At 37.9% G+C, this 69,259-nt stretch overlaps 9 protein-coding genes across 13 annotated transcripts in view; 5 read left to right on the forward strand and 4 right to left on the reverse strand.

The window, feature by feature from the left end:
* Nucleotides 1–1,826: 1,826 nt before the first annotated feature.
* LOC115626804 (YTH domain-containing protein 1-like) lies at nt 1,827–6,925 on the forward strand. Its single transcript, XM_030522274.1, has 3 exons — nt 1,827–1,958; nt 2,094–3,298; nt 3,895–6,925. The coding sequence occupies exons 2-3, from the start codon at nt 2,290–2,292 to the stop codon at nt 5,154–5,156; spliced, it is 2,271 nt and encodes a 756-aa protein (XP_030378134.1). The 5' UTR covers nt 1,827–1,958; nt 2,094–2,289; the 3' UTR covers nt 5,157–6,925.
* Nucleotides 6,926–7,661: 736 nt separating this feature from the next.
* Nucleotides 7,662–15,714, forward strand: LOC115626701 (glutathione synthetase-like). Of its 3 annotated transcripts, none has more exons than XM_030522131.1 (9): nt 7,662–7,955; nt 8,018–8,268; nt 8,338–8,550; nt 9,672–10,033; nt 13,544–13,586; nt 13,652–13,777; nt 13,901–14,013; nt 14,091–14,475; nt 15,096–15,714. In XM_030522131.1, the coding sequence occupies exons 2-9, from the start codon at nt 8,110–8,112 to the stop codon at nt 15,396–15,398; spliced, it is 1,704 nt and encodes a 567-aa protein (XP_030377991.1). In that variant the 5' UTR covers nt 7,662–7,955; nt 8,018–8,109; the 3' UTR covers nt 15,399–15,714. The 3 variants fall into 3 exon arrangements, with proteins under 3 accessions (XP_030377991.1, XP_030377992.1, XP_030377993.1); XM_030522132.1 differs by having other exon boundaries at nt 7,662–7,907; nt 7,976–8,268; XM_030522133.1 differs by lacking the exon at nt 9,672–10,033 and adding an exon at nt 12,688–12,821 and having other exon boundaries at nt 7,666–7,955; nt 15,096–15,711.
* Nucleotides 15,707–17,337, reverse strand: LOC115626702. 2 transcript variants are annotated; one of them, XM_030522135.1, is made up of 4 exons: nt 17,151–17,337; nt 16,525–17,096; nt 16,067–16,466; nt 15,707–16,000 (listed from the first exon to the last, which is right to left on the reverse strand). In XM_030522135.1, exons 1-4 carry the CDS (start codon nt 17,265–17,267, stop codon nt 15,830–15,832), a joined length of 1,260 nt encoding a protein of 419 aa, XP_030377995.1. In that variant the 5' UTR covers nt 17,268–17,337; the 3' UTR covers nt 15,707–15,829. The 2 variants fall into 2 exon arrangements, with proteins under 2 accessions (XP_030377995.1, XP_030377994.1); XM_030522134.1 differs by having other exon boundaries at nt 16,525–17,337.
* A 163-nt stretch (nt 17,338–17,500) lies between these two features.
* On the reverse strand, nt 17,501–18,721 carry LOC115626862 (mitochondrial fission process protein 1). The gene is made up of 3 exons (XM_030522369.1): nt 18,534–18,721; nt 18,225–18,450; nt 17,501–18,166 (listed from the first exon to the last, which is right to left on the reverse strand). The coding sequence occupies exons 1-3, from the start codon at nt 18,643–18,645 to the stop codon at nt 18,004–18,006; spliced, it is 501 nt and encodes a 166-aa protein (XP_030378229.1). The 5' UTR covers nt 18,646–18,721; the 3' UTR covers nt 17,501–18,003.
* Nucleotides 18,722–18,847: 126 nt separating this feature from the next.
* On the forward strand, nt 18,848–21,446 carry LOC115626773 (vacuolar protein sorting-associated protein 4B). Of its 2 annotated transcripts, none has more exons than XM_030522235.1 (6): nt 18,848–18,981; nt 19,326–19,471; nt 19,542–20,403; nt 20,461–20,545; nt 20,870–21,013; nt 21,078–21,446. In XM_030522235.1, exons 2-6 carry the CDS (start codon nt 19,336–19,338, stop codon nt 21,177–21,179), a joined length of 1,329 nt encoding a protein of 442 aa, XP_030378095.1. In that variant the 5' UTR covers nt 18,848–18,981; nt 19,326–19,335; the 3' UTR covers nt 21,180–21,446. The 2 variants fall into 2 exon arrangements, with proteins under 2 accessions (XP_030378095.1, XP_030378096.1); XM_030522236.1 differs by having other exon boundaries at nt 18,873–18,981; nt 19,323–19,471.
* A 2,717-nt stretch (nt 21,447–24,163) lies between these two features.
* LOC115626775 lies at nt 24,164–35,975 on the forward strand. The gene is made up of 2 exons (XM_030522239.1): nt 24,164–24,215; nt 35,190–35,975. Exons 1-2 carry the CDS (start codon nt 24,193–24,195, stop codon nt 35,488–35,490), a joined length of 324 nt encoding a protein of 107 aa, XP_030378099.1. The 5' UTR covers nt 24,164–24,192; the 3' UTR covers nt 35,491–35,975.
* A 5-nt stretch (nt 35,976–35,980) lies between these two features.
* LOC115626947 lies at nt 35,981–42,766 on the forward strand. The gene is made up of 5 exons (XM_030522463.1): nt 35,981–36,187; nt 39,628–40,253; nt 40,365–40,824; nt 40,899–41,298; nt 41,359–42,766. The coding sequence occupies exons 1-5, from the start codon at nt 36,115–36,117 to the stop codon at nt 42,764–42,766; spliced, it is 2,967 nt and encodes a 988-aa protein (XP_030378323.1). The 5' UTR covers nt 35,981–36,114.
* A 7,943-nt stretch (nt 42,767–50,709) lies between these two features.
* Nucleotides 50,710–53,830, reverse strand: LOC115626948 (potassium voltage-gated channel protein Shaker-like). Its single transcript, XM_030522464.1, has 3 exons — nt 53,808–53,830; nt 51,090–51,280; nt 50,710–50,978 (listed from the first exon to the last, which is right to left on the reverse strand). Exons 1-3 carry the CDS (start codon nt 53,828–53,830, stop codon nt 50,710–50,712), a joined length of 483 nt encoding a protein of 160 aa, XP_030378324.1.
* Nucleotides 53,831–63,902: 10,072 nt separating this feature from the next.
* The window catches only part of LOC115626949 (potassium voltage-gated channel protein Shaker), a 25,721-nt gene continuing 20,364 nt past the window's right edge, over nt 63,903–69,259 (reverse strand). Inside the window, exons 10-12 of the mRNA XM_030522465.1 lie at nt 66,734–66,924; nt 64,798–65,265; nt 63,903–64,027 (exon numbers count right to left, since the gene is read on the reverse strand). Coding sequence (XP_030378325.1) covers nt 64,805–65,265; nt 66,734–66,924 — 652 coding nt within the window. The 3' untranslated portion in view covers nt 63,903–64,027; nt 64,798–64,804. The remainder of the gene's footprint in view (nt 64,028–64,797; nt 65,266–66,733; nt 66,925–69,259) is intronic.

Raw genomic sequence — 69,259 nt, forward strand, 5'->3', positions numbered from 1 at the left:
AATATCGAATCATCATGAAGTACATACTGGGGCTCATACAGAAGGATCGGCAAATTGAGACGCTCGTGGAAAAATTGTGCATACGATTCCCGGTATCTAGAGAGGAACGCCAATGGCGTGATATCTCCTACTGCCTCAGTTTGCTCTCCTACAACGAACGCTCCATGAAAAAGCTAATTGACAATGTGCAGCATTTCAAAGACAAGGTCCAGGTGGACGAGGTCTATCAAGCTTTCAAGCTGATTATTTCAAACACCTCCAAATTGGCTAAACCTGAATTGAAGGCTACAGTCACGGAATTCGAGGCGCGACTCAATGAGTGCCTTGAACCCAACTCACAAAAACCGGACGGAGCGGAAGTATCAAGAAAGAATGGTACCAAACTCAAGTTCGGCAAGAGTTCTCTTCAGCGTCAGCGTGGTAAGAGTACAGCCAAAGGCCCCAACTCTACACGCAGACGGAACGACAGTACCTCCGAATCGGATGAAAGACCCGGAAATACCAGCAGCTCCGATGATGACGACCAGCCGATGACAAGCAAACAGGCAGCAGCAAAGCAGCGTGGCAGAAATAAAAATCCAACATCTGGTGAGAGCGAAGATAATACCCCAGTTGCGACACCGGCAAGGTCCCAGAGGACGCAACGTCGAAGATAAAGAATTTTACGTGGAAAGATTCGAACTCACTTTTATAAATTAATAACAATGCACTCGTATTTTGTAGAGATTCATGCCCTCATTTTTACTTGTAAATCATCTAAATTTCTGCCATACACACACGCATACATGTATGTATGTAAATTAGGAGCCCGTACAAATTTCAAAAGAATTAAACTGCCCTTTTTTATATCCTGCATCTAAAAGGTGAAAGTGTATACTCTTAAGTGCTAATGTATCTTACTCACAGAGGAATGTGTGGAAGACCCCACAATGCAACAAAAAAACCATTTCTACCTTAGCCGGGGCGAACCTGGATACCAAGTTTCCACGTACTTTCTGAGGTCCTTTCTTTCATACAGAGAGACATGGCTTTATTGAGTCATCTTGACATCCTGATCAAGAATTTATATAATTTGTGGGGTCCTCTCCGCTTCCATATGTGTGCTACTTACATTCTAACTAACAAGTATACATTTATACACTTTGGGTACAGGATATACAAAAAATGTATGAACTTGTAATTTGAGAAGTGTGAGTACAGAAATTTTAGCAGTCGGGTTCGCTCGAGTCTAGCATTCCTTTTTTGTTTATGAATCCCGGTGACCTAATGGAAATGTTTAAGCTAGTACCTAAAATGTAAAGTTCAAAATAATCGTAAATGTATACTTTATTAACTATTTTATACGCCATCTTTTTACAAATAGGAATAAATATATTTTTTTCAATCGGAATGATTTTATTTGGAAGGGAGATCCTGTATACATATTTTCAATGCACTATCGAGTTGAATATGAAAAAGTAAAATGTTAAATCAGTAAATGTAGTCGCGGAAAATATAACACCGAATTTAATTTAAATTGTATTTATTATCGATATTTGAATGAGTGTTAAAACATCGATAACGTAATTTAATGCCTATTCGATACGCAGTCTTGATGTGGGTGTTCTTTTTTGATACATTAATATTTCATATTTGTGTAGCAATGTACTTCTTGTTTATGTACTTCTTGTTTAGCATAAAAAAAGCTGAGGTGCGTACGTACAGTTGCTATCGAATACAATAAGGGCCCTATATTCTCATGTGACTCGTTACTCACAATAGCCGTGACAAAGTAACAGGTATATTTGTATTACTATTATAGCCGCACTCTTCTGACGCCATTGTGCCGTCATTGCAGAATTTGTATGCAGCAGCGGAAAAAACTGAAAATTATTGAATTTAAAAGTTTAAAGTTTACGAAAATTGCTCTAAAGTTGTTTTTAGTGCAGCGGCAACCTGGTTCATGTGAATTGCAACGAGTGAGTGGTATTTTAAGTGCATTTTGCAGCAATTCTCTGCATCACTTGGCTAAATCAATCGGCGTTTTTCTTCTTTACGTCTTTTTTTTTTGTGCTGTTTGCTGTCTCAACAATTTGCCTATCTCATTCGTGCAGGAATGAATGAACGGATAAACGGGCAAAAGCAGAAGCCGCTAAGCAGTGCGTAGTAGTACTACTACTACTACTACAATAAAAAGAATACAACTACGCTGTAGAAACGAGCGCAGAAACGGAAACAACTGCAATAGTAAACAATCACCTATTTAACAGGTGAAGTATACCGATAGACAAAGTAGCACAAGCCCTACCTATGCGTGACATGGCCGACCTGGACGCAGTGCATCTGGGCTTGGACGAGAACGAGGCAGACATAGCCGAGGAGCTTCAAGATTTCGACGACTCATTTGACACGCGTAGCGAAGCTTCCGAATCGGGTAGCGAGTCTTCAGACTCTCGGCCAAGCATAAGCTCCGTAAGTACAGCGATATCATCGATAGCGGGTAGTGCTAATGGCGGCAATAAACGCAAGACCAAGTCGAGCACAAAAAAGACAGCTGTAGCTGCCACAGCTGCCGCTGCAGCGGCCGCGGCTGCAGCAGCAGCAGCATCCGCAGCTGCAACAACGAAAGCCAAGAGTGGAAAGGTGTCCAAGAAAAGCAAACGTACTGTCTCTCCCACAGCGGAAGTTAATGGCAAAAAGAAGAAACGCAATAGCGCTGAAGCTAAGTCGAAAAGAGCTGCTAATTGCTCGGAGCTAGCGGACAAGGCAATCACTAATGCGACTGCTGGCGATGAGGAGCGCGAGAGTAGCGGAACCAAGAAATCGCGTAGTAAGAAAAATGCTGGAAGCACCGTCTCTTTGGCCAATGCAACACAAACGAACGAATCTGTCACAAGTGCAGGCACTGCAGGCTGCACGAACAAAAGCGATATTAGCGATGCAGAAGATGATAAGCCCACACTGCCAGCACTGGAGTCGGATTCTGAATCTTCGGATTCAGATTCGGGCACGCAACACAAACGCAATGGAACACGCGGCAAGCTACCGAACTCTTCCAAAGGATCTACGCCCGAAAAAAATGCAGGCGCTGGTGTCAGTAACACAGGATCCTCGCAAAAGGCTTACGATTATAACACGAAGTTGAACTATTTGTTCCGAGATACACGTTTCTTTTTGATTAAGTCAAACAATAGTGACAATGTTCAGCTATCCAAGAACAAGAGCGTCTGGGCAACGCTTCCACAGAACGATGCGAATCTTAATCAGGCCTTCAAGGAGGCACGCAATGTACTGCTTATTTTCTCTGTTAACGAGAGCGGTAAGTAAATGCTGGTTTGGTATCCGTTGGTTATGGAAACTTTAAACATGTAGATGGAAGCAGTCTCTTAAGTACTCTACTTACAATTTATTACTGATGTTGGAGCCGCCAGGTACTCGTACATGTACCTGAACTTAAACTAATATGATCCGTATTACAATACAGATCGATATAGCTATGTCCCTCCAAATGAACGTCAAAAAACTTATCACAACACAGTTAGGGACTCCAGGCTTGGCATGTGAACTTCTGCTATCCATACGCAGATGAATTTTGTTATAAGCCGTACATAGCCTTATTTTTTTTATATAGATTCCATAGAAACGATCGATATTTTGTGGGGTAACTGGTTTGCTTATCAACATATAGTAATCTTAGTTATATTTATTAGTTACATATGTAACTATATGAAAGAGTTGGGTGCGCAAGATTCTAGTTTAATTAACAACTCTTAACAGATTGGTTTGATTGTAATACATTTTTATAGTTATTCTCAATATATGCACAATAATTTGTGTTTATTGTAGATTTGGAAGATTTTTTTCAGTGTACTTAAATCTTCTCTAATTGGTTTGATCCACGTTTCTCCCATGCAGGTAAATTTGCTGGATTTGCGCGAATGGCTGCGCCTTCTCGTCGGGATATTCCTCAGGTAGCTTGGGTGCTCCCCCCGAGCATATCATCCAAGGCATTGGGCGGTGTTATTGAGCTAGACTGGATATGCCGTAAGGAGCTATCCTTTAATGCCACTTTGCATCTGCACAATTCCTGGAATGAAGGCAAGCCGGTGAAAATTGGACGCGATGGTCAAGAGATTGAGCCCAAAATTGGGGCTGAACTGTGTCGCCTCTTTCCTGAGGACGAGCAAATAGAGCTGACGCCCATATTGCGCAAATCTAAAGAGACAGCACGCGTGATGCGAGAGAAGGGCATCCATGTTATCTACAAACCACCGCGCAGTCTCTCATCGCGAGGATATGGTGGTCGAGGCGCCAGCCACTTGGGTCCCATGCGTCATAAGCGCAGCTATGGCCACGGAACACCTCATCATCGACCTTATCGACATCATCATCATCATGGGATGGGTTTACCACCTGGTGGTGGTAATTTTAAGCGGAGTGGCTCACCCTATCGAGCCATGGGCGGCAGTTCAGTTGGTGGCGCGGACATGGGCATGCCGTCGTGGGAGCGCTATATGTCATCTTCGGCAGCGGCTGCCGAAGCATATGTAGCGGACTACATGCGAACAATGCACGGCCAACTACCGCCGCTACCCTTTGTGCCGCCCTTTGCCCAGCTGCCGTTGCCGGGAGCGGCAGGAGCTGGGGGTGCTTTGCCACCGGGCACGCCGGCCTCTATCTACGAACAACTGCCGCCGCCGGTGCGTTACTACGATGGGCCCGGGCCACCGCCATTGCCGGACTATCCGCCGCCGCAGCCACTGCGTCCACCACCACCTGGCTTTGATAAGACACCCAGCTATGAGGACTTCGCAGCCTGGAAGAATGCTGGCTTACCCACAGTGCCACCACCGCCAGGCTTTCCCGTCTACGGAGGAGGCGCAGGAGGTGGCAGTGTTGCCAATGGCGGCGTTGGTGGTAGCAACGGCAGTGGCGGCAGCGCGGTTGCCAGTGCAGCATCTGGAGCTGGATTAGCTGGAGTCGTCGGTAGTGGCGGTGGAATGGGCGGTCCAGGTGGATATCGCAATCGTGACAACAACGGCTCCGCGGGCGCCCGTCGACGCGATTATAACCGCAGTGGCGCTGGCGGCTCATCGCGCGACTCGCGGCACTTTGGAAGCAACGGACGCGGTGGCGAACGTGGTGGCCAGCGCAGCTATCGGGATGGCAGGCGCTAGGAGCGTGCATCGCCACCAGCTCCGTCTTCGTCTCCGTCTTCGTCTTCGTTGTCCCGTCGTACGTTTGAGTGCTTCGCTTTAAATACGAAAAGACACAAAAATCAAAGTGCGGATTCTGATCCCATCGCCCGCCCGCCCCCATCCATTATAGTGTGTGCAAAACGCGCGTGTGAATGTATAAAGGCAAAGTGTATTGCTATCGCCCCCTGAGAGGCGTAACCCTTGGCGCAATTTACAACAAAATTTAAGAAAATCCTATGAAAACGAAAATTTTAATCTTAGTGATAGAAAGAGAGAGAGCGAGGAAAGAGCGAGCGAGAGAGCGAAATAGAGCGACCGTTTGGAAGCAAGAAAGGGCATTATAAATATTTTACCTATGCATAGCGTAATCCTTAGTTCTAAACGTAAAAAATTCACTCCAATATGACTAAAATAACAACAGAACTCGCTTTTTGCTCCACCCCTCCCCTATAATATAAACTTCCGTTTTTTACAACGGACGTCGATACGTCATCGTCTCTTAAATACGCAGCTGCAAAAAAAAGAGTTATATGATTTAATAATAAACTTACGAGTTAAGCAAATTTAGCAAGCATCTAATTCCTAATTTAAACCACAAAGAAAAAAATACAAAAAGAAAAAAATATAAAATGCGCATAATGTGTGAACTTTATTTGAAAAAAAAGACTGACGTGCAAGCCTTTAAATCAATAGAGACGTTTTCCCCTACACCTACCAACGAACAAGCAAAAAGCCAACGATACAAAATGAATACAAGTGATTTGTGTGTATGTGTGTGCTACCCAGTTTCCCCTATACAAAGTTCCCCCTATTAAAACGTGTGTTGAACCTTTCAGGAGCTTCTGTAAGATGTTCCCAAAAAGTCAAAGAAATTATGCAAATGCAACCAAAAAATGAGAACATTTTTGGAACTGCACAGTAGAGCACAGTGTTAAAAGATTTTACTTGAAATTTAAAAACTGGATTCGAGCTAATCCTCCATAAAAAAAGCTCTAGAGTCCACCATCCATATATATGTATATAGACTACGGGTCGCTTCTGAGATGGACCCAAAAAGCAACAACACGCCAGCCAGCCAGCCAGTGAGGCCAGCAAGCAGTTAATTGCAAATCCGAACCCAGTGCTCGGATCTAAGAAACTCCAATTCTATTTTTAATTCAAAACTTAACAATCTTTGTCTTTCAGACACATTGCCGACCGTTAGAGAACGCAAAACACTAAAACAGACACACATCTGGCTCAAAAAGGCGCTTCGACCAGCGCATACAACGCTCGTTATCTTCAACCGAAGATCCCCCACAATTCTCTGTGAGCGAGAGTATTTCCAGATCAATAGTCCTTGACAATAGTCTGTGACTTTTCAGTAAAAAAAAAACCGAACTTGTTGGGACCTTTTGATAGGTCCAACATACTTTCAATGCCTATCTTGTCTATTGGAATTACCGGTTTGGGAGCCTGCATTGGCTCCAAGGTTAATTCATTCTGGCGTCAAGAAAAGACTTGCAACTTAACAATGACTGTTATATTATCACTTCGTTGAGCCAAGGCCGGGTACAGTTGAACCACCTTTTGACCCTTGGACTGCGTTAGGGGACATTCTGTTCTTTTTCGTTACAGGTCTTACAACATCTACTACAACTGCTAATTGCCCTTATACTCGATATGCCAAGTTGCCGGAATGCTGAAACTATCCTATATATGTACAAGACTGAATAAAAGCGTAGCTTTTTATTTATTGATCACCTAAAGAGTATTTCCTTATTTTTGAATGGGGAAATTACAGCCTTGCTCTCGTGGATACTACAGCAAGGTCTGGCGTTAAACCGAATCAATATTGTCAATTATATACCACAGTTTCTTTTTGAAGATGTACCACTAATAGGCGAAACTACAATTGGTAGGTTGGAAGCCTAGTACACACCAATATTGAATGGTGGCAGCGGTTGGACCACAAAACTAAAACTGTTTGAATTTGTGTTGTTTAAAGAATAAACACCTATTCTCATCTTAAAAATAAAGAAAATAATTTCTAAATCCTGGAAATTTCTTAAATTCTTGTTTGTAATACGCGCATTTTGGCCCTAGATGCTTGGCTTTTTACTTTACATAAATAAAATTCATATAACGGTTCGACCATTTCGGATTGTTTTCGACCTGTCGCCTCTAATGTGAAATTACAAGAAGCTAACAAAGTGTATGTGTACTTATGTATGTTTAAAGGTCCTGATTTTCCCTTTCGTTTAGTAAAGTGCAGCTTATGTTGCCACCTCGGTCGAACTGTACTATAACAGAGGATGTTAATGAAATTATAATTCTTTCCTATAAATATATTAACAGCCACGTAACGCCCAAGCCACTGCAGTAGTCGATATCGATAGCTGTGAAACAGGTGGCAGTCGCCGGTGCCGGCGCATTCCGATAGGTTTAGTCTTCGTAGCTGGCGCACATCTCTAGTGCGCACACTTCTGGCAATCGTTTTGGTTATTTTTTGTAACTTCGATTGAAATTTTTGTTTTCTTCACTGTAAATAAATTTGTAAATATATATTTTGGAAGTGTGCAAGTGCAGCTGCTGTAGGGCAGTTCTAAATTACATGAGTGTTTGTGTGTGGTTGTAATATCAAAAACAAAAGGGGCGCAGTTGTCACAAAAGCAACAACGAAGCAGAAAGCAGCAGCGAAAGTCACAACAGCTGATAAATAATAATAACTATTAATAGTGACTGGCAAGTGTAAGTGAGTTTAGTTCTCGGTAGGCATTGGCGAAGTGCGAAGCAAGTGTAAGTAAATAATTTTGCAGACACGAGTTCAGCAAGTTACGATTTGCCTGTGGCCCTCTTAGTGTCGGTATTTGATCGCGCAATAGCAACAGGAGATTGGAAATTGAAACAGTCAATACTCCTGTAGAAGAAAAAAGGATACGCTAGAATTACAATGTGTGACGAGGCCAATACACCGACCTTGCGGGCATGCATTGATTTACCGTTGCGGCAGGACGAACTGCTCGAGGTCACTGCCAAGGCCAAGGACTATGCCATTATGCATGGCGCCGCGATGCGCTCAAAGACCAATTACAGTGCGGATGCTTTAAATGTGAGTGAGGAATCATGAAGCAGCAACCATCTTGAATCCTCATCATTGTCATAATCATCGTCAACACAGTTTGCACCCTTTGTGCTGGTGCCTTCGTCCTTTCCGCGCAAGGAATTCGAAAAGGCCATTGCCCTACAACCCATCATCAATCGTCTGATGCATAATGTCGCCCACGATGAAGAGTTCATTACAACCACACTGGCAGAGACAGTAAAAGTGGATGAATTCACAGCCGACTTATTTAACATCTACAAGAAAGTGTTGGCCAACGGCTTCACTCAGGTAAGATACTCGTGTTCGTTCGTTACGTCCACCACACCTACACCAGTTGTCAGCATCACAGCCATACCATGCCATACCACACACAAGCCACTGCCAGAAAAGACCTTGCGATATGCTCAAGCAGTCAAACAAACAACCTAACAACCAATCACCCATCCATCTGTCCATCCATCCATCCATCCATCCATCTGTACATCCAAAACCACATTACGTTGCAGTTTATGGCGGCCTGTTAAGTTTCAAAGCGAGACTCGTCTCAATTATTTATGCGCTACTAAAGGGTCTTTAGATGGTTAGGGTGGGGTGACTGCAGCAATTAGGTTTATATTTTTGTTGCTTTTGTTATTATTATTGTTGTTGTTGTTCTCTAGTGAATTTGTAGAAGCAGCTGGGGGAGAACTTAGCATTTAGTTGTAATCTTATCGCCAGTCATCGTCATCCATAAAATCGGCAGCACCATTTAGCTACAGCTATAGCCATAACCATAGCCATCCCGTAGTAACAATACAGGCATTTCGGCTGCGTTTTTATTTCTATATATTAACTATGCAGCTAATCTCATTATGATTTATGCGCTGCTTGCATTTAACCTGAACATGATTTTTTTGCTTAAGTAACTTGGTGGGCTGTTTCTATATTTATTTTCCATTGTTGTTGTTGCTTGTAAGATTGTTTTGGCAATTCGTTTTTGGTTTGTATATTTAGGACAGGCAGCAGCTGCTCCATTGGGCTACAACAATTTTCTATTTCATTTTATCTCTGGCATTATTATGAGCATTTACTAAGTATTTCGCCCTTGTTTGTAGCCAATTTGTGTTGAATGTCTTTGTTACTTATTATTTCATCATTTTTTTCACTGTATGGGTTGTGCTGTTTTTTTTTTCTAAGCTTAAGTTTTAGCAAGAAATTACGCACTGACTTATTTGAAAATTTCTGCTTTCCTCGTTTCAATCAAAAAACAAATGAAATTAACCATAAAATGCATAATTGCAACAACAACAAAAATTCAAAAAAACCGACACCCAACTATCACTTGTAACTTGAAAAACTCGAATCGCATTTAAAAAAAAAAAAAACAACAACAAAAACATTAAAAAAAAAAATTGAAAATCAACAAAAAGCGCACTTCATTGGGGATGTTGCGTAGCGATTTGATGCTGGAGTCTGGATGTCCTGAACTCTTACCAAAGCATGCGTGCGACGGAGAGGCGATGGATGAGGGCAAAGGCGTTTCTACCGCTGCCACTGCGGGCGGGGGCGGCGACGACGAAGATGAGGCCAAAGGCAGCAATGTCAACACCAATCTGCCGAAAATCTATCAAAATACGGTGAAGACGCCAACAACGGCAAAGGCAGCCAGCAAGGCAACCTCAACGGCGACTAAAAAATCTGGAGCGGCCTATTGTTGTTGGAAACAAGTTGAGATCAATACGATAGCATCGGGTTTTGGCCATTTGGGACCAGCAAGTAAAACGATACAAAGGTGCTGTCTCTTTCGCTGTCGCCTACACATCCTTCCACCCACCCAAACACACATTCAACTCAGTGCCCATATTAGTTGCCTGTACATTATCCCCCTAACTATCAAATAATCAAATCAAACAGACACATTTATCCACACATGCATTCACATAACCGAAACCAGAATTACAATAAGGTTGCAAATCTATTCGAATGGAGAACAAATGCAACAGTCGGTTTGCAACTCTGTCGGAAAATGTCCCTTTCGTCCTTTGTTTCGTTAACTTTATTTCTAGTTCTCCCAACACTACCCATATTTCTTGAACTATTCATTTGAGCCAAGCATGTACACTAAGCGGCATATGTACCGAAGGATCATAACTCAACTACCATTTGACTCATAACTATGAAAATCCGTCGAATTGCTTTTCATTGCGTAAGATTTATAATATGCTTAATAAAAAATCTAACCAATCGCCCATAATTCATATTAACCCATTAAATAATCTGTAAATGAAGTTCATGTACGGATATACAGATACTTTTTGACATATTGGAAAAGTCAATTCAAAATCGTGTTTGAACTCTTTGTTTTAACATTACCAAACATTCTAAAAAAGAGCGATCTTTTTGATCGGAAATATGTTTAATGTTTTCTAAAATGTATTGAGTCAATTTTCTTATTATTTATTCACTTCATAAAATGGACAAAACAGCTTAAATTTAGAATCAGAATAAAGAATTTTTGTCTCGTCATTTACAAATAAAACGCCAACTCATTTAAATAATACTTACATATGCCGCGTAGTGTATTAATGTTTATGTTGTATATTTAAAACTGAAATCGATTCAGATTTCTAAAGAATGAATAATGGCATGCTGCCGACACAGCAAGCAGATCATTTCACCTCCGTAAGCCCCCGTCCCTCCCCCCTTTGTACAGCTATTGAGTGGACCATAGCTTGCCAAATTATAATGTACATATTCAACTATAATACTCGTACATACATATTATACATATGTGTAATTATTTTGTTACTTATTTATGCTACAGTGAAAATATTAATAATTTGCTGCTGTGTGCGTCTCGTAGTTTGCGCTGCTTGTGCTTTTTTTCAAGTTCCAATGCCTGCCCGCCCGCACGACTTTTTGCGTCTCTGTCTAAATGCCTGACTAATTTTTTGCCAATGCTTTGTAAAAGTCCTAGTTCATGTTCGCTTTAAATATTCGTATTTGCCTTTTCTTCTTGTTTTATGTTACTTCTTGAGTTGTGTGACGTTTTTATATGTGATAGATAAATAGATAGGCCTAGAAACGATCCAAGTAGAATCACATAATTGTTATACTTCCTTCTCTACTAATAAGCTGATGGATTCGGGTTCGTCCGCAAACTTCAGCGGTTTTATCAGTACAGTACATCAGATAAGAGATCCAATTAACATACATATGTATGTTGGTTCCACTTTGCAGTTGTCATCGTTACCAGCTATTTATAACTAAAATAAATATTACAAATTATGTTGAAATTGCTGAAAAGTTTCTGTCAGTCATTAGTCTGAATCATAGAATTTCGGACAAAGGAAAGCCAAATTTCACTCGCTGACTATTCTACATCCATACGAACAGATCGGCTTGTTTACTCATGCGCAATGTTTCACATTTCATCCAGTTTTATGAAAGTAAGCAGAAACCCAGCTATTTATACCGAACTCGAAGCCATTGTAACCTGGCAGTAGTTCAAACATCTGCCGCTATAAATAAACAGCATTCCATTGACGTAAACATTATACGGCTTAGAATTATCGCTGATGCGCTTAAATATCTGAGGCATACAAGTATACGTATGTATATTTAAAGTTATTTAAACAAAACTAATAAACAACTGACTGTCAAGAAAATGTTGAATGAATCAATAAAGATGAGTTCTAAGACTATCTTATCTGAGGAATAGAAATTTTTATCCACACTTCCATAGTCCTTTCTGCGCTTACTAAATTGCTTAGCGTATCGGGAGCCCTAGGATGCCTATTTTCGATTTGAGACCTGAGATGAGAAAGAAGAAGTGCGTGAGTGAATTTATGCAGGAAAAATAGTTTATGTCTGGACATAAGAAGTTTTGGGTATCGTTAGGTTATCTTAAACTCTGTTCGATCCATCTGGCTCATATAGAATAAGAAGCTTGGGTAGAAAATAAGTATAAATATGAATTCATATACTGTACTAATTATATACCTATAGCCACAAGCTATATCGTTGCACATTCCTATTCATAATGAGCCCCAGCATTTCCATTTAGGATCATGGTTCTAACTCAAGAGAAGGTGTATCGTGCGCATATCTCTTCAATGGCATATATCGCTTTAAATTGGCTGGCTGCGGGGAAAAAAGAACGCCTCATCAATCAATTAATCAACCAACAAACCAACAAACCAACCAACCAACCAAACAATCACACTGCTGCCATAACACATAATGCAACTCTGCGATCGCTATCGCTCTCTTACGCCTACCACCAATACACTTTTCGACGCCAGAGAAGAAACGCTCATCATCTCTCGTTGATATGTTTTCAGTTTATATAATTTTTAATCAAACTTCCTTTCTCCGTTATTGGCTGAACGGACGCCTCACACATATGTTTATCTATAGTATAATGTATAATGATCATAATTACAGGCTTATAGCGTTGGTCTCTTACGTTCTGACTATTTGGCTCACGCGTTCGAGGGCTGTGCAATAAAACAGGTTGAAATCAACACGATTGCCTCCAGTTTCGGTGGCATTGCTACACACTTGGTGCCTCTGCAAAAGTATTACGCGCTCTTCTTTCTCTCTTTCTCAAACTATCTCACTAACTTAGTCTACTTTCTCACATATCCATGCACCACACACACATATATTAATGTATATATACATACATATATGTATATACCAGCACTATGTGCTGTACACTCACTTGTAGAATAAATACATATGTACAAACGACAAAAACAAAAACAAAAAATCGAAATAAAATCTCAAATTGCTTTTCCTACACCCATCTCAATAGTTGTTGTTGGCATGAATTTTTGCATGGGCTAAGACGTCACACTGTTGGCAAAATCTTTCCTTCTCCGTATGTCTCTATATCTTTCTAATTTCCTAACTCTCTCTCTCTCTCTCTCCTTCTTCTTCTAATGTGAACATATGTACATACATGCATATCTACTTTCTCTCTGCTTTCGTTCTCTCTTGCTTTTCTTCATTTAGTCAATTAATCACAATGCATTACAAACTAATCAATCGCTAATGATTGTGGCTTGCGGTTTTGGCTTTGACAAAGCTTCCTGCTACACCCTTGCACCCTAAAACCAAATGGAAGCGCTCTCCTAATACAATTTTCCCCATTCGTTGTGTTGGCTATTTTATTCTTTAATGTACCGTTGTCTGTAATATTTGTTCTTGCTGTTGAGATCTCTCCACTACACAAAATGTTTAACTAATTATTGTTATCCTTCTTATCGCCAATCCTAAACCCATTGCCAATCTATAGCTTTGTGCTACGTGAACTAGGACACGCCGATAAGCTGAAGAATGTGAGTGGCCCTGCATTATGATCTCAATATATTGTGTATTCAAATCCTTTTCAACTCGACCACAGATGCCGAAAAATGATGCACTCTCTGGCCTGTGCGATGGCATGGTCAAGGCTTGGGATATCTATGGCAAAAAGGATGCCGTAATACTCTTCATCATCGAGGATATTTCATACAACATTTGCGATCAGGTGAATGAGTTGTGGAAGTTAAAGCTATATCTATTTTAGACAAATACAAGTATTATATTTGTAGTTTATTTAAATAAAAACAATGATGTCCCTAATATCCAATGACATTTTTCTACTTTACAGCGCTTCCACGAGTTCTACATACGGGAGCAATACCCACACATTAAGGTGGTGCGCCGCACCCTGACCGATGTGCATAAGCTCGGCAAGCTTGGCCAGTGCAAGGAGCTCCTTCTGTGCGTATAGAAGTCCTTACATATCCATTCGAATCATACTAATCGACACGATTCTCCTTATGCGCTCAATTTTGCAGCGATGGCATTGAAGTGGCCGTCATATACTTCCGTGCCGGGTACGAGCCAGGCCACTATCATTCACAGGCCGAATGGGATGCACGCTATCTGATGGAATGCTCACTGGCCATCAAATGCCCATCCATACAGTATCATTTGGCTGGCACAAAGAAAGTGCAGCAGGCATTGGCTCAACCAGCCGTGTTGGAGCGTTTCATAAACGATCCTGAGGAGATTAAGGCCGTGGGCAAGATATTCACCGGTCTGTACTCTTTGGATGACAACGATGCGGGGAATAGCACATATGAAATGGCGTTGAAAACTCCCGAACGTTTCGTGCTCAAGCCACAGCGAGAGGGTGGCGGAAACAATGTGTACGGCTTGGAAATACCCGAAGCTCTGAAGGTAAGTAGCAGACCTCAGGCAAGATTTTGCAGGAATTTGTATTTGTAGACAAAAGTTTTCAACATTTTATCATTTTGAAAATGGATGTGGATCGTATTTTTTGACGATGAAGTGGGACGGCAAAGATATATAGAAGGAGATTTTAGTATAAAAGAAATTTGTAACTCTATCTTATAAAAGCTGCTATAACAGCGATGGTTTATTCTATAGTTTTTCAACATTTTATCATTTTAAAAATGAATGTGGATCGTATTTTTATTTAGTTTGATGATGAAGTGGGACGGAAAAGTTGATCAAAAATATTTGTAACTCTATCTTATAAAAGCAAATAAGAGGTGTGTAGCTGTATTGACAATAGTTGTATTGATTGCATATAATAGTTCGGATACGCTAGGTTCTAGAGATTGCGATGGCAATCAAGAGTCCTCCTGTAAAAGAGACCTCGAATTTTGGCACTACCTAAGTATTCTGCTCCGACGAAATGTTTTTAATTCCACATGATATTTAGTTTTAAATAGAAGCGCTGTTCTACGCCTTTTAGCTTCGTTCTGTTTTTTAATCCTTTTTCTCGATGGCCCGAATCTGAATCGTTTGACTAAACTATTTGCATTGCCTTGTAGAAAATGTCGCGTGTGGAGCGTTCTGCTTGGATTCTGATGGACCTTATACATCCACCATTGTCCAAGGGTTACATGGTACGTCCTGGTGGCGATATGCCACCCACAGTTGTTGACATGGTTTCGGAACTGGGCATCTTTGGCGTTATTATTGGCGATGCAGACCACATTGTACACAATTACCAGGCTGGACACATGCTGCGCACCAAGCTCTCCACAGCGAACGAAGGTGGAGTGGCCGCTGGCTTGGGCGCTCTTGATAGCCCCTATCTGATTGACAGCGACGATGAAGGCGAGTATAATTAATGGGCCATTCGTCTGCACGTATTGCATTCCAGTGCAACAATTAAAAGTGCATTGTTTATTTCAAACGAAGACTTGTATGAGCATATTTGTGTCCAGATGTAGTGACCCAAAGCAAATCCCAAACTACTTATATTCATAATCAACATATACATACATATTACTTTCAATTGTAAATTAAAAGATAAAAGAAAAACAGATTATTTTTGTACTGCTCGAGATCATTTAAGAGGTTGTTAGTGTGTGCGAATGACCAAATTGTATATACATTTATATATATTATAGAAAAAGAATTAAAATAAAGCCATAAATTAAAAACAGCTCAGAAAATACGTGCTTTATTGACAGGGGATTACTACATAGGGCGAAAATATGATCGCGTTCACTCATCTAACAAGATTTGTCTGTAAATAATCCAAAGTATGCAACACTAATTATTGTATGTGGGCTCCAATTGGTTCCATGTCTTGGAAGAATCGCACGGTGGTGCAGAACGGATATCTATTGCGATCGCGCCAGAGCACATGTGGTACAATTTTGTAATCGGAGAGATGCACAAGGTCGCAAAACTCTGAGCTACTGCAGTCCGAAAGGGCCAAGTTACTCTGCAAAAAAAAAAAAAAAACATCACCGATACACATAGAAGAAGGACGGAGCCCGGTTTATCTTACTCCTATGCCTATTGATTGAGTTTGTTCTTGCTGTTGATCCTCCTTTGAAATCTGGTCACAATTTGGCATTATAACATACATCGGCTCCAAAAGGCCACTCTGTGCATCACGCTCCAAGTTAAAATGACGCCAAATCGGGAAATGTACATTGAACATCAAGTTCATTGTTGGTCGAGTACCAAATAATTCAATGTCGCAAAGGGAATGTGGCTCGTATTGGATGTTTAGCGAGATCAGGACACTGGAATCGCCACTTGCTGACGGATCTGTGAGGGGCATAACAGCCGACATATTGATGGGCAGCTCCAGAGAAGCGGCGGTGCGCACAGCCCGCACCATTATATTGGCGCTAGCGTGCCTCTCTTCGTCATTATCCTGGGCTCGGAGGAAGATGCCTTCCCTGAAATATGAAGGGGTTGAAATCAATGCCAAAGTATCGCCTGCTGTCTAGCACCAACCTGTTCACATCGATGCATTTGTCCAGCAACATGACGGGCTGATCATTACCAGCACCGCGGCCACGATAAGTCAAGTCCAGAAATACCGGTGAATGCAGCAAGCCATCTTGGACCATTTGCAACATCGCATGACGTTGCTGCTCGATCCACTTGAGAAGCGCATCGCTGGAGGCTAAAGCTCCACCAGAGCCATCATCTACTTCACGCTCGTCTAGTTCTGGAGCGGCCAAGAAGGCATCCGTATTGTGCACCTTGAGTTTCTGGAATATAAGTGTGGCCAGAGGCCCTATGTCATGGTCACGGATGCTGTGCTCGACACTGAACACATTTCCGACCAGTTGTTCATAATGCTGCCAAGACTTATTGGCCACCCCTTTGGCGCGCCTTTGCAGACGGTAGATGTTGCGACCAATGTCTGCGTCGAAGCGCAATTGCGCCATCATCTGGCTCATGGCAGTAGCGGTGTCGGCATCGCCATTGCTTAGCCTGGGAAAGGACGCACGCACTAGGCGCGACATCCAATCACAGCCACGGCTAACATTCCGTTCGCCCAGTGAAAAATTGATATCTCCCTGCAAAGCATCTTCTGGGACTCCTCTCTTAAAGAGCGAGCTCAGAGTACTTACAGTAGGATCATCCAGGAATCTGCGCAATGCGGTCCAGTGTGCTGCGAATCCGTTTGTCGCATTCTCCAGGTACTGGTCGACGGTGATTTTCAGCGAGCACATCTCTCTTTTGACCATCTTAGCTGCGTTACGTTAAAACAGCGAGGAAACACTTTTTAAATTTGGAATTCAAAGAAAAATAAAATGAAATTTCCGAAATGTGTCGAGCTGTGTAAGCTAGAAAATGTAATGAAAAATAATCCACAACTATTTTGACGTTGCCGATGTCGTTAAAACCGACTGAGTTAATAAATTCTGGAAAAAAACCTTAAAGGAACAAGGTATGTTGTTTAATATCGATGTACGTATTTATTGTATGTACATATTAAAGCTTTAACCAAATTTATGTAGTTTACAACTAAAATGTGTTCGGTTAGACCAGAATTGCATAAGAGCGAGCAATTGCCGTTCTATCAGTATTCTTATGCGTATTTAAGGGCTATTTCCTCAATGCCCGACATTTATTCCATACCTCAATAACTTAAACTTGTCTCAAAATAAAGTTTCCCATACAATTTATCGTTTTGAAACCGCTGCTTTATATGGGAAATTTTACTATTAGCATTTTTTTCATACCTAGGTCTGAGATAAAAGCTTAAATATAACGATTACTTAAATTCGGGAAGGAGTCGGATCAAACATTGAAGAAACGGGCCTTAGATTTTACAGATTACAATGTTCCTAAAATACTTGTAAATTTCGTCTACTAAGAACTAAGTCATATACAAAAATCTAAAGAGCACTGAGCGCAGCGAGTTTTCCCTTACTGGAAGCATATTTGAAAGCCATTGCTGGACCTATGGTTCACATAAGATTACCGCAGGATTTTACGGAATGTGGCATCCATAACTTGATCTACCAAATTATCAATGGGATGCACTATAAACGGTATTGTGACCAATCCGAGGATAGTTGGCAACGTTTTTAGCGCTAATGGGGGTGCATTTTTCAGCAGCGATCTACTCGTCGCTGTAACACTGTAAGATAAAATGTCTAAGTGTGAGATTAATATAATAGGAGCTTCTGAAGACATACCGATTAATGACAAGGCCTGGTATTATAACAGAAGCAAACATTTGCCAGGTGAACACATCTCCTCCTATGAGCGCCACATCGCGATTGCTGGCACCAGATATTTGATGGCGCAAACTTTTGTCGAAAGCATCCAAGCAGACATAACCAATAGCAATACCATATGATGCGCCTACTAATGACCTGGAGATTAGAGGCCGAAAAGCCTCGCCAAGTTCATTACTGTAGCCTGTTGAAGACGTAAATGATCATTGGTGAGATCATGAGTGTGTGAGTCACGGCCTGGGACGTTTAAAAACTTTTAAACTTTACCCATATAGCGAACGAATGTGTCTCGGTACATGTCCAATTCTTTCTCCTTTATATTTAATTGAGAGCACTGCTCCTCAGGCTTTGATTTCGGAATGTCCTCTGAGTCAACCATTTTGGCAGCATATACAACGTTCCTCAACTAATTAAACGTTTATATAATTTCAGTTGGTAACGTTGTTCCGCTGATTTTGTTATTGAGCTGCTTAGTGGTTTCAGCTGACTGGCAGCTTTGCCGATCAGCTGTCAGTATCTGAATTTAGGTAAGTGGCAAGGTTTTGCCAGAGCTGCCACCTGCTCGTAATTGACACCTAAAAAAAAACAAGTCCGTCATACGCATTGAATTTGGCGAAACAGTAGATTTTATTTTGTTTAGTGATCATTATTAAATAACCCTCAGTAGTACGATAGTTATATTAAGTGAAATTTCAATTGTTAAGCCAACGTAAACGTGAGTAAATGGCTATAATGATATATAAACCTATTGTCAACCGTCGCTCCGCGCCGCGTTCGTCATTCAATTGTTTGTATCAATGCAGCATTAGTCATACGAATTCCCATTTTCTCTATGTGTGTGTCTAAAGGACTCGTGTTTGTGCTTGACTATATAAATTGTTATCGCATTATCTAGAGACACATCCTTTCAAAGGCTGGACTTTTGGTGAATTCATTTAAAATCAATAAATGTCGGACTATATAGTCCGAAGTGACGTCAGCTTAGTGTCCATTAGCAAAGCGCGCAGCGTCCAGGCATTTTCTTCTAATACATTCGTATTCCATATGTATATTTAGCAGAACACGCAACATGGCTGCCGGTACCACACTACAAAAGGCCATCGATTTGGTTACGAAAGCCACTGAGGAGGACCGCAACAAGAATTACGAAGAGGCGTTACGTCTTTACGAGCATGGCGTCGAATATTTTCTGCATACCATCAAGTGTGAGTTACGCCCACTGCTGATCGTCAATAGCACCCGTTCATTAATCGAGGTTCTCTTTGGTATTTACAGATGAGGCGCAGGGCGAGAAAGCGAAAGATTCAATTCGTGCCAAATGCTTGCAGTATTTGGATCGTGCAGAAAAACTCAAGGAATATTTAAAGAAGGGTAAGAAGAAACCAGTCAAGGAGGGTGGTGAGTCCAGCTCCAAGGATGACAAGGACAAAAAGAGCGACAGTGATGATGAGGACGGTGATGATCCGGAGAAAAAGAAACTGCAGAGCAAGCTTGAAGATGCCATTGTTATTGAGAAGCCCCAAGTTCAGTGGTCCGATGTAGCTGGTCTGGATGCGGCCAAAGAGGCATTGAAAGAAGCCGTCATACTGCCTATTAAATTTCCCCAGCTCTTTACGGGCAAGCGCATACCGTGGAAAGGCATTCTGTTGTTCGGACCACCCGGTACAGGCAAATCGTATTTGGCCAAGGCCGTGGCAACCGAAGCAAACAGGTCGACATTCTTTTCAGTATCCAGCTCTGATCTGATGTCCAAATGGTTAGGTGAATCTGAAAAGCTGGTCAAGAATCTTTTTGAGCTGGCACGCCAGCATAAGCCGTCAATTATATTCATTGATGAAATCGATTCGATGTGTTCTGCGCGTTCTGACAATGAGAACGATAGTGTCCGTCGCATAAAGACCGAATTTTTGGTGCAGATGCAGGGCGTGGGTCATGACACCGACGGCATTCTTGTGCTAGGCGCCACCAACATACCCTGGGTTCTCGACTCAGCCATTCGCAGACGTTTCGAGAAGCGCATCTACATTCCGTTGCCGGAAGCGCATGCGCGCCTGGTCATGTTTAAGATTCACTTGGGCAACACAGTGCACGTGTTAACTGAGGCGGATCTCAAGGTGCTGGCGGAAAAGACGGAAGGGTAAGCCAAATCACACGTGCTTTTCACTACAGTAAGCTGATGCCATTTCTCTTACAGATACTCAGGCGCAGATATTTCGATTGTGGTGCGCGATGCGCTTATGGAGCCCGTTCGTAAAGTGCAGACGGCTACGCACTTCAAGGTGAGTTTTGTGGGAATATTTGTAAATGGTTTATTAGATTGCATAAGGGAGGGTATTTGTTATTATTTCCTGTGAGTGTCTTTTATCCCTAATGCTTTTCGCCTTTCGCTCCGTTTAAGTATAGCGAATTTTATAAGTAATTCGAATGTTAAACATTCTGCTGTATATGTACGCGTATGTTGATCGATAACATTCAATGCATATGTTATTATCGATTGAATAAATATTCCAAAATATCTCATGCTTCAAAGCTGTATTGCAAATTCTGTAGAGTTCAATTATATCGCCTATATGCTAAGACATTTATATTTATTCTTATTACAGAAAGTCTCTGGGCCTTGTCCAAAGGACAGAGAGGTAATTGTAGATGATCTCCTGGTGCCTTGCTCGCCAGGCGATGAAGGGGCTATCGAAATGTCCTGGGTAGATGTACCAAGCGATAAGCTGTTCGAACCGCCTGTAACAATGGTAGGTCCACTCAATTAAATCACACTGAATGTTCGGTTATTTATTGCAATTTCATTTTAAATAGCGCGACATGCTGAAATCCTTGTCACGTACGAAACCCACGGTCAATGAGGAGGACCTGACAAAGCTGCGCAAATTCACAGAGGACTTTGGCCAGGAGGGCTAAGGCTACGCCTCAAGGATGGACACAAGCCAAGCAACCAACGATGGCGGTGTCTGCAATGCTAATTCTAATTGTTGCCTATTTCATAAATCGAAACACGTTTTTTTCTCACTCTTCTTTTTTACAAATTACTACATGCCTATAAAGAAAAACACGATATATGTTTAAATTCAAAACCAAAAAGCAACAAAAATTACAATTTGTCACATGCGAACTGAAATAGAGACTTGATCGGGTCATCGCTGCTGCTGATGTTGTTGTAAACACAAAGTTTTATGTATTTTTGTACTCTTAACCTTAAGCGGAGAGCGATAGAATGAAGTATGTTTGTACGTAGGTAATTCATATGTAGTTGTGTCTGTGTATTTAGGGTCGGCAATGTAGGGACGGGGGGTGAGGAGGGGGGCTAATGCCTATCATTGAATGATACCTGTCTGCAAACTGAGGAACAAACGAAATTGTATACGATTAATGATGGAAGACGATGGAGAGCAAGCAGCGTAAAAATAAAAAAAGCAAAACGAAAACAATAGCCATGCAAAAGCGAGCGGCGGTTGTAAAGTAGGTCGATCAGAACTTTCTGTGAACTACAACAACCACAACAGAACGACAACAGCAGCAAAGCAGCGGCGAAAGGTTTCGGTCACTCGCCTAAGAGGGTTCCCCTCTTCAACGGCGGCTTTGGCTTTTTCGCTTTTATTTTATTTTTTGCAAGCATTTACCAATCGTACGTGCCATGAATAGCAGCTCCGACAACAAACCAACAAACGAACAGTGGACTGCATTCGGAAATATGGACAATGGACAATATAGACATATTTTTTCAACGACAAGAAAGATGTGGAATCACTTTTCAGGGGACACCACCAGAAAACAACGGTCGTCATAAAGCTATTCTTACTTTTACTTTCGAGAAATAAACCAGAACGAAATAATATTAAATATGGTGAAGGAACTTTTCAAAAACGTGAAGGAGCACGCTAGAAATTTAATAACGGGAGGAAACGTGCCGTCACGAAATCTAATTCGAAATCACCTGCCATTTTACTAACACAATCTGGAAGGCATGATACTTTCTAGTTTTCTTAGAGAAATGGAAGAGCAAGAGTCCAATACGGACCCGTTTTGGATTTCCTTAGCGAGCTACGTATTTTTATTTGTCCTTATATTTTACTTTGTACGATCACTACGAGTAGAAAAGCAGTTTCACAAGTCTGCCTACAAAACATTTTAAAATGTTGTTGTGCTCAGCCGTTTGGCAGGTCGAATAATTATTATTTACCATACGAGTAGGGTTGACTTAATAAGCCATGTATTATCTTGCTTTAAAAAAAAATGTTTACAACAATTATTATTTAAAATGCAGCCCATTTTCATTTTTGAATAAAGTATGAAGTATATTGCATTTTTATATTGATGGAAAAGAAAATGGACAGTTTTATGTTTCGATTTTCAATTCCACAAAATCGAGAAAGGGTTGAAAAAAGCTATGATATAGAAAAGTTTATACATTTAAAAATGAAAGCTTGTTTAAAATTCAACGCACATGTATTGCGTTTACGTTATACTTATTAATTATGTTCGTGCCAATTAACTGCTTTTAAAGTTTTCAAATTATGTTTTTAGAATAATTCAACAATAGATTTGAAATATATTCCGTTGTCATGTCAGAAGAGTCGTAGCTGGCTTTAAATAGAGTGTATTATTTTATGAGAACAAAGTGTGATGGTAAAGTTTTAATTCCATCATGTCCTTGTTAAAGGAAATAATATTTTGTAAGTAAGGAGATAATGTGTTCTTCCCATATATGCAAAGGTTTCTAAATATCTCTAATCAAAAGTTTTAAACGCTTTAAGGTCAATTGGCCAAAATATAAACTTATTAAGCATTATATAACTTATTAAATACAAATTTGCGATTAACTGACATCTAAGGTACAAATAGTACAAGTATATGTGACATTACAATGTTCCACGATACAGGACCTGCTCTGTTTAATAAACTTTTGCAATTGTAGAAATTGTTAAGTTGGACATCGTACTTAAAATACTCCTAAGGGACCTTCTTCATCGCCCAATTTTTAAATTGATTAGAAAGCCAGTCAGAAACTACTTATAACTACGAAGTTGCTGCTTGAAAATCTTAGAAAGAACATCCAAGAGCACTGCAGATTCGATTATATAGAATGCAGTGTTGGGTGTCCAAATTTTGCGTTGTAAGAAGACATTACAGGATGATAGGTAACTGCTACTCTGGCTTCCCCTTTTATTGGCTTATTCCCCTTTTACTGCCTGCCACTTACATGGTATTATTGGCCAACACAGCGCAATATTGTGATCATATATCCCAATTCGGTGGCACCACTGTGAAGAAAACAAATATAGGTTGCACAAAAACGATTTAAAGCGGCTATCGAAAAAGCCTTTGGTGTCGTTTGGCTGCTCAATTAAACTGGACACTGGGGAACCAACATTTCGCCAAGCTGGTCGCCAGTTGAGAAACCGGCTCTTAGTGACTAATTGGAGAGATCTTTGCACAACAATCTAATTTAATGTAAAGTAAAGTATTAAAAGAATAATAGAATAGGATAAAATAACATTAGTTGATATATTAAACGTTATTGGGGCGGGGAAGCATTCGCTGGAAAATTTGTCCACTTGGCTTGTGAATGCGCTCCACTGTGCAAATGTTGGCCAGAGCGCGCTCGCTGTTCGCTCATTTCCCAATTGCTTGGGCGGCCGCCCAGCAGCGTTGGCGAGCTGGTTGGCTAGGTTGGCTGCTTGGAGCGTCGAGTGGATACTGCCGCTTTAGTTGATCTTCAGCCACAAACGTTAGCGGTTACGCGAGCGGCATTTCGCGCGATTTTATTTTGTTTTTGGTGATTTTGTGACTATTTTGTGACTGCAATTCGCATGCAAAGGGAAGAAGTCAGTCCCGACTATCAGCCAGGCAATTGATTCGATTGCTGTCCCCAAATATATTTTGGAGTGTCATCCAAACACACACACATACATGCATGTATGTACATACTCAGTATATGTAAGTGTATGTTGTGTGCTTGCAGTTGTGTTGCACAAAATAAAAGTCGCTGGAGTTTGCGCAAGTTTGGGGCAAGCAAAAAATAAATGAAATGAAATGAAATGAATAAACTAAAAGTGCGTACTACAAATCTTTTTTTTAAGTTTTGTTTTTGTGCTGTGCTTTTTTCCCGTTTTACAAATACTTGTAGTTGTTGCTGTTTTTTGTTTGTTTGTTTGTTGTGTTGTGTATGCATTAATTGCTTGGCTTCGCCTTTTGTACCTTTTTGTTGTTATCGCCGTTGTCATCATATCGTTGCTGCTGCTGCTGCTGTTGTTGTTGTTGTTGTTATTGGCGTTGTTGTAAAGCGCAACTTTCACGCGCTTTGGAGTGAAACTGAGTGGCCCGACAGAAGCGACAACAGCAACAGCAATAACAATAACAATAGCAATACCAGCAACAACGACGACTACACAGCAGCCGACGTCTCATTTTAGTGTCATCCACACACCGCCCCCTCCCCATTACTTTGCCACCCACTGAACTGCACTTGATTTTTATTTTTTAACCTTGCCAATCAATCCGAAAACGAAACTAATTCAAATGGCTGCAAGCTTTTGTTTAAAGGTCAAAAGCATTTTGGCCAACCATATGTGAAGGGAAATTGTGAGACAGCATGAGTTGCATTTTATTTGCCGTGCCGGATGATTCGAATACCCTGCATTATGTAAAGGGAAAAAAGCTTTCTATGAGTACATATGTAACACCAATTGGAAGCCGTGGCAGTTCTCAAAAGATCAAAATATTCTTGATTAGCATGAAATAGTCTATCTTTCGGAAAATTGAACAGAATAGGTGAGTTTTTCTCGCCAGGTTAACCGAAAGCTATGTTAAATTTTATTTGCTTTGGTTGCTCATTTATTGTTCAAATCTAAACGTTAACTTTGATAATGAAAAAAAATAAATTTACTTTAAAATAATTTATACTAAAATTTATATAAATCTTGTATATTTTAGTTGAAAAAGCTTTATGTTTTAAAGGTTTTATAGAGAATCTTAGCTCAGCACAATATTTTCAATTTACATTTTGAATTTAATATTATTATTATTTTTTTTAAATTTTATTATTTGCTTGTGATTGTGCAATCACAATCTAGTCATTTATTTCAGTAAATTTACTTTTAAAAATAAGAGTGAAATTAACAATTATTTATCAATTTATAATAATTATTAGCTATTTAATAAATGTTTCAAATTATTTTGAATTTAGTTTTGATTTGGTCAGGGTATTCAAATGCCGGTCGCGCTCAAACATAATGATCCGTTTTATGTTTTGTTTTTCGTTTCTGATAGTGTTTCTGATGGCCTGCAAGTTTGTCGCCTAAGTCTTTCGTTTGCCTGCATTGCTTGTCATCGGCGACTTCGGAACATGCTGCAGCTGTTGTTGGTTTTTGTTTTTTTGCTGCTATTATGTATGGATTGTGAAACACGTTTCCACGGCTACCGTTTTCCCTTCTACTTCTTCTTTAATCTTCTCAGCCATACGTTTGTGCCTATATGAACAATCTGAAAAAAATAAATAAATATAACAAGAAAAATCATGCTGACATTGACACGAATTGTAGACACAAAAGCTAACCAAAGTCTCAGATGGTTGTATGCATCAGTGTGTATGGTGTCTGTGTGTGTGCGTGTGTGTGTGTTTATATAGTTTAAAGTTTAAATTAACAAAACTGCCAACTAAAAACAAATAGCAACAACAACACCGCCAACTCACTGCTTGACACTATGACGAAAATTGCTTTGAAGTGATTTCAATTAAAGTGCATAAATTCCTTCAATGTCAAGCAGCAGCAGCCAACCATCACAACGACAACAACAACAACAATAATAACAACAAATACACGTTTTAATTTAGTCAAATACCTAATGGTTGCTGCTGTTGTCGATTTTGAGCAATTTGCTAGCAGTAATTGACAATTTGGCTGCAACAAAAATCGTTTATGTTTACGGCGGCCAATGACTGCGCCCCAAGCTGGGCGGCCAATTTTCCACAAGGCCAACAACCGAAGTTACAGCTGCGGTGAGATGTGTGGAGAAGGGCGGGGGCTGAAGTAGACCCCATAGGCCTGATTGCATATCATAATTTAAAAGCCCATCATACTTGTATACTCAAGTAGTACATAAATTATCACCGACTTGAATGAAAATCAAGATAAACACATTACTTTTATGGAAGTAATATGCCAGACTTTCGAAATTCCCAGCCGTTTCCCGAGCCATTTGTCACCCTGACCCTAAGCGCAGGCTTGCACAGTAATTTCAGTTTGCTGCGAAGCCATAGAAATTATGAATCACTTTGAAAGATGAATGAGTCGACTCCGCGACATCTTGACTTTCCCATTAGCTTCTCAATACCTCGCTGAACACTGAACCACAAAAGTTCTATACATATATCCTCCACTCAAAGTGTATCCTCAACCACTACACTTAAGGTGCTGGTCGATAGTTGAAGTCACAGTTTCTGTGGAGAATTTGTCAACCTATATTTTAGGAAATTACAAAATAATTATTTTTGAATGGAAAATGCTGTGGGCGCCGTACAGCCGCCGAACCCGTAGCCAGAACCCCATGTATGATTTTACTGAATTGCTGGTGTACTCTGGGTGTATTCACATGTATATTAGTATTTTTATGTAATGCTTAAATTTAAGGGGAATGTGTGTTTTTGTGAAGTTTCTTTATGTTTTTCCTTGCTTGTAGCGTGTCTCGAACCCTAACCACATGGGACATTACATTCCGACACCGGCCCGACGACTGTACACCTCAGGCAACCCCAGCTACAAATTATCGAACGTCTAACTGTATATATGAACCACTTTGTTGATTTCCAATTCCAAACTTAAGCCTCTTCTCATATGTAGTAGACCTCCAAATTTGAAAACTAATTTTTAGCTCAAAGCCTACTACTAATGCGGATAAACAAATTTGTATCGGATGAATTGCTCTTTCCTATCGCTGGGGTCAGCTTAGCTTACAAATATATCTAAATATCGCTGCATTTAGGGATAATCCATTGAATAAGAAAATAAATAAATTTGCAAAAATTATGCTGTTTTCCAAACACCAACCAAACACCTACCAATAAAATGAAAATGAGAGGCTGTTTTTGTACGAAAAGGTTTGTGGAAAGTGAAAAATTTAACAGGCAGAAGGAGGCGTGGCAGGCTTCTAAACGTATATATGTTCCTGATTAGCATGATAAGACGAGTCAATCTAGCCCCAGATATACCAGATTTTGTACCCATTTGCCTTATGTGTGTACGCAATACAAGTTTGTTTTATTTCTCCCACTCCCCTATCTTCCGTAATGCTGTTCGTATAATCACATACAAGTATATATCGGAAACTATAAGAGCTACCAAACTTTACTCCAAAATGCCTTTTGTGAATACACAGAATTCTAAAATGAATTTATTAATAAAGAATCCCGAATGCCATAAATATAATCTCTGCCCTAGCTCTGACCGCAACTCTATACTGCGCACATGCTCACACACAGACACGCATAGACATAGGTACAGAGTATTTCAACGTCGGGGCACCCGACTCTAGCTTTTCCAATTGTTGTTTTTATATTTTTACAAAATGAGGTCATCTCATTCAACTTCATTAACCCATTAGCCCTCATTTCTGTTAATAAACGAAATTTGATCCTATGTTTACGGCCTAAAAGATTGTTCATATTTTTAATATGGTGCTTTTTGATTTTGTCAAGCTTCTCCAAGTTCGCCTGGGCATACAAATATTTGGCTGCTTAATACTGATTTGCGCTAACTCAATAAAAAAAATTGATTGGAAATCGCCTCAAGCCATGGATAGTCACTGGAAACTAAAATCATCGTAATTAACGATAGAGTTCACGACTCTCTTGCAGCTCCACTAGAATTAGTCCAAATTTATATACATACATAGTATATAAAGTCTTTCTTATAAGAATTTTAAACAAATGTACACTTAAAATAGTAAATATTACTCATATATCCTTTTCTAACTCGGATTTTAGGTTCTTTGTAGTTGATATTTTAAATATCTTTGATATTTTCAATACTTCATTCGAATATTTTCAGAAGTAAAATGTATGTTCGTCACGTACAGTATTTAATCAGTTTCTTAGCTAGCATTATTGGAAATATATTAAAAAAAAACATATTAACAAAAAAGTTTGGAAAATAACTTTCTAATCATTTTAAAAAACATTTTTAGTTTGATTTAAATTAAAAATCGTTCTACTACGCTCTGTCTTTTTTATTTGTTGTGCACTTTGTTGTCACTCTTATACTTTCGTTTCTTTATCTGATTTCCTAAAATTGTTGCCAGTTCTTTGAGTATTCTGAAGAAATGCCAAAAAGTGTTACGAAGTTCGTTGTAAACCAAGAAGAACCCGTTTATTTACTTCACTTGCTTATACAAACTGTGGGTTCCAAATTTTTTTTGAATAAGACACGGATATTTGAAAATGATAGAGTTTTTACATATGATGATATGATTTGATTAAGAATTGGCCTCATTGCTATAATATAATAAAAATATATAAATTGGTACATGAATGATATAAATGCAAGAATCTCAGTCGAATAACTAGGGTTAGCTGTAAAAGAAGTCTTCTTTTTCGGTTCTTTTTATAATAGCTCCCATAATTTTAGCCAATTAACTCAAGAAATAACTTCATATTTAATAGCAATTCTAATTTTAAGTACAAAATCTACTCGTGCCTGCTTCAGTCAGGCTTTAGAAAATCGCAATTAACAAAAGTATTACGCTTAGAATTTGGATGTCCATTTTTAAGTGTGCAAGAGAAACTAAAACTGTGAGAGATACATGAGTTCTCAGGCACGGCTACTCCCATGCCTTCAAAATGAGGTAACATTGTCTTTTTGTTACTTCGGACTGAACTTCCCAAGTCAGTTTTATGCACAGGGGTGTCATAAATTTTTTCTTGGTATAGGAAGTTCCGAGAGCTGCCCATTCTTTTGTAACTGTTTCGTGTTGATTTAAGCACGAAATTCAAGATATGTTCTCTATGAGCATAATTAGGCGAAGTCTTTGCTTTGTTCAAGGAAACTTCAAATATATGTTAATCTACTGGAAAAGTATATTTCCAGATATGTGCAGTTAATTTTTTTTTTGCGTATAGTATTTGCCATGAAAGCTTTCGATGGTCAGGCACGCACGGACTGCAAACATCTCCACCTGAAGATCTTTGGCTTGCGTTTGTTGGACTGTTGAAGATGTTCTAGCCATCTGTCTCTACCAGGTTTCAATTCGGGAAACTGTCTGCCGAATTGGGGACAAGAGCTGTTGCAAGCAAAGCCCTTTATCCGCGCTGGACGTTGATCATTGGGGGCAGCTGAAGTATGTCACATACATACTATATACTTGTACATTTGTTTATATATGCCTTACGTGTACATAATTGTTGCTGTTGCTATTTCACTTGGCGCTTGTTGCACTTTACCGTTGTCTGAGGCTTCCATCGTCGTTGATTTATGGCACATTGTGATGGGCTTCCCAGATGCATGCAATGCATAGTAATGAGACCGTTGCCATTTGGAAATTCTTGGGGGGGGAAAATTAGAGTATAGAGTATAGAGGAAATATATGAAACAAAAAGAAAATAGAAGCAGCTCATTTTTACAGAAGCACTAACGAAAAAACCGACCAAAACAAAATCGAAAACATTACAACTGGCTACGGCGGATATTTTATGCTTCGCTGGCTTTTAAAAACATGCCACAGTGGTTACAGATATACAAATACATAGCTTGGCCGAAATTAAACGAGTTATGTTGGGTTATTATTGAATATGAATATTTCTACAATAAAATATTGTAGTGCCAGATGCACTACAGCTTGTTGGGTAAATTGAAAAGGTAATACTAAATAAGTAATACAAGACAAAATTTTATTGGAAACTAGTATTTTCCTACTTCGGAAGGGCCTAATTAGAGAGTGTTGGTCTGGTATCTTCTATCTCTGATGGTATGAATGTTGCCTGCCTTATTTGCTGGCTGGATGTGATTACTGCTCATGTTCTATGTCTTCAGTCTACATAGTCAATATTCCAATAAAATGTTTATTTGTTCTTTACAACTTTTAAACCTGCACTCATGGATAGTGATACCCTATTTCATCTTTATAAGTTTTTGATAGATCTATTTAAGGTTCTGGCTAAATGTGCTTGGATCGTTATTTGTCGTGTTTCTAGAAAAAATACTGTTATTATATTCTTTAGAAATTCGTTGCTGAGTTTCTATTAATATTTTCGAAACATAATAATATTTATTAATTATTATTATTTCCTAATGCCACCAGACAAATTGTTATAAATTAACATACAATTTTCTTAAAAAAAGGAAAAGAAATAGTAATTATAAATGTAAAATATTTCCCATATTGATATTTTACTAGGATATTAGCTTAGTTGCTTTTTAAAATACAATTTGTTTATTGGCAGTAGTAAGATCTCAATGGTATCTATTTATTAAAGAAAACTTTTGGAGGGACTTTTTTAAATTTAGCATTAGCATCAGAATATAGCCGTCCGATTAAAGAGATTAATAATAAAATATCTTTTTATCTATCTATCGGGATAATCACACTTATGCATTCCATATTCTGGGAGCATTTTTTCTCAAGTTTAATATAAATTTGAAACCACTGTGCACTATTGGACTAGTCTGTGTCTGACTCAGCTATTTATATTTTTTTGGCTTCCTCCCTTTTTCTTGTGTCCGTCCGAAAACATAACAAACAGGAAATTGTTTATGTGTTACTTTTGATGTGGTGGTTGCTGTTGTTGTTGTTGTAAACATGCGAAAATTGGCTAAGGAAATTTGGCTGCGCGCCAGCGACGATGGCGGTAGTGGCAGCGGCAGCGGCAGCAGCACCGGCAGCGCCAGAGATAGCAATAGCAAAAGCTAAAAAATTAGCTTCGGTTGGCTTAGTTGGGCAGCAAGTTCGTTGCCTAAGTCTTTTGTATTGCAAGTGGCATTTGTTGCTGTTGTTGTTGTGGTTGTTGTTGCCATAAAAATTACAAACATTGCGTATGTTTTGGCATAATATAGCACACGCACATACTGCGAGTATACACACAAAGCTTCGATTGTTTGGCAAATCAATTGATTGCTCAAATCTGCAACGATCTAAAACAAAGGGGACTCTTATTTCGTGGCCATTGTGCAATGACCAATGAGACTACAAGTATGTGTATTTACACTATATGTGTGGGTTCCTTTATGCACACATCAAACAGTCTAGTTGTTGTACTGGTTTTGCCAATATGCCAGCAGCAGGCAATATTTATTACAACAACAGCAACAACAGCAACTGAAGCAATAGCAGCACGTTGCGCTTTTCTTTGGCACGGTTTTATTTCATTTCTCTTGTCTGCTGACGCTTTCCCATGGCGGTTCTCATTTAATTTTCACCACTTGGCCCGACTGAGACCGACTTGCATATTAGAGGCACCGCATAGTTGCCATTTAATGAGCAGAATTAGCCGCAAATGTGAAAATGAGAAGCTGAAAGCGTTTGCACCGTTCAAATTGGGTTAATCTATTTGAAAGTGCAAAGAAAAGTCAGGCAAGGTGACACCGCAATATACTTATACCCGTAGAAGCCAATGCCATGCGAAAGCCGCTTTAGAAGTCACTCTTTGGTACGCTTTTTATTATAAGTATATACGATATACGAGTATTTTTTTTTTTTTTTTTTTTTTTTGGTACTTTCCATTTTTGCTTGGCTTGGCTTTCCCAGCGGCATGCGCGACAATCCCATCAGTGACGCGTCACTCTCATTGCCAAGTGTCAGTGGGTGAACACCAGCCAACGGAAAGAGCAGCAGGCCCTAATGGGCTTAACGGTTATTAAGGTGTCTTATTTTTTCACTGTCCGCTTCCAAATCGCAGCTGTTCTTCTTAATGAGCGCGGATTGTGCTTAACTTACACTTTTCGTCTGATGCTGATAGAATTATCGTAGTGGGACGAATGAAGGCAAAAACTTTCATTCATTAAATTTGATTATTCCGGGAGGGAGAGAGAATAAATAAATTATGTTTATATGTAAGAGATGGTGAAAGACTAAAATAAATAAATAATGCTTTAGTCCTTATACATATATAGGCGAAGAAGGTGCCTATTCTGATCTGCATTGGCTAATGTTCTGAATGTTATATTTCATCCTCCTTTTTTCACCTTACAACAGTCAACAACATCAGAAGGGAAACAAAGAGAGGCTTACAATTTTTTCTTTTCAGATTTCAATCCACTTCTCTTGAATTGCTCTTCCTTTTCTGAGGTATGCGGACATTTTTTTGGGATAAAGGCAAAACGTTCTTTCTTAAAATTGTACTATTTTGATACACCCGAAAGTTCCGGGCGGGAGGATGAATAATTAAAATATACAACAATTTGAAATGTTTATATGTAAGAGATGGTGAAAGATTAAAATAAATAAATAAGGCTTTAGTCCTTATATATAGGAAAAGAAGGTGCCTATTCTGATCTGCATTTGCTAATGTTCTGAATGTTATATTTCATCTTCATTTTTTCGCTTTACAATAGTCAACAACAAGCCAAGAAAGGTTTGCAATTTCTTCGTTTTCAGATTTCAATCCACTTCTCTTGAATTGCTCTTCCTTTTCTGAGTTATGCGGAATTTTTCCTGGGAGGGAAGAAGAATAAATAAAATAAACAGCAGTTTAAAATATTTATATGTAAGAGATAGTGATAGATAAAAATAATGATTTAATCCTTATATTTAGGAGAAGGCAGTACCTATTGATTTGCATTGGCTACTGTACTGAATGACTTATTTTAAAAGGATGTAATCTTCCTTTTTTCACTTTACAACAGTCAACAACATCAGAAGGGAGACCAAGAAAGGTTTACAATTTCTTCGTTTTGAGATTTCAATCCCCTGCTCTTCAAAAATTGCTCTACCCTGTTTAAGACTTACAGACTTTTTCTGGGAAATAAAGGTACGCTCCGTACCTAGACAAATGTGGTTAGCTTTTCAAAGACTTCTCCTCCTCGTCCATTTTGCAACTGTTTTCGAGCTTGCTTGTTCATCTCGTATCGCATCGTATGTGCTCTGTGCTTATGTGCAAACCAGCAGAAGGCATACGAGTATTTGCCTCGCACCTACAATTCGCAATGCCTTAAGCATTTGCCAATGTTGCAGACTGCACACAAAACACACACACAGCAATAACACCATTTGCTGTGGCTAATTAAATAATAATTTGTGTGCTGCTAACTTGGTGCTAATTGAAAAGCCAACTTTCGAGTCACACACACACACACATACGCGTACAGTTGAGGTAGTCAGTGTCGGTGTCGTTGCCGGCATCTTCATCTTCGTTTTTAGTTAGCATCATGGCATGGTGTTCGCTGTCGAAAGTCAACATCAAATTATCAATCAATAACAATATTTTCTTTTGATGATCAACTGCCAGCTGCTTAGCATGCCTGTGGTCATGAGATTTGTTTTCACTTTCGTTTCGCGGCGTGGGCTTTCGGTTACTTTTGTACACGATCGCATTTGTGTGTACATATATACATGAATCTTGAGTGCAACAGCGCACAATTTACACATCAATCTCTTTGGAAATTGGCCAAATGTCAACAAACCTCAAACACGGTGCTGGTGACAGCGACGACAATGTGGCTTATTGTAAGCGGCTGCGGTCTCAGCCTGCTCAGTCTGCTGCTGACCTACATGTCAACGTAAAATAGACGCACATTTTATTGTTATGTGCGTGTAAGCTTGTTGGAGTTTTTAATGCTTCATGGCCCATAAAATGGCTTTGAAATGGAATAGAATAGCTCTAGAGCTCAAATGATTTGGCAAGAGTTCAACGCCGCACTTTTCCTCGAATCACTGAAGAATCCCCTCTCTCTTATGCTCCCACCGTACGAATATCGCTACCCGCTCAGTACTTGTATGTTTGGCGCACATCCTGTCAATGCCAACTTTTATGGGCAATCAAATGACGGCCTGCCTATGTCTGGCCTATTATACAACTTTATTCGCAGACACATTGACGTAGACGCATAGTTAGATGGCTTTTTCAGCAGCAACAGGAATAGCAACAACAACAGAGGCGGCATCAATGCAATTGCATTTCCGGCCTGCATACACCTACAGAGGCTGCACAGTGGGCTTTTTTTGCAACCTCGACAGCTAAATATATAGTAGGAATATAAAGAACTTTGGCTGAACTTAATCTGCACAAATGCCAGAAGAATACTCAGACAAAGTTTGATCTCGCTAGTTCTAATAGCAACAGAGATCTAGGCAGACAGACGGACAAACAAACGCACTTAAATTGACTTTAACAGCTTTTTTCAAATAGCGCTCGAAAATGGAGCATAGTTTCTTATTTTCAAACCAAGAAGTAGGAACGTAATCTGCACAAATGCCAGAAGAAAACTCACACAAAGTTTGGTGTCGCTAGTTCTAGTGGTAACAGAGATCTAGGCAGACAGCCGGACAAACAAACGCACTTAAATTGACTTTGACAGCTTTTTTCAAATAGCGCTCAAGAATTGAACATAGCTTTTTATTTTCAACCCAAGAAGTGATTAATTTTATAGATACATACTTTGTACGTCTATTGTCAAGAACTTCCGGAATAATGGACAAATACCTGTTATCAACGCGACCTGTGAATCATTGCAGAAGATTGAACTTAAGTCGGTTTTTGACAAAGTTACGAAGAATTTATTTTCGAGCTAAAATGCCTGATACATATTCTTTTTGATAATTAACATAAATTGTGTGCGGCTTTTGAGTAACGAACGTTCTTTTCGGGCTTTACTTTGCTCACAGAAATTGCAAAAATATTTTGCTATGTCTGACCACGCCCCCAACATTCAGCAATCTTGGCATGCAATTTTATTTATTTTCTCTCTTTCTTTATGTCTCTCTCAGGCAGGCAGACAGTGAGCCAATCAATCAATCAAGCGCAAAGCCAGTCATCAATCAAAACGTAAAGCGGCTGTCACAAATTGGAGCCGATGCTCAGGTGAAAGCCAACAACAACGACAAAGCCTATTTTCTCATAATTAAATCCGACCATAACGTCAGCAACAACATCAGCAACAACATCAACAACAACATCAACGCCAACGCACAGTTTGCCGGCAGATGCGATAAAAAAAACATAGCATGTGCACTCTATATAAACGATACAGATCGGTTAGTGTTACTTAGTCAGTCGGCGAGTGAGTGAGCTAGTCAGCGCCGATCTGATTGCCGCCTATCTGCCTGCCAGGAACTAAACACTGGCCCATGAACCCAGCCCAAGTGCCGACAGAGAGCGAGACGCTGTGCCTTCGTCATTGTCATCGGCATCGTCATCGGCATCGTCATCATTATCGCCATCTTCATCAACAGTTGGTCAAATAAGTGAAAGTGAATTTGTTTATATACATACATATATGTATATATATACACACACACATTCATAAACGTAGTCGTGCATATTACCAAAGCGAAAGAGACGCGTGCGTAACACCATAAAGGCAGTTAGCGCGCCCCGAACTTTAAATCGATCCATATACACAAATTACAAACAATAACAAAATACTGTGCGAATGTTTAGTGCAAACAATAACCAACAACAACAACAGCAACAATAACAACAACAGAAATGTTTATCAGACTGCGGCAAATAATAATAAAATCGTGTGAAATTTTCTACCAATGAAAATTTATGGCCACAATTTTTATGTAATTCCCTAAATATTACCTTTATTCTATAGCTTAAAAATAAAACGAGCAAAATAAACAGAAACAAAGTAAATCTTTAAACAACAACAATAATAATCAGATCAACAGAAACAACTTAATAGACATGCGCCGCTTGAGGTCGACAGCGCTGCTGTCTCCGTTGTTGTTGCTGCCTCTGCTGCTCTACAAAGATTGCGGTAAGTATGCCAAGCAATTAACTAATTAAAAAGGCAGCGCACTTGCCATTAAACTAACTAATTGATATATACTTGTATATTACTTGTTGTACTGCAAATGCAAGTGTAAATGAGCGACGACTATCTTTGGAATCACTCTTGACTTGAGAACAATTTCTTGCCATCAACGAAATTAATTTAGATACTGTTGGATTGTATGAATGTATGAACTCGATAACTAAACGACAACTAGCATCTAAGTCCGATAGCATTTAAGTTATTCCGATGAATGAATGATCGGAACTGGAGGATGAACGGGTCCCTTGTAATTGAGAGCCCTGGGAGAGCAGACGCAAGCAGTGTTGCCAACTTTTAAGAGGGAAAAAGGCTGTTTTGATGGGAAGGAGAGTAAAATATAGCTAAAAATTTTGACAAAAAAGCGTAAAAAAAGCTACATATCTGTTTACAAGATACGCTTAGAAAAATGTATTTTCCAAGTAAGCTAGCCAAACATATCGGAATTTTTCTTTGTATTCTTTCGGCATGAATGTATCCGCAGCTTTACAAATTAAACGCATTTTTGAGATAAAGATGGTTTAAACTAGGGTCTACTGTCACAAGCAAGCGCCATTATTGTCACAAGCGAGCGGCGTTATGTACATAATTAGTACATAAGTCACTTTTTGTATAAAAAGAGCTCATCACACATGGGCAAATATTGATTAAAAAAATGGATAAATCTGCATAGTTTCCACGTTTTCTTACAAAAATGTTGGCAAAATTACAAAAAGCTAAATGCATTTTAAAAGAGACAGAATTCCCTGTTCCCGCAATTTCATTTCAAAAACAACAAAATTTGACGGGGAAAAAGCCAAGTTGGCAACACTGGACGCAAGTTAAGTAAAGCGTTAAAAATAAAGCCAATCCAAGACAAATTACCTCAACAATTCAAACATATTTATGTATTTATCTATGTGGGCGGGACTCTTGTACATCTAATTCTGTTTTTACACGGTAGATTGGTTCCAGAAAAAGCCGTGTAAAAAAAGACATTAATCATGTGTTATTTTAAATCGTGCTAAATGGAATAATGTCGACCATATACCATATATAAAATATTTAATTTTCGAACCGTGTCAAATCAAAACCGTGTAAAAACAGACCGTGTAAAAACAGAATTAGGTGTACTCGTCTATAGGCGTCTTTCTTCAGCGTTTTCACTTGACAGTTGCATTGAATTCACCAACGAAGAAGTGAAAATAAATGACGCGTGCGGCAACGCACACAATATTGCACAATCGATCAAACCGAACAAAGCCGCACAAAACGCAACTGTAAACAAAACATAACAAAACAAAACAAAATAAATAAAAATAATAAAATTAAAGAAGACATGCATAACAACAATAGATACGAGCATGCTCGTAGTGTGAAATAAAACGAAGTTAAAAAAGCTGTACGCTGTCTAACAATTTTATGCGCCTGCCTCATGTAGCCAGTGACTGAGCTCTGAGCTCAATGCGGACCAGATTCCTATCCGACTCACGGCCCAGCACAGGCCCAACAGGCAACTCTCATCATACATACATACATATATATATATATATATATATATATATATATATATATATGTGTGTATGTAAGTAGTTCCAGCCCCCTCGATTGGGTAATGTTCATAAATGGTGTGCAATACTCGTAAGTGTGAATTGCTTGTCATCTAAGCGTAAAGTTGCTGTCAACTCTTTGGAGCATCACGGCGCCATAACTAACGAGGGGGGGGGGGGGGGAGAGAGAGAGGAGGGGATGACGCCCAACGAAATGTTAACACTAAAAGGCCGGAACGTGTGTCGATTGCATAACACTGCATAAAACGTATGAAGTGCATTTGAGGCAGCACTTGACAGAATTGGCAATTCGCAATACGGAAGAGGGAATGCCAGATTTATGAAAATATTCACCAGAAATGTAGCGAGATAAACACACTTCTATCGGACTCGATACATGTGTGGGTTTTCCATTTTTATAGCCTGTACCCAAAGGGTAAAAGGGTACACGTAACACACAGAAGGAGCCACAAAGTATATATATTCTTGATCAGGATGACTACACGAGTCGATATAGCCGTGTCCGCCTGTTTGTCCGTCTGTCTGTATGAACGCAAGCATCTCAGAAAGTATAAGAGCTAGAATAACCAAACTTGGTATCCAGGTCCTCCTAAGCCTACATTTTTGATCAGCAACACAAAATTGAATTCCATCAATACTGCATACAAATTCATCAATACTCTATACAAGGCTAAAACACTTAGTCCCTATGTAGTTTCAATCTATATTTAAACTATTGTAGCCCAGTAGTATGCATCGTTTTAGATTTCATTTTGGCTTCTGCTATGGGTGAGATTAATCACCTACTTATAACTTATGTATGTATGAGTACAGCAGCATCAGCTTATATCTATACTACTTAAAAGTACACCTAATTCTGTTTTTACACGGTAGATTGGTTCCAGAAAAAACCGTGTAAATAAGACATTGGTCATATGCAAAAATATGTGATTGGTTCCTTATCTCTAACGAAATATATATGCAATTATCAATTATCAAACCGTGTTAAATCAAAATCGTGTAAAAACAGAATTTGGTGTACAGGGTATTCACAGATGGGCATGCCAGATTGTAAAATTGTCCCTTGCTTAAAAAGTAATTTGTCAACATAATTTACTGTCTACTAAAAAACTAGTGCGCTATTCTCTAACGCCTTGACTGAATGCCAGAAATGCGAACGTAATTGTAGAAATTTAAGAGTTTTCGGGAAATGCATAAAGCAGGCGGGTTTTTAAAACGCAAGCACGCCCCGGCCATTTATCATGCGAGCTGTATTCAATTCATACCCAGTCTGTACAAGTCTGAACATACATAAATATGTGATGTGTACTCGTATATACATACATAAGTGTACTTTATATGCGTGTGTGTGTAAATCGGGTTATGTCATCAACGCGCCATGCATTTAATTATACAAGTAGTGTGGTATGGTGAGCGAAATAAAAAATTAAAGCACCGCACCATTGAAGAAATTCCTTCAGTTTTATTGAGCTGTGCAAGCAGTGCATTTGCCGAGGATATACACGTGTGTGTGTAAGCACTGCTTGCCGGCTGAAGTAAGCCACGCCCCCAACTGGAGGCACTCGGCGCCTGAGTTTTGTATGCGTGAGGCGTGAGGGAAGTGAAAAATAAACCAAGCAGTATCAAATGCAAATTATTGATGAGCTCTGCTCATATTTGGAATGGCCGCCCGCCCAGGCGGCGTTGCCATTTCAAGCGTTGTGTGTGCGCCGTGAGCGGCACGTGAGTGTCATGCGAAATGGTCTATAATTATATAAGCGATCATTAGTCATTCGACAATATCTGAAATCTAATGGCACCACATTCCAAATTATTGTTTTCGTTGTGTGCTTGCAGACGCACAGGAAGTTAGTTATGCTGCCACGCCCACAGCGACGGTCTCCGCCTCTGCTTCTGCTTCTTCCTCTGCCTACTCCTCCGCTCAACGCTATGCCAACTACACGGAACTTGCGCGTGCGGTTCGCGCCTCACTGCTGACGCATGAGCACCGGCAGCGGAAACGCCAGCTGCTCCATGGACGCGCCAAGCGAGCTGTGAAGCGCGTGTGCTATGGCGAGCTGGGTTGCTTCGAGGACTCTGGACCATTCGCCTATTTGGAGATGCTGCCCTCCCCGCCCGAGGAGATCAACACCAAGTTCTATTTCTACTCAACGCGCCAGCGCTCGGATCGACCGCTCATGGAACTATCGTTCCTCAACATGACCGCCGCATTTCGCAATAAGACGAAACGCGAGTCACCAGTGGACGCCACCAGCGCACCCACAGCGCTACCCGTGAATGCCACAGGCAGTGGCAGTGCGACAGATAGGCCCAACAGCAGCCTCAACTCAGCAAAGAAACTGCCCTCCATCGATGATCTAGAAGGTTTCGATGAGCTATCCGTGCGAGTCATTGTGCATGGATTCGGCTCCGCGTGTCCACACGTCTGGATTTACGAGATGAAGACGGCGCTCATGGCTGTGGTGAGTATTGGGCTTTCTTCAATAAATCAATGAATCAATATGTGTAGAGATATCTGTATACTAGTGAAGGGGGTTCCTACTTTTTCCTCATTTTGTTTTTCTATCTTTCAGGAGGACTGCATTGTGATTTGTGTGGACTGGGAGAACGGTGCCAACTTTCCGAACTACGTCCGAGCAGCTGCGAACACACGCTTGGTGGGCAAGCAGCTGGCGATGTTGTTGCGCAATCTGCAGCAGCATAAGGGTCTCAACCTGTCCCATACGCATGTTATTGGCTTTAGTCTGGGTGCACATGTTTCGGGCTTCGCGGGTGCTGAGCTGCCAGGATTATCGCGAATAACAGGTCTTGATCCGGCGGGACCTCTATTCGAGGCGCAGCATCCGAAAGTGCGGCTCGACAGCAGTGACGCGGAGTTCGTTGACGTCATCCACTCAAATGGAGAGAACTTGATACTGGGCGGCTTGGGCAGCTGGCAGCCTATGGGCCACGTGGATTACTATCCAAATGGAGGACGCGTGCAGACAGGATGCTCCAATCTCTTTGTTGGCGCTGTCACCGACTTCATTTGGTGTAAGTTAAACGTATTCTTGAAGTTATGAGAACTTATGTATTTGTCGCTCTCTCTCTCTCTCTCTTGTATACAGCGGCCCAAGCTGCGGAGGATGAGGAGGGTCGTTCGCTTTGCAATCATCGACGTGCCTACAAGTTCTTTATTGACTCAGTGGCGCCGCGGTGCATGTTCCCTGCCTTCCCCTGCGCCAACTACGATGACTTCCTGAAGGGCAAGTGCTTTCCCTGTGCTCAGGATGATGAGGACTTGGCCGAGGGCGTGCCACGTTGCGGCAACATGGGCTACTATGCCGATCGCTCCACTGGCCGTGGTCAGCTGTATCTGCTGACTCGTGAGGAAGAGCCCTTCTGTGCTCACCAGTTCCAGTTGCAGATCTTCAACTCGTTCAACGATTTGCCATTGCGGACCATTGGGCGGTTAGAGGCTATACTGGAGGGCGATGGCGGTTTGAATGAGACTTTTGAAATATCAGAGTAGGTGAAGTGAGGTTATCCATCCGAGTGCGACGCTCATGAATATTTTGTTGCTTGCAGAAAGGACGATGCCGAATTCTTTGCTGGTGACATTGTCTCAAAAATCATTGTTCCGCATCCGGCGCTCGGCTTCCCCACCACCCTTAGCCTGCACTACAAGTCGTACAGCGGTTGGCTGTCCAAGGGTTTGCCCCACTGGGACATTGATAAGGTGGTGCTGACGGATAGCTTCGGTCGCAGTCACTCGCTGTGCAAGCCCTCGACTAAGTTGAGTAGCGGCAGTCCGGTGCGGATGAAGCTGCAGCCCGGCAACTGCGAGCTGGATAACCAGGATGAGTATGGGGCCTATACAACACCGCCAGCATCATCAACAGTGTCTGCGGTCACAGGAGTAGCCAGCACTGATGTGCCTGACTCAAGTGTTCAGGAGTCGGGTCTGTCGGCTGTTTCGGCCGCTGTTGATGGTGTGGAGAGTGTGAAGCAGCGCAAGGATATTTTCAATTTAGGCACGAGCTTCAAACTCGCTCAGAACCACACCTATCCACTCGATCAGACAGATGAGTTGCCTTGGCAGCCCATCCTAGTTGGAAACTCGTTGGACAAGGAGCCAGCCGAGTCGAGTCGCAGTCTTTCCGCAGATGCGCCCAATGTGGAGCGCAACGAGATATTTGAGCCCATACTCAAGGACAGACGTCCAAATGTCAATCGCGGTCGCAACCTGCAGGATTATGCTACAACGGAGGAGATTGTAGAGCCAGTACTCAAGGCCACTACGCCGCGTATTAAGCATGGCAAGGAGTTGCAACCCGCAGAGCTTGCAACCAGCACTCCAACAGACCCTACTACGCTGGCACCACCTCCACCTACACCACCAACACCATCCGATAGTCGCCCCAAAATAATGGCCCAGCTTTCCAATGGCCAGGATGAGCCGCAAACGGTGCAATTGCTGCCCTTCCGTTTGAGTGAACTGCTGCAGCGCGCCGAGCGCTATGCGCGCGAAACTCTGCTGCCTCTGATTTCGGTGCAGGCACCTCGATTTTTCGGCTTCAACGTAACCCCCCACGATCGGGAGCCGCTCAGTCGGGGTGAGTCGCGCAAGCCGCGCTATATTCCGCGGTATGAGCAAGCAGCGTTTCTCAACACCAGCCAGACCAAGCAGTTGCCATCAAAGCAGCAGCAACAGCAGCAGCAGCAGACAGCAGCGCGTCGCACTGCAGTGCAGCAGCGGAACTTGTTCCGTTTGTTGCGCGCCGATGCGGCAACGCCGCGCACGCGCTCCTCCCATCGACGACAAACGGCGAGCGAGGAGCAGCAACAGAACGAGGTCAACTATTATACGAACGTGCTGCTCACAGAGTCGCGTTCGATGCGACCCGAGACGCCCGAGTACCGGCCGGTCTTTATAGAGCTTCCCACATATCGACCGCAGGCGCCCAAAACACAGTCGGCGCAGGCACGACCTTGAGAGTAAAAGGAATGTAAATGCAAATGCAATTGAAAAAAAAAACAACACTATGTGATATAACAATCTGGCAATCCTATGCAGGCGTCGAGCTTCCTGCCGGAGAAGAGTTGTTTGTATATACTTATAGCATATAGAGAAATGTAATGGCGTTTTTGTTTTCGATACTCGTACCACTGCACTGTAAATAGCCGGAAAAGCAAAATTTGCAACTCATGCGAAAACGTATTGCTGTTGACAGATAATATAGCTCTTAAGATTATCTATTAAGTCTATGATGTCAAAAGTGAACAAATGAATTCATATTAGTGCGTAAGAAAAAATTATATAATACCAGATGGAGTTTTAGAGTAAGAGGACATGAAAGGGTGATGATGAAATGAAATGCAATAAAATGAATGCGATCTTTAATCTTTGACTATTCTTAGTTTTTTTACACCTTCCTGCTTGATGAGTACGATTGTCCCGATAACAAGCAGTACCTTTAGCAGATGTAAGGGTTAAAGGCGCTTGGCAGTGGAACTGCTTTCTTTCATGAGGCATGTCGATATGAGCGCACATTAGAGTTTGCGAAATAAGTCTCTGGGGCAAAAATATTTTTTGTTGCAAAAACTATTTTGCATTGTTTTTTGACGTGTTTATCAAATCAATATTTAAAACCATCTTCTCTCTTGATTATACCAAGAATTCTCCTAAAAGTGCCGTTAATTTTTACCGCTACCGCAGCTTCACTTGCTAGAGCGAAATAAGTAGCTGGGACAAATAAAATCGTTTTTAATTATTTTTAAATTTCTTAAATAAAAAACTGGTTATGCATTTTATTAATGGAGCGTATATTATTATTTATAACCATAAATATACTGGATTCTGTTGAATTTTTTACGTTTTGAGGCACGTTTTTTTTTTCAATTTTAACCCATTCCAGGACAATATACACTTTGAGATCCTTTAAAGTACAAAGCTTCCTTTCATTGGCCGAAACCTGATTCGAGTGAACTCCCCAAAGGGAACTCCTTTGGTTTTAAATCTCTGTTTTTTGAAAATTCAGAAACTCATGGAAAACGCAAACGTTTAAGCTGCCCCTCCTTGCTAGACGTGGTGTACGACGAACAAAAATTTATCAATTAAAGAGATCATCAGCTCCTCAAAATTTCATTATTTACTTAATCTAACGAATGCCATACGTGGAGTGGTTACTATCTGAGCCATCCAGATCGTCCATCTGCCTGTTATCTACTTTCGGACTTCCTAGAGTTCCGTCTCATCAAACACTTAATTTTTCCGTATTTACCCCTTGAAATTGAATTGCCGCTAGATGCTATAGACTTCATATTTTCTCCAGGTTGGGTTTATTGCATGACTCGCCAATTATACTGATTCGGTGAAGTTTTTGAGGCATAAGCCAGTAATTCAGTAGATGGTTAAGGCTAAGGCTATTGTTGCTGTAAAAGAAGTAGAATAAAAATTACAAACGCATCTTTATGTTATTTTTTAGCATAATTTATTTTCCATATACTTTCCATTTAATTTGTATTATTTTCATAAAGTAACGTGTGTCTGCCTCTGTGTTTCTGTTGTGTTGCATGTGTGTGTATGTATGTGTGTGTGTGTGTGTGTGTGTTTCAACTATTGCCTTTTGTTTTTGCATTTGTACATACACATAATATACATATACATATATACCTATAGCAGTTTGAAGCTGCCTTTTCTTTGGCCAATTGCAATACAATTTACAATTTTGTTTTTAAAGTCAAAAGTTAAATTTTGAGTGCGAACGCGTTGTTCACGGGTTGCTTATTGTTCTTGGTTTATTTGTTTGTTTATTTGTGTGTTCGTTTTTGTCTGTTTGTGTCTTAGCTTTTGTTATGCTTAGTTTTATTATTATTATTTTATATTAATTTAATATATAATAATCATTTGTGTTTTCTCGGTTTAACTATTTATAAAACATTTCATTTTAGAATCTTAACAACATTTTTATTTTTGCTTTCTTGTATTAATTGCTGCGGCATATTCTTTGTTATATATCTCATTTTGCTATTTATATATATATAATATATATATTAATATATATATATATATATATTTATTTATTTATTTATTTAGCTTTAATTCATAAGTAGTTTGTTTGTCCATATGCCTTTTATTGTTGTACGCATAATTTACATGGAGTTTCTCGCGCTAGTTTCGCTGCTTGTATATATTTTGTGGCTTCATATTCAAAATATTTATGTTTTTTCTTTTCTAAATTTAAACAAAAAAAATATTGCACAGTACCTAATACCTCGCTTTGAGTAGATGTCTGTGTGTCTGTTCCTTTGTGTATGTGTATGTGTGTGTGTGTGTGTGTGTTTACGTAATAATACATCTAGTCATAATTATTATAATTTTGGTTTTTCCATTTACTGACTTTTAGTTTTTATTGTATGTTTTGGGCTAAGTATTTAATTAGTTTGCGTTAAATTTTGTTAAGATTTATGTTTATGTTTTTTTTTGTTAATTTTTTTTTATTGAATGCAAAAGAAAATGTTCTGCACATGAAAAACAGCAACTGAAGAAATAAAACGAAACGAAACGTGTTCTAATTAAATCATAACAATCGTAATCATTTATTTCTTTATTTATTATTGTTGCTGATTTTCAGATAAAATTAAATTATTTATATAGAATTGTATTTTTATTGTAGTGGTTAATGCATTCTACCACATGTACTTGTTGACTTTTTTCCTATATATTTGATTCTTCCGTTTATTTATTGTGTATATATTTATAATCTTTTTTGTATATTTTCTTTTTTGTTTTTATTCCAGTCTTTTTATTAATGCATTTTCAAAGAAAACCTAAAGTGGGCAACGAAAATGGATAATAAAATAGCGATTTTTGGTTTGCGATTCATCCTAGCTGTCATAAGTTATTTGAATGAAAGCGAAGCTCAGGTGAAAGTTGCTGCTTATTAGATTTGTAATCATCGTACATACATACATGTGTAATAATAATTATTATTACGAGTATATGCCTATTATATGTATTTCTTGTATTTGTTAAAGGCCTAACATTGTTGCATTTGCATAGATTTAAACGTAGCCTCGGAGCTGTTTGTGGATTTCATTTGAACTTAATTATTTTGGCAAGTTTATTTTATTTATTTGTTTACCTCATGACTCTTACATATCACTTGAATAGCTCGACAAGTGTCGCGTACTCTTTCGCTTTCGCTTTCGCTATCTCTTTCTCTCTCACTTCCACTCCCACTTCCACCCAGACATCCACTTCTACTTGTACTCCCACTTCCTCTCCATCTCCCACTGGCTTGCTCTTGTTGTCCTTGTCTCTAGTTAAAATTAAGCCTTGTTTAGCATTATTCATTATTAAATGTAAATTACGCTTACAAAAAAAAAAAAAAAATTGCATGACTCGAAGACGATATGTTTTATTTGTGTTTGAAAATTTTATCTATATATTTATTTTATATTAATAATAATTTATATGCATATTATATATTATATGAGTTTCCATATAAACATTATTGCTCATAGTTTGTCTAATTAATTGGCTGGGGGTTTTTTTATACATAAATATGTATTTTATATCTATTATTTATTTAAGTAGTAACTAAACGAAAAATAATTAACAAATTAATGGAGAACGAAAAGTTAAAATCATAATTTATACAACATATACATACGATATATACTTCAACTTTTGTTAATAACTAAACCTGCATATTGTGTACGCTAAAGGCCAAATAAAGTATACATAAAATTGGTTGCGTTTGCTTTAGTTTTTGTTAGTTAATTTATGTATGTTTTGTTTTTCATCTTTAATTTGGTTGTTTTGCTTATTTACTGTGTGCGTGTGGACGGTTTTCAAAGCTGTAAATTGATTTGATTTATTTTTTTTAATTTTATTCATATCTTTTATTTCATTCTTTTTTGCTTTTTGTTTTTTTTTGTTTTTACATATTTACAGTTTGTTCGCTTGCCTATTACTTTCATATTTTAGTATTTTGCTTAGTAAATCGATTATTTGCTGTAAAAATTCTTCTTACTCGTAATTACAACAAGCAGCAAATTAATAAAAACATTCTTATTCAGTCGCATTTTCAACATAAACATATTTTATGTACACATATATATTTATAAACCATTATATATGTATGCATATGTGTGTCTAGATCTGTGTAAATGTGTGTGTGTATGTATGTGTGTGTGTGTGTATGCGTGCGTCTCTCATTTAATTTCACTTTCAGTTGTTTTAAATATTCGTCATAATTTAGGTGTTGTTTGTGGTCCAAACTTGTGTCTTTGGCTTTTAAAAAATTGCCTTGGTTTTTGCTTTGTTTTTATTACATTTCACTTAGCAGCGGAATGGGCTTCAGATTACGATATAATGCATAATGCGATATGAAATCTCTTGAAGAATTTAAATAGAATATTAGGAATTTCAATGTTTAGCGGAGAGAGTGCAGTTACGCCATATCCAAGATCAATTGGTTGTGTTTGAAAGATGCAAGTTGATACCCAACCGGCAGAAAGTGAATTAAAAATTAAATGATTTTTTTTATTATTTCTGAGGGAAATGCAAAACCAAAAACAAGCAGAGAAAAAATTAAGCCAGCTATCCGTAAGAAATGATTTTAAAACGGATTATGTATGAGCAGACTTTTTCTAAAGCAAAAAGTAGATATTTAATCTTTCCTTTTACCAGATGGCAGATACTTCTTGTGAAGTGTGTATGATTTTCGATAGATTTTGTTTCAGCTTTACAAAAGTTGAAGTTATAAATGGAAATTTGTAATTGAAAACAATAGAAATGCTAAAATAAGAACAGAAACAAAACTCATACAATTGTATTTTATAGGTGTTTGTATTGCTAGACCAACAAATACCATTCACATAGGCGTATAGCTTTATTTATATGCGTGTTTATGTGTATGTGTGACATCATAAGACAAATTTTCTACAAATTGGCGTAACTTTAAAGATTCTTTGGTTTTTTTTTTCGTTCTATTCTATATGCTGCAGGCGTGTTCAGATTTTTAGGAGAGAAGTTTTAACATTTTGCGAAAAAGGGACAAAAATGTGCGTGTAGTGAAAAGTCTTTCTAAGTTTTTCCCCATATAAATAATGATGGGCTGTTTATAAAGTTGCTGGAAATCAGTAGGATATTTAGGAAGGAAATCACTTCTTCAGAAAAACTAATGAAGTTAGTTCGTAAAGTATACTGAAGACGAAACAGTTTGTGGACATACATACTCGTATGTATGTGTAATTCAATATAATGCTGGATTATATGAAAATGTGTCAGATTGACGCATATTTGTGCACTGGATTTGGAAGTTTTGAATTTGAGCTCAAAATTAAAGCCTAAATCACTTTTAATGGCCAATGCGAATGCACCTTAAACCGAATGTCTGAACAATTTATCATTTAAATGTTTGATTTTACGATTTTTTCCCCCCTTTTGGCAAAATCTTTTAACTTCCCTGGTGGATTTTAAGTGATGTCTAGTTGCTTCATTATTCAATTTATATAAAAATTCCTGTTGTTGTGGTGTTTTGTGGAAGATGTGCGGTCCGCTGCTCGGGCCGCTCTTGTTTTTGTGTTTTTTTTTTTGGTTTGTTTTTTAAGTTGCTGTGGTAGCTGTTTGCTAAGTTTAATTATTGTTTTTGTATCGTTAGCAGCTTTGTTGTAGGTTTATTGTGTTTTTATTTTTTCTTTTTTTTTTACATAGTTGTATTTATGTATGTATCTCTATTTGTTCAGCTTCAGCTCTGTCTTACCTATTTACAAAATAGCAGTTTAGTTTATCTATGTATATTTATTTTAATATTTATATTTTTAATTTATTAAATTAATATAATTTCATTTGAATTAATCATTATTTAAACTTAACGGCAGTTTTGATGTTTTAGCATTTTCATGTGTGTATGTGTATGTGTGTGTGTGTCTGTGTCTGTGTGTCTTTGTGTATTTTGTCGGTGCGTGAGTCTACAAGTATATGTGGGTGTATGAGAGTGGCAACGAAATAAATATTAATATTATGTATGTATATGGCACAACTCGATTGTTGCACACTGCACAGTGATAGCTGCTGAGGCATAGAAACGCAGGTTCCATTTCCATTCTGTTGCGAGTAGTTGATTATTTTAAAAACCCGTCGGACACAACAGAGACCGTGTCCACACAAGCACTTTACAGTCATCGTCTATGCAGTCGCAATGCTTCAAGCATGCTGTGTCATGGTTGTTGGGTCTCTTAACACCCCGGCCCTGTTAGAGCTTTGTAAACTTAACAGAGATTTGAGCCGGAACGAATTCTAGGACTTATCAAGTTTTCTAGATACGCTCCATCTGGCTTACATATATGGGCCCGGAGGTATAACAGCGACCAGCCGCTGTTCCTGCTACTTCGATTTGGTTTCTCGTTTATCATCTTTTTACTAACATTTCGACTAGAGTTTTATAATAATAGAGCATAATTTAAGTTTGGAATAACACGATTCATTCATTCAAAAATAAGGATTAATAGATATTGTATGTTTGTATGTGTTGGTTGTTTGTTTGTTTGTTTGTCTGTTTGCTTGTTTTGTTTTAATTTTGTAGTTGTTCTTGTTGTTTTGAAGCTAGCTACTTCTAAAGAAAGGAAGAAGCTCCAATTAGATTAGACTACTAAGATAATTGTTTTTCTTTTTTGGTATATTTTTGTTTCGTTTTGTTTTTTTGTTGACTATAACGATTGTTAGTTGTTAGTTGCTAAATTTGAACATAGGTATCAAGAAGAGTTTGTGGTGTTTCATGTTTTTGTGTGTCTCTGTTTTTATGTGTGTATTTTTTGACTTATTTGTTATTCTCTGTGGTTTGTTCAGCAAGTAGTTGCCTTTTTAGGATAAATTCTTTAACAATTTATATTTTAAATATTTCATTTTGTGCTTGACTTTGTCTTACTTAAGCAGCGTATAATTTTTTATGCCAAATAATAAAAACTAAATTCCTGAAATAGTCCTTTTGAATGTCGGCCATTGCTGTTTGCTTTTTTTTGTCCTCTGCTTTCGCCTCTTCCTCTATTTGGCGTTTAAAAGCTTTGTGAACTGGCGCTGTGTGTACGTGTACGTGTATGTGAGTGTATTGTGTTTGTGTGAGTATGTGTGTGTTTGTGTAACAGTTTTACATTTGCTGTTCAATTTACAACTACTCCGCTTACTAATTATTATTATTATGTTTATTATTAATTAATTATTATTATTATTATTATTATTATTAATAAAACTCTAAATTAGACTGCTTTTGATGACGTTTCTGGCATCCAACGTAACATTTCACTGCGCAAATTTCGTCCATTTTCCATATGTTTTACTAAATGAGAAAAAGTGAGAATCATTAAAGAAGCATAAAGAAGAGTTGCTTAATTCAGCAGGGAATCAAATCGGTATCATCGGCACTCTGTTAAATAATAAATAACAAAGTGGAAGAAATCGACACAGCCACAACAAATATATGTGCAGACACTATTTGCAATATTTAGAACAAGAGTTTATCAGAGATAAGGCCAAAGCCTTATTCCTTTTAAATTTGTTGCTTGTCGCTTGTAGTTCTACAAAAACGGTTTGAAGGGATTTATAATTCAACTAATCATGCACTAACCTGACATCCTTTATATACTTGTACTTATTGTTGATTATAGTTTAGCTGGAAAATGCAATTAACGAAATGGAAAGATTTTTTTTGAATGTGATCTGTTTTTAAATTAATTAAAATTTTATTTGTTTTCGAACCGAAATTTGGGTTTAAAAGGTTTACCATTTCGTTAATAGTTGTCGTTTTGTGGTAAGTGAACGAAATACGATTAAGTTAATGAATTACTTGTCAAAAATGCTTTCCACAGTCTCGTAAAATATTGAACCCGTTTTGATTCCTTGGTAGTTAGTGGTCTCCACTTACCTAGTAGTCAGACGTCGGTTTCAATACTGACGGCCATTGCGTTATTATGTCTTAACTGACAGATATTTGTATTTCTCAAGCCATTTTGTCCTTGTTGCTGCTGTTGCACTTGCAGCTGCAACTGTTGCTTCTCAAAGGATTGCTGCGTTCTCAGAAATGGCACTATATGGCGGCCCGTATGATCAGTCAAACCTGGCGTGGTTGCATCAATGCCATCATCCAAATCCATGATGTCCGATGACGATTCGGATAGTGAGGATTTCTTCAAATGTTGACCTGCCATTCATTATTCACGCATTGCGAATGGTAAAGAAATAGTTCAAAATTAGTATTTTGGGATCTGGGTTAAGGGCTGTTTCGTTGGTTTACGATTCGTTTATTAAGTACCTAGTGCACCAGGTAAATATGAACAACTTGTAACGTGGTTGAAATTTTGGCTCTGCATCTCCTCCTGATCCGTTTCGCGGTGATAGAAGTAATTGAAATTACTGACGATAACCGGTACCGGCAGTGCGATTGTCAGCACACCAGCGATCACGCACAAAGAGCCGACAATTTTGCCCCAGAAGCCGACGGGCCTATTTGCATTTTATTGTTGTGGCAATATATTTTAAATTCATTTCAAAGTTTATATTTGTTTTGTTTTTTCGTTTGTATATTTAAAAGTATTTTTAAATATGCAAATTTGTTTTCGATATTTAAAGGTTTTTGTTTTTTTATAAATTTTTATATTTGATATATATTTTTTTTTAGGTTGGTATGAAGAAGAACGTAGAAGAACGCAGTGTGTAAATAAGGTAGTGAAAAAAAAACAAGATATAAGTATAAGTTTATATTGAACTATTTGCATTTAAGACTTGACTAAAATACAACTTAAAGACGAATAGAAAAATATTGTTACAACACAAAGAATCAAAAGTGATAAAGAACGCAAAAAACAAAAGGTTTATTCATACGATATAGTAGTATATGTATGTACACATCGAAAGCAAATTGTTGTTGTTGTTGTTAAAATGCGCGCTTGATTTTGCCATTAAACACAAAAGAGTTAGCTAACAAAAAACCGAAGCGTATTGCCAAATAGAACAAACAAAATGTGCCGGCGTTTGGCGTCGTCGCTGTTAAACTTGACACAAAATTATATCGAAAAAACGAAAGCAAATCGCATCGGACCGCATCGAACCTGCACCGAAACGGTACGAAATGGAACGGGGCGGTACGACACGGCCCGACACCAGACCAGAGCGTGTGACAACAGAAGAGAGCCGTCACAGCAGTCCAGCACGTCTCCGCGGCATGTGAGCGAGCGAGCGACATACATACGATGAAGAAAAGAGAGTTAGTAGCGTGTAACGAGTGTGAGTTTGCAGGTTGTGTATTGTTTGTTCTTCTGTTAGTTCTTGGTTTTTGTTCCTTGTTGCTGTTGCTGTTGTTGTTCTTGTTCTCATTATGTGATAATGGAGGTGTAGATGATGCCAGATGACTGTGATCGTGTGTAAGTTTGATGGCGTATTTTGTGTTTGATTGCAAGCTGTTGCCAGGGATTGACTGTAAGGCTTGACTTGTTTGATAGTTTGACTGTCTGAGTGATTGAAATAAGGCGCTATTTGCGCAGCATTTGTGTGCGTATAGGAATAAAATTTTAGGTGCTAAGAAATTTATAGAAAGTTGTTGCAGTGTTGGTAAGTTGTTGTAGTTGTGTTGTGTAATGTAAACAAGCACGCACTGTTATGCTGTTATGTTAAGCGGCTGTTCAGCAATTACCGTTAACAGCACTGTCGTTTGCAGTTTTCTGTGTCAATAGGAAGTATATAGTATAGTAGTATAGTAGTAGTAGGTAAGAAAAAGAGGCTGTTAATGTTGCTGCTGCTGCATTTCATATATTGTAGTTGTAGCAAATAGTTATTATACTATTATCAATGGTAATAAGGCAAGTTAGTAATGTTCATACGAGTATTGTTTATGTAAGCACAAAAATGGAAAACAAACGAAACTGAAAGCGTAAAGCAAAAGCAAAAAACAAAAACAAACAAAGATAAAGGTAAGTAGGCACAGGTACAGGAACGAGTATACTTGTATGTATGTGAAAAATAAGTAGCAAAAAGAGTTGAGTAGATTTTGCGTGTTGCTTTTTGTTGTTGTTGATTTTATGTGTGCGTGTTCGTGTATCGTTATTTATATAATATATATATGCAAATGTGCTAAGCGTGCGCCCAGTTTTAGTTTTCATTTTCCTTCATTTACTTTGTTGCTTTTATTTGCTATTTTATTCTTTATTGTGACTTTGTTTCTGTTAAATTTTAGCTTGGCTTTGATTTGCTGGTACTCTGAATATTGCATTCTTTTCTTTTATATTGAATTTTGCTTGTTATTTTATAGGGTTTGCTTTGTTTTATATATTTATAGCAAATTAACGCACATGCACCGGAATCGGGAAGCACAGGGAAACGGGACATAGGAGCAGAAGCAGGAGCCTGAGACTGAGCCTGAGCTTATGTTTGAGCTTGAGCCTGAGTCTGAGCCTTTCGCCAGAGCATATACAATTATTTTTGGTCGTTGCTGCGGCGTGGCTTGTTGCAATTGTTGCTGTAGCTGTTAATTATTATTATAGTTATTGTAGTTGTTGTTGTTGTTGCTGTTATGATTGTTGAAGGATTTGCTGTAGCGTTTGTTGTAGCATTTAGACGTCGGCGGGTGCAGGCAGCAGGTGAAGCGGTTCTTACAATTACATTTAAGAAAAAAACAAACAAAAGTGTACAACATATCTTTTGCATTTATAAGTATAAGTAGTTGTATGTAATTAGTTATGTAGTATATAAAAATAATTTCATGAGTAATATATGTATGTATTTACTTGGTGATGGCTATTAATAAGAGCGCGCAATTAAATTGCTGGCACTTTTCAAAATCATTTTCATAAATCAAAACAAAATAATGTTCTCTTTAATTTGTTGCATAGAAAAAATGGTTTGTTTTGGTGTGTGTGTGTGTAAAAATCTTTGAAAGTAAATTATGAAACGAAAATATGATAAATGCATAAAATAGTAGTGGTATTAGGCATATTTGTAGCCTAGTAGTTGCATATAGAGCGTTTGGTAGACTCACCGTTTGTAGGCATCGCCGTTCATGTCATTAATTTGCTTGCGTTGCGCTAATTTTTTTTTGTTTTTTTTTTTTTGTTTTTGGGTTTGGTTTCAATGCACGCATTTGCGTGCAATTCAACACTGGATTATTAAAATTTTTGTTTGGGATACAACCAGCTTGACTTGGTAGTATTAGACTGCCGATCAAATGTCGAAAGTAATGCAAGAAGGTTCTACAGCTACTCTAAATAAGGTTATATAGTGGTTTGGTAATTGGATATATATGTATACACTACATATGGAAATATATTGGCATGGTAGATGAATCGACTGATTATCATTTAAGTAGTTTATGAAAATCTGTGACATGGGACAATCTACTATGTTCATAGTACTTCAGAGAACTAAGCCGATAAATAAAGGTGAACTGAAGAGTGTGTAGGTTTTCAAATAAATATACATAAATGCATGGATTTTGGATTTAATTGAAATGTGGAAAGGCTCTCCTGTTTTTCCGGTTTTTTTTTAGTTTTCAAAGAGAATGGTTTCGGCCTTAGTTCTCTGACAGCTTGGCAACGAGCCGATTACGATTGAGTGGCGTACGGAATTTATAGGAAATAATAGGAACTAGGGTGCGGAAATAGGTACACCAGGCAATGTATAAGCGAAGAGGTGCATAAATGGAAGATAAGTTAAAGTTTCTGCTACAATGAGTTGGAGTTCGGTGCTGGTGTTGGATGTTAGAATGGTCGCACAAGCCCACTTAACCGACTAGTTACCAGTTGGTATTTATTACTTTCGTTCTGACAGTTTCTTCCTTACCTATGTATATAAATATCTAAACAACTTAAGACAATATCATTGAAAAACTATGTATGTATATAGAAAAATAAGCTAGAATATATAGTATGGTATACTTAAGCTTTTGCAAAGCCTACTCGAAATGAATCAGTATCAGTCAGGCAGCTGCTATATTAGAATTATGTACTTTAATTGCAATGCGCTCTTAAAAAATAAATAAATAAGCAGCTTAAAGTATTATGTAAAGCCACTGAAAATAGCGGCTGTTTAATAAAAGCGAAATAACTCAAATCGAACGCAAATGGAAAGCGTAAGAAAGGTCTGACACATTCCGGATGCTGCCTCTGAAAGCCCTACAATATGGTTGAGATGAGCGCCACAATATAAATGTAATACTAGATTATTATTATTATTATCAAAATGAAAAGATTAGTATCCGATAAAAGTTCTAATTACAGCTTAGTCAAAGGCACCAACTTAGTATAACTAAATAGATACTTAACAATGTACGTGTATGTATTTATCTTTACAATAAGTTAACAGTCTCTAAGGCTCTAGGATCGGCAAAAGTTTGCTCTTGTTTTGTAAAAAGTTGTTGATATTTAGAATTTTGTGCCTGCGACTGTTGGCAGCGAATAATGTAATATCGAACTTGCATTGCAATATATTTTTTTAAATTTATTTTTATTTTATTGAATAACGATTATAAAACATTTCATTTTTAATCTTAACAACATTTGTTTCATTTCATTTCTTTTGTTTTTGTTTCTGTTTTTTTTTTTTTTTTTTTTTTGGGGGGGGGTTTTGTTTTTGTGTGGTTAAGAGTGTTTATGCTTGGTTTTAGTTTTAATTGTCATAATATCTCTTTGTTTTTAGTTTTGTGTGTAATACTAAATTTCGTTTTTCTTTTGGTTTTGTTTAATTAATTTTATGCCTTTGTATTATGTATTTTGTAAACAGCTTGCTTTGTTGTTAGTTAGTATTATTAGTATGCTTATCTATTTATATTAAATATTGTATTGTTTTCGGATCTGTTTGTGTTTTGCAACATTTGTTTTTTTGTTTGGTTTTTGTTTTTGCTGTTTTTCGAGGAAAGTTCGGCGTTAAACAATTGCTGTTGCTGTCGTTCTAGTTGTTTGTATGCATATTTATGTGTTTGTTTTATGTGCTACTTTTTTGTTGTTATTGTTGGTTGGTTTGTTTATTAGAATTTAAAGTATTACTGGCTGCATTTAAACTCTGCGTGTTTAACTTTGTCATTTCTAGGTTTACTTTATTTTTGTTGTTGTTGTTGTTGTTCTCGTTATTATTATTATTATGCGTATTTTTTGTGTTGTTGCACTGCTAACTAAACTAAGATTAATTTTGCTAATTAAAACCAATAAAAAAGTATTAAGTCAAATGCTGGAAAACTCTTTGGGCTATAAATAAATAATGAAAAAAACATGATTTGTTAATATCCTTTAGTTTATTTTTTAAATCTCTATTTGCAGTCTTTGTCCTTAATAGAAATTTCCAATTTTGTTTTAATTTTTTTTTGTGTTTTTTTTTTTGTTTTTTTAATGTTTTTTTTTGTTTTTTGGTTGAATTTGGTTTCGTGTTTTTCAGTTTTGCGCAGTTAAAGCATAAAGAGGAGCTGATAGCTTTGCGTTTTATATTCGTGTTGCGGTATATATAGAAATTTTCATTACCTATTTGTATGATTCATACAATAAATGTTTACGTATGTATGTACGAGTATGTTAGTTTTTGTTATTAAATTTAATGGAAAACTTGAAAAGATTGTTTTGGGTTTAAATTGAGGAAATAAGAGTGTATTAGCTTTCGCGGTTAAATGTTGTTTTTTTTTTGTTTTTTTTCGTGTGTGTGTGTGTGTTTTTTTTAAAAAGTATTTTGCTTTGAGAAAAATTTGTAGCATTAAGTTGTTTCGTAATTATAATGACATTTATTTATTATCAATTTCTTTGTTATTAGGTTTACTTTAAAACGATATGTTTGCTTCTTCTTTGCATGCGTCTGCTTTCGGGACTGCATACAAGTTATAAACTTTATTCTTATTTATCGGTGTCACATTGTATGCAACATTAGTCACATTTTGTTTATGTTTTTGTATATTTATGAGTATGCGAAAGAATTTGGTGTTTAGGCAATTGCTTTTAGCAGACTAGAGGGGACATACGAGTTTTTGTATGTACGTGTATGTACAAATAAATCGAATACTTTGGTAATCATTGGTTTCTCAAATTCAATGAAATACTCATAATTAGAGAGTATAAAATCCAAATACTTCATGCTCGTTCATGAAAATATATCGGAGTTTCTAATGAAATTGAAAACATTTCTAAAGCAGAGGTTTCGAGAGCCCCTTTTTTTGCAACCCAATGATTACGCAGCCAACATCATAGAACAGAAATATAAATGAATATAACTAAGTATATAAATTCGCGAGGAAACGTGACAAGTTCTGGATTAAACTTGTAAATTAAAATACACTTATTATACACTGTTTTGTCATTTATAGTCCTTCACTTTTGTAGGAGGAGTGGGGACGAACGCATTGTTAGTTATGCTCGATCGAGGAAGAAGGTGGTCGGCAGAGTAAGCAAACAGTATTTGAAGCTCACACAATTTATTTGTGTGCGGATTTATCAAATGACAAGACCAAAGAATCTGAAGTATCGTCGTATAGTTTGGCAAACTATATGTATTTAAACGAGGAGAATTTGTTTATACCTAAAAGGTCTGATAGAGTGCAGAGGTGTTGGTTGTGTGTTTCAGTTTGTCTGTCCAAGTCTCATGAGTTCGGCATGTACGGATACGGATACGGTTACGGTTACGGTTAAGAGTACCAACGGGCAGGTGTATGAAGCCGACTGTTTGTGTGACTGTTTATGTAAGTGTTACGAGAGTATAAATGTAGTTTACTACTTGGTTTGGTGCTGTCTGGCGCAGTTATAGAGTACTAAGAAGTGCTAATTCGTCTGCTTCTTTACTATGATATGCCATAGGAGCTTAACATCGTGTTTAGCATGGGGATATTATTTACAATTACAAATTAGTATTTATATCTCAGCTTGTGGCTGAGCTTAATAGAGTAGGCGCTTCTTTAAGACAATGTGTACAAAAAATTACGTTACGTTCAAATCAAACTACACAAAGTTGTAGAACGAATTTAAAATGTTGTTTTTTTTTTTGTTTTTTTTTGCGCACTGAACTACTGCAAAGTAAAACAATTATACATACATATATGTAAATGATGAACCAATTATATACATACATAAGTACAGGAAAAATCTGTTCTAAATTACAATTATTTACAGAAACTCGCTGCTATTGTTTGCACAATGTGCAACTTTAGTTAAATAAAGTACAAAAAGGTTTGTCCATTTCATTTTTACGTATGCAATTGCATTTTTATTCTCATGTCTCATGTTGATCAGCATTGCCAGGAATTGTTGTTGGGTTTTGTTTTCTCTTTTGTATGTTTTTTTTTTTGTTTTTTTTTTTTGTTTTTTTTTGGTTCGCAGTGTGTCTGTTCTTAGTGACTTGGTTTTGTTATACGATTAAGTATAAGTAGTACAATGTATTCGTATTTTTGTTGTGTGTTGCCTTGTTTGTTTGGTTTGGTTTGGTTTGGTTTTGGATTGGTTTGCATAAAGATAGAGATACTATACATACGTGTATATGTATATACAATTTTGAATTGTTTAGAATTTATATTTATTTTAATTTAATTTAATTAAATTTCAGTGTTGGATTTTTTTCATGTTAAATTAATTTTAAATTTAAATTTTAAACATATAATAACATTTTTTTCTGAACACATTTATTCCGAATTTTTTGTTTTTGTTTTTGTTGTTTTGTTTTTTTCTTTAGCATTTAGTTTCAAATATTAACATGTTTCAATTCAATATCTTTTAGTGGCCCATTTAAGCGATTACGAAATATTTAACCTAAAGCCAAGATCTAGAGGTGAGAAATACAAACGAAAAAATAAGAACAACTCTTACTGCATTCTATACATTTAACATACATACATGGTTTTCTTCTTCTTTACACTCATTTCACTAGGTATTCTTTTTTTAAATTTATTCTTCATCTATATTTATGCTATTAAAAAAAAAAAAACAACCTTAATTTACACTCGGCCCACAATCGATTGCCAACAATTGCGTGCTCGCCAGCCACATCTTGGGCAGTTGCTACCCCATCCGCTAGAACGCGTAATTTTCTTTATTATTAGATAGTTTTAACACTAAGACTCTATACGCTAAATCATAAAACTTAAACTTATTTAAATAGGCGAACTTGTTCATTACAAATTAGAAAAATGTTTCGTTTGTTTTGTGTTTCATTTTTGGTGTTTTTTGGTTTTTGTTTTTAGTTTTTGGTGATTGTGTTTTCTGGGCTGCGTGCTGGGACTCATCTTATTTTATAATACATACATACAGAGTTTGGTACGCCTAGATAGTACAGAATATTAAATGTTAAATGAAATCTCTTTTAGTATTTGCTTGTTGGTTGTAGTTCAGTTTTTTGTACAAAATACCACTGATTTGTTATTATATATAGTCTATTTGGATAAACGCAGAGTTGTCGTGTTTATACTTATAAAGTTATTTGTTTTGTTTTTTTGTTGTTGTTATATACAATAGTTTTTAGTTGCGCTACAGGTGCTGCCAAAATGGGATTGCCGTGTTTAGTCTAGAAGTGGGTTGATATGGTTGGGGTTGCAACAGTCAGGGGCTAATTTGTAGACTTGTGTCACAAAATAAACTCGGCACTCAAGCTTTTACTAAGAGAAAGATGTGAATTGGAACTTCACACAAGACTCGGCTTGGCTCAATAGTTGAACAACTTCCCTGGCATTATATGTATATAGTGTTCTTCATGGTCCCATTCTTTTACAGATGGGTGCGATTTACTTATGGTTCTGTAGCGAGATCTAGTTATTATATTTCTTAGCTGCCTGAGATAGGAACTGGGATCTTGTTTGCCACTGCTGTGTAGAGTAACGAATTCTGCGGAATAAATCTGCGTGTGGACCGTTTAGCTTGTAAGTTGTGGTTGTAGATTTTTGTGGAAGATATGTTGAAGTTGCTGATAAATCATGCTGGTCGCGTCTCAGGTAGATGAGTTACTCATGCATATTTTTAGGGCATACTCTTATGTGTGTGCAAGTGTTTAAAGACAAGTGTCATTTTTATGAGATACACTCTTATGTGTGAGTGACTGTTTAAAGACAGGTGGCTGTCTCCCACTGGCGAGCAGGTCCTGTAGCGTATGAAATGTGTTATTGTTTCAATTTTGTTAGACGTTAGCGTAGGTTTGCTTTGCTCGCGGTATTTCTATTTTCTACTATTTATTTCTTTAATTTATTCTTTTTTTTTTTGGTTTTTTTTTACATTTTTGTTTAGTTCATTTGCTGGCTTCTGGACGGCACTGAAATACATAGTCAATGGATAATGTGTGTATGTCGAAGTACATAGTTACAAGTAATCGAAGATCGTATGTATATGTTCGGGTATGTGTGTGTATGGGAATGGAAAGTATGTGTTGGTGGGAGTGGAGTGGGGAGAGGGGAGAGGGGAGAGGGGAGAGGAGGGAGGGTATTAGCCAACGCACAAGGTTCCTTAAGGCACTTGCTCTGCTCTGGCTGAAAAGTGTGCTCATTGTTGGCGGCATATTTAGGTTCCATCACCTGGCAGGTTGAGGAGAAGCTTTGCGGAGAGGCAAAGGCTAAGTGGGGGGCGCTTTGGAGTGCAACGAATGCAATGCCAAAATATTTGTTGTGCGTTGACACTGTAAGCAAACTATCGTGGGGCTGATGAAGGATAATTACAAGCAACGGCGTGCGCAGCTTTTATCAAAGGGGGCCGGGTTCCAAAATTTTAAATATTGATTAAATAATGCACGATGCATTTAAAAAATAATGTATTCATATGATCAATGAAAAAGCTTCAACAAATCCAACTCTGTTCCATTTTAAGGCGAAACAGTAAGTCATAATAATGAACGCATGGTCGACTTTATTTGGCAACATTTTTTGTAGGAGCCCCCCCTGCGTACGCCCTTGATTACAAGAAATGCGGGGCTTTGGCGTTTCAAATCTGTTTGTCTGATTGTGTTTTGATCCTCTCTACCTTTGTGTGCTGACTGCTTAATTGAGTTTGTTTGTAACAAAATTTTAATAGTTTCTGTCTGTGTGTGTGTGTGTGTGTGTGTGTGTATGAATGTGTGTACGGGTGTGTGTGAGTGCATGGACGGTTTTCAAAGCTTATAAATGTATACATTTGAATGGTTTTCGCTTTCCCTTTATACATAACTAAATCGTGTGCCTTTATACATTATTTTATGTACTACTCGTGTATGTATATATATACATATATATATATATATATATATATATATATATATATATATATATATATATGTATATATATATATATATATGCGTGTATGTATGTATATTTATTTTACATCAATGCAAATTCTAATTTGCACAGTTTCAGTCGACATATCGTTTTTTGTTTTTTTTTTTTTTGCTTTATTAATATCTCTCTTTATTAGGATGTTGCTCACTTGTTTCATTATTTGTTTGTTTTGTTACCTTGCGGAACGGCACCGAAAAAAAATGGGGTGGGGGGAGGGGGTGGGAAGCTGGAGATGATTGAGCGACAGATTTTGCGGGTAAATAGCTGCATGTTCGAGCATTTACCGAATTTTGAATATGTTTCACAATGCCAACAACACACACATAGAAAAGCAGCCAATAAAATGGAATTTTGTTCTTGTTGTTGTTGTTGTTGTTGTTGAACTATGTATTTCATGTTTTATTGCCAGCAAGCAGCAAATTGTTGTTTATTGTTTATAAACCTTTATGCTTTCTCTTAATTGTTCGTTTCAGGTTATACACAGCAACATACATATGTACACACTCGTATGTATATGTTTCTAAACGCATCGTCTTTACATAATATACACATACATACATATGTTTTATTTTTTAAAATCATAAGAGCGTTTGCTTTGTTATTTTTGTTAAATCTTTGCATCTGGGTTTTGTCTCATCTTTTCTGCTTTAGTTCTTTATTGTTGTATTTAAGCTGTTGTGTGATTTAAATATTAATTACTTTCAGTTTAATTGCAGTCATTTAGGTGTTGTTTAAAAAAAATCTTTAGTATTTATTTTCCGCTTCTTCTTTTTGTTTTGTTTTGTTTTGTTTTTGTTATTGTGTACAATACCTATGCGTGTATTCATTTCTTTTGTTAAAATAAATTTTCTTTTGTTTATTGAATATTTGTACTTTTATTTCGTTTTAATTCGGGGGGACTTAAGCTGAAATTTGCAGGATATCATACATAGTAGTACAAACACTTGCCTATGCACATATATAGTATTACTCATGGTGTGTCTCTGTATGTGTGTATGTGTGTGTGTGTGTGTGTGTGTGTGTTTAGTTAAACTGATATAAGCAATATCTGCTTGGCTGGTGGGGAGTTGCCTGCGGGCAAGGAGGAGCTGGGCAGTCAATAATTATTTATACATATGTATAAGTATGCTCGACTGCATGGATCTTTGGTGTACTACATGCATTGAAAATAAGAGCTGTGCTAACACTTTCATTCTGGGCATTCTAATTTCTAGTCCTTGCGGTGGACTCTCTCTCTTTTTACATACACAAAACCGTTTCAATATATATATATGTATATTTTTTGGGACTCTGGTGGCTCGAAAGGGTCGGTCGCTGTGCAGGTGTATGGTTGTTGTTGCTGTTACTTTTACTGACAAATACATACATTAACATTTGACTGTTTTTATATAATGCTGTTATCATTTTTTTCATTTACACTTAAAAGCATTTTCTCAATTTTATACTCATATTTAAATAACTATAGAAATTTGTTAAACATTACGGCAGTTTTACTATTTTTTTGTTTACAAGTATATGCAAGATCGTTTGTATATACTTATATGTGTGTGTGTGTTTGTGTATTTGTGTGTGTGAGTGAAGATAGCTCTTAATTATTTTGAATTTAGATTTCCTATGCGGCGACTTCAAAAGGCGCAAAATGCTTAAAAACAACAGCAAAGTGAACACAAAATATTTTCTTATACTTGTAGATAAGTATATTCAAATGCCAGAATTTTTGATTTTGATCGTGTGCGAGAGGCCAGCCAGTATTTAAACCAGGCATTCAGTACGAATATTCTCTGCAGAAGTCTCTAACAGATTGGATGCAGTTTGCGAAAACGAAAATAGACCCATACTTGTATTGGCAGGGAAGATGATATGATGGAGGCAATATTGTGACTGGATTGTAGAAACGTGACAGCAATCATTAGTTTTCAAATAAATGAAATATACAAGTATATTGGCAAATTTATTTTGAAGAGAAATCTTATCGATATGGAAGGGGAGAACCGGGCTGTCTGGAGGTCTTATTTTTAAATAACCGATTGAAAGTGTTTGCCAGTTTGCAGAAAATTTGATGGAATTCCAATATTTTGTGATCCATGTTTGGTTAGCAATAGCAGGATGCCCTGAAACATTGTGAATACAATCTGATCTTTTCGTTTCGTGTTGTTTTAAAGGCGGTACGAGTTTCCCATTCGATAATAGCTAAAATACCTGATATGTGGCTTATATAGGCTAATTATTAATCACATACTTAATTATGCAAAAGTCTGTCGATTGGGAAAAGATGTGAGTATTGCCAGGAATGGCATTTCGTCCTTCATTTTGTCTCATGGCTTGTGTAGCTGGTGTTTCAGTGGAAGTTTGTTATGCCTTGCATTACTTTGCTGTTGCTATGTGAGTGTGAGTTTGTGTGTGTGTGTGTGTGGCTTTGTTATTATGGGTGTGTGCGAGCCCAATTTCGTGTGTGTGTGTGTGTGTGGTTTTGAGTGCTTTTTCGAGTTCATCTCGCTAGGTAGAGTTTTTAATGACTTGGTTAAGTTCTCTCTTGAGTTTGTTGATAGAAATGAATAGGCCGGGTTAATGCCCTAATGCTTTGCTGTGTTATATATGTATGTATTTGTTTCATTCAATATATTATTAAATAATATTAAATATGTGTGTTCAAGTTGATTTTACATATGTATGCTTTTTCTTTTTTTTGGGTTTCGATGTTTTTCAAATGTATTTATTGATCTTGTTTTATTATTTTATGCATTAAATAATTTAAATTATATGTATAATGTATCTGCGATTTTTATTGGTATTTTCGTTTTCTTTTTTTGTGGGTTTTCTTTGTTTTTTTCGTCTTCTGTTATTTTTAAATTTATAATTTAGTTTAATTAAATATAATTTAGCATTAGATTAAATTTGTTTGTTATTTGTTCTACTTAAATTAAACTTAAACAGCTTTTGTAGTCGTTTCTGGCATCCAACGTAACACTTGACAAGGCCAAATTTATACCACGTAACGTCTTTTTTACTGCATTTGGCCATTGGGTTTGGCATTGGCATTGGCATTGGCATGAGTTTCGAATGCGAATTTAATTTGGTTTGGTATGCAAATTGTTGGAATTTGTGGTTTCAAGTATGCGATATATACCATACCATACATACATGTGTACAGATATAGAGCGCGTCACGTGGAGAGAAAAAGAGAAAATAGTTAATGCTAATAAAATTCTCTTGATTTAGTTACCCTTTAAGAGTTTTAGTCTGAGTGTGTGAGCATGTAAGTACGCGTGTGTGTGTGTGTGTGTGTGTGTGTGTGTTGGTATTTGTAGGTGCAGTAAGTTGGAAATTAGGGAGCTATGTATACTATATATGGTACGAGTAGGTTATGTTGTTGGACCAACGCTGCGCAATCCTTGAGTGAAGCAGCTCGGTACTTTATTGAAAGATCATAAGTACAAGTCTATTGTATGATGAGGCGCTCTGTACGATCTGGACTTCTTTAACGTATATGTATATTCTAGCTATTTTCTTATTTTACGAATATATTTTATAAGTATATACAACTTAGCTACCTACATAAGAGCTATGACTAGTAATAGTAGTGGTGCAGCAGAGAGAGAGAGAGAGGGAGATACTTAGTAAGATATAAAGTGCAACTAATTGGATGTTGAGTGTTGAGTGTAGAGTGTTGGGTGTCGGGTATTCCTTTATTTATTTATTTGTACGGTTTGGTTTTTCTTTTGGGTTTTGGGGAGTGTAAGAAAGAAATGGATTGAGTCGCTATTGGCTAACACTTACCCAGTAGTCAAACGTCGGTCTCGATACTAACAGCCAAGGCATTATTGTGTCTCATTGTGAGGCTATTGCCACCACTTGCTGTCGCACCGCTGACGCTTATTGTGGACTTCTGCTGCTTGTAGCCGTTCTGCAGCTGCAGCTGCTGCTGCTGTTGCTGCTGCTGCTGCTGCTGCTGGTAAAGCTGTTGCTGCTGCTGCTGCTGCAGCTGCTTATCGAGCGAGGACGACGTTTGTTGTTGTTGCTGCTGCTGTTGGTGTGGCGGCGTTTGTGACGTCGGTGGCTGCTGTTGTTGTTGCTGCTGTTGCTGCTGCGATTGCGACTGCGACTGCGTGTGTGCTCCTAAAAATGGAGCCGCCGTACTACGTCCAGGATGTGTTTCAGTTAATCCCGGCGTTGATTCAACACCATCATCCAAATCCATCATATCCGATGAGGACTCAGACAACGATGATTTCTTCAAGTGTTGACCTACTTGTAGTTTTATGCATTTGTTTAGTGTTGTTGTTGTTTTCATTGTTTTCATTATATTGATATATTGTGATTTGTTTGTTGTAGTTGTATTTGGTTTGTTGTTGTTGTTGTTGTTGTTCATAGCGTAGGTACACATAATTGTTACAGTACAAATAGCAGTGTGGTGCAATAGTTGTGGCAGTGGTGGCAATGGATGTGGTTGGTGGCAGGATATATATATCGGGTGTGATTCGGATAAATATCGGTTCGGATTGAATAATGGACGAATTGTTGTTGGCATTATAACATTGACATAATAATTCATATATAGAACACATTTGTGATTGTTGTACATTTGGTTTTTTTGTATTTTCGTTTTCGTTTTTGGAAGTCGTTTTTTAAATTGCAATGCGATTAGCAGAATAAAGAGAGAAACAAAAAGAAGAGAGAGAGAGAGAGAGAGAGAAAGAGGAGATCACACATACAGTTGTAATGTATTAATTACAAAAACGTTTTGTTGTTGTTGTTGTTGTTACACACAGAACACACAGTACGTGTACGTTGTAGGTCGATTCGCTTTGTACAATGTAGTACATATTTGTAGCATGCAGTTCATTGTTGCCACCAGTAGTTGCAAGCACAACCACACGCTTATGCGAGTATATAGTGCCTGTATTGCTACTCTCTAAAGCGTTAAACGGTGTAGGAATATTGTTTGTGTAAAGGCCTGAAACGGCTGTTCACTAATACGAGTAAGTATGAGTGTGATTCAAAATTCACAATTGCATGAAGGCGCCCATAGTGGGGCGCTAAAATGATGCTGGGCCCAAAGAACTATTCACTGCAGCTACGAGTTGGATTCAACAGCTGCGAATTTGAAAATTATGGTTTATTTGTTTGGCAATACATTTCTTGCTAGTGGGCCTGAGGTGGGGCTACGATGCGACATTAAGACGTAAGATTTACGGACTGCACATTATAGTGGCGGGCTTGCAGATCTACACAGTGCTGGCAACATGGCTGATGTTCGGATGATGCATGCGTTTTGCAGAACGTTCGTGTATTTGCGAATGTAAGGCAACACCGCCGCATCAATCTGTACCCACATTTTTTGTTTCTTTCTTCGTAAATGTTTCTATTTTTATTCAACACGAATTTAAGCTTAAGTTAATGTATATATATGTGTATATATATATACACAGTTAATATATAGGTATATATTGCATACTATGTGTAGGTAGGTTGATTTGTGTGTGTGTGTGTGTGTGTGTGTGTGTGTGTGTGGCATGTAGCTATGTATTTGGTGGATGTACTTAAAAGCAGTCCCGTCGAATGTTAATCGTTGTATATACATATATACTTATATTCATATATACTTGTATATATAACGATTAACATGTATATGTGTATAGCATATTTATATGTATGTATGTTGTTGGTATTGTGGCTGTGCTTGTGGTTTGTGGTTGTGCACATTTCAACTTACCTAATGTACCTGGCAAATATGGACAACTAGTAACATGATTAAAGTTTTGGCTCTGCATCTCCTCCTGATCCGTTTCGCGGTGATAGAAGTAATTGAAATTACTGACGATAACCGGTACCGGCAGTGCGATTGTCAGCACACCAGCAATGGCACACAGTGATCCCACAATTTTTCCCCAAACGCCGACAGGTCTGTTTGTCGAATAATTTTTTTTTCGTTTTCATTTCAGTTTCATTTTCGAATTTCAGTTTCGAATTCAATTTCAATTTCGATATCAATTTTCAGCATTTTTTCATTTTCGTATATCAAACGAGTTTCAATGCAGTTTTCCAATTTACATTTTGCGTGCGTTCATTTGCATTTTTTTGTTTATAGGCGTTTGTTGTTTTGAATTGGGTGATGGGTTTTTGTTTGGTGCATTGTTTTTTAAACGTTTTTCGGTATTAAATTTGTTTGGTTTATAATTTTGTTATTTATTATTATTCGAGATATATATAAGTAGATTTTTGGTTTGTTTGTTTGTTTGGATGGAGCGAGCGATGTTAACGAACGATAAATAAAATGAAAATACAAATATATAATAAATGTAAAGAAAAATTTTCGTTTTTCGGTCTTTTTTTTTTTTGGGTTTTTTTGTGATTGAAAATCATATGGTATTATATATTTAATTAGATATATTATAATATATTAATATAGGTATATATTGTATATTGATAAAATATATATAAGTATGATATATTAGAGAAGTATTGCATATTATAATTAAATAATATTATAGCAAAGAGTACTCGAAAAGAGGCACAACACTTAAAACGAGTAGCGTAGTTGGTTTCTTTATATGTACTATATACAGACATATTCATTGCATAGGTAAGAGAGAGAGAAAGGGAGAGCGAGAGAGAGAGTTAGCGGCAGCGCGCAGTGCGTATAACAAAACTTTTTAGTGAACGACTACACAGAGTTGAGCTGAGCTGAGCTGAGTGGTGTGGAGTTGAGTGGAGTGGAGTTGAGTGGAGTTGAGTGGAGTTGAGTGGAGTTGAGTTGAGTGGAGTTGAGTTGAGTAATTGTCGGGCTTGGTAAGAGAGGGATGAGTGGCTATGGATGGGGGTAAGTGGGGCGGAGCGGTTGGCGCGGGCGTGCGATTTGCGTTTGATCGGCTAGTTGGATTGTTTGCTAGTTGTACAAATGAAGCGCTGAGATATCTTCTTCTTTTTTCTTGTGCCACGTATGTTAATGTGCATGTATGTATGCGCGTGTGTGTGTATTTGATCAGGAAGAAGATTGAATGATTAGAGCGGTGAATGGGGGAAGGGGGGCTGTACGTGTTTGACTCTTAGCAAGTCCGCTATGGCGAAGCGGATGAATTGCGTTGGCTGATAAAATTTTTGGGCAGGAAAAGGACATGCAACATGCAGTTAAGGATGTAAAAAACGGGCGTGCCCGAACAAAAGAAATTGATTAGTTTTTGTTGTTGATTTTTGTTTTTCCTTTTCGGTTTTTTTAAATAATCTCAGAGCATTTTTAATGAAATAATGCGGCTAGCATTCAGCTCGGCTTTGAGCTTCGGCTACTTAAGGCACTTTGTAAGTGGGCGTGGCAGCATCATCACGCAATTAGAGCCGCTGCACTAAGCGCATATAACGCGTATGTGTGTGTATTTGTGTGTGTTTGTGTGTGTGTGTGTGTGTGTGTGTGTGCTTATGTGTTGCCTGTGCACTTGCGTGTGTCTGATTGTTTGCAAAGAATGGCGAGTTGGTGCAAAATGAAACGCATGTGTGAGATACATATGTATGTATGTATGTATGGTATGTATAGTGTATTCCTGTGTACATACGTATATATGTGAAATGTGTGTATATGGTATGGCGTATGCTTTGCTAAAATGTTTGGTGAAGTTTTTATAGTTGTTGTTACTTTTGTTTTGGTTTGGTGAACTAAACAACGACACAACGTTACATTGATATTGTTAAAAACAAAAACAACAAATAATAGTCAGGTAAGACAGGTTTATCTATTCTTCCTTTTTTTCTTTGCTTTTTTTTGTGCTTTTCACACTTAAGGCAATGGCAACATTTGACAAATTGTGGGCGTGTGAATAGCTCCGACTGTTGCCCTTGTCTAAGCTACTGGTAGCACCTAATTGTTTTGCAAGAGAACATAACAGAAACGCAAATAAAAGGGTTGAAACACAAGAGAGCAGTAGTAAGTAGGCACATAGTAGTAGGTAGGAATGTAATAGTATTTTAGCAGAAAAGGCAGTAGTCAGGTGGTAGTGGTGACTAATTTAACTTAAACTAAATCTGTAGCCAACCAAAGAACATAAGACAAACAATCGAACAAACAAACAGCTCAACGAATCAAAGAAAGAGGACAACAACAGTTAAAATGCATATTTTAATTATAATGAAGAATTATATAATAACAGCGGTTTAGTTTGTTGTTTTTTTCTAGCATATTTTCAGTAATATTTCTTTTTTAACTTTTTCGTAATTCGTTTCTTTTAGTTTTTTTTTTTTTTTTTGCTTT

This window comes from Scaptodrosophila lebanonensis, unplaced genomic scaffold (genome assembly GCF_003285725.1).
Source record: "Scaptodrosophila lebanonensis strain 11010-0011.00,11010-0021.00 unplaced genomic scaffold, SlebRS2 tig00000089-arrow-pilon, whole genome shotgun sequence".
Classification (NCBI taxonomy): domain Eukaryota; kingdom Metazoa; phylum Arthropoda; class Insecta; order Diptera; family Drosophilidae; genus Scaptodrosophila; species Scaptodrosophila lebanonensis.

Bases quoted from the DNA above. Each gene is read 5' to 3' on its own strand.
- LOC115626804 (XM_030522274.1), top strand. From the start codon at position 2,290: ATGCGTGACATGGCCGACCTGGACGCAGTGCATCTGGGCTTGGACGAG. The intron at 3,299-3,894 runs GTAAGTAAATGC...TCTCCCATGCAG, and splicing joins TTTCTCTGTTAACGAGAGCG to GTAAATTTGCTGGATTTGCG.
- LOC115626701 (XM_030522131.1), top strand. From the start codon at position 8,110: ATGTGTGACGAGGCCAATACACCGACCTTGCGGGCATGCATTGATTTA. The intron at 8,269-8,337 runs GTGAGTGAGGAA...TCGTCAACACAG, and splicing joins ACAGTGCGGATGCTTTAAAT to TTTGCACCCTTTGTGCTGGT. The intron at 13,778-13,900 runs GTGAATGAGTTG...TCTACTTTACAG, and splicing joins CATACAACATTTGCGATCAG to CGCTTCCACGAGTTCTACAT.
- LOC115626702 (XM_030522134.1), bottom strand. From the start codon at position 17,267: ATGGTCAAAAGAGAGATGTGCTCGCTGAAAATCACCGTCGACCAGTAC. The intron at 16,467-16,524 runs GTTGGTGCTAGA...TTCATATTTCAG, and splicing joins AAATGCATCGATGTGAACAG to GGAAGGCATCTTCCTCCGAG. The intron at 16,001-16,066 runs GTAAGATAAACC...TTTTTTTTGCAG, and splicing joins CTCAATCAATAGGCATAGGA to AGTAACTTGGCCCTTTCGGA.
- LOC115626862 (XM_030522369.1), bottom strand. From the start codon at position 18,645: ATGGTTGACTCAGAGGACATTCCGAAATCAAAGCCTGAGGAGCAGTGC. The intron at 18,451-18,533 runs GTAAAGTTTAAA...CGTCTTCAACAG, and splicing joins CACATTCGTTCGCTATATGG to GCTACAGTAATGAACTTGGC. The intron at 18,167-18,224 runs GTATGTCTTCAG...TTTATCTTACAG, and splicing joins CCAGGCCTTGTCATTAATCG to TGTTACAGCGACGAGTAGAT.
- LOC115626773 (XM_030522235.1), top strand. From the start codon at position 19,336: ATGGCTGCCGGTACCACACTACAAAAGGCCATCGATTTGGTTACGAAA. The intron at 19,472-19,541 runs GTGAGTTACGCC...TGGTATTTACAG, and splicing joins TTTTCTGCATACCATCAAGT to ATGAGGCGCAGGGCGAGAAA. The intron at 20,546-20,869 runs GTGAGTTTTGTG...TTCTTATTACAG, and splicing joins AGACGGCTACGCACTTCAAG to AAAGTCTCTGGGCCTTGTCC.
- LOC115626775 (XM_030522239.1), top strand. From the start codon at position 24,193: ATGTATGTACATACTCAGTATAT. The intron at 24,216-35,189 runs GTAAGTGTATGT...TGTCTCTCTCAG, and splicing joins TATGTACATACTCAGTATAT to GCAGGCAGACAGTGAGCCAA.
- LOC115626947 (XM_030522463.1), top strand. From the start codon at position 36,115: ATGCGCCGCTTGAGGTCGACAGCGCTGCTGTCTCCGTTGTTGTTGCTG. The intron at 40,254-40,364 runs GTGAGTATTGGG...TCTATCTTTCAG, and splicing joins AGACGGCGCTCATGGCTGTG to GAGGACTGCATTGTGATTTG. The intron at 40,825-40,898 runs GTAAGTTAAACG...TCTTGTATACAG, and splicing joins TGTCACCGACTTCATTTGGT to CGGCCCAAGCTGCGGAGGAT.
- LOC115626948 (XM_030522464.1), bottom strand. From the start codon at position 53,830: ATGAACGGCGATGCCTACAAACG. The intron at 51,281-53,807 runs GTGAGTCTACCA...AAATGCAAATAG, and splicing joins AACGGCGATGCCTACAAACG to GCCCGTCGGCTTCTGGGGCA. The intron at 50,979-51,089 runs GTACTTAATAAA...AATGAATGGCAG, and splicing joins ATATTTACCTGGTGCACTAG to GTCAACATTTGAAGAAATCC.